This window comes from Mustelus asterias, chromosome 3 (assembly GCF_964213995.1).
Source record: "Mustelus asterias chromosome 3, sMusAst1.hap1.1, whole genome shotgun sequence".
Classification (NCBI taxonomy): domain Eukaryota; kingdom Metazoa; phylum Chordata; class Chondrichthyes; order Carcharhiniformes; family Triakidae; genus Mustelus; species Mustelus asterias.
The window spans coordinates 13,342,955-13,415,043 of NC_135803.1; the positions used below are offsets into that span (position 1 = coordinate 13,342,955).

Consider the following 72,089-nt stretch of genomic DNA (forward strand, 5'->3'; position numbering starts at 1 on the left):
CCGGGTTCGATTCCCGCTTTGGGTCACTGTCTGTGTGGAGTCTGCATGTTCTCCCCATGTCTGCGTGGGTTTCCTCCGGGTGTACCAGTTTCCTCCCACAGTCTGAAAGACGTGCTGGTTAGGTGCATTGGCCATGATACATTTTCCCTCAGTGTACCTGAACAGGCGCCAGAGTGTGGCGACCAGGGGACTTTTCACAGTAACTTCATTGCAGTGTTAATGTAAGCCTCCAAGTGACACTAATAAATAAACTTAAAACTTCTTTTGTTATTGGCACCATCAAGTCTGTAGTGACATATTATGTTGTTGCGAGGGTCATAGAATAGCACTTTTGTATATTTTTAACCTGAGCCTAATGCACTGTCCTGGAGTTTTACGAGTTTTATGACCCTTTTCAATTGTTGGGGGGAAGAATGATTGCCAAGTCAGATTGGACAGTTTTTATTTTGTCACGAGAGTTCTTTACTTCCAGTTTTGGCTGCTGGCTAGTTTCGAAGGTGTTTGGACTCCAGGTTGGATGTTTTATCTTTCTCCATGGCATTAACAATTCTGCTGGCGAGTTGGAAGCAGTCTTTCCTGCCTTTCTGGAGTGAACATTTGGCTGTTGGTGGCTTGTTAGCTCGAGGCAAGCAGTGGCCCTATCTCTACCTCGAGGTGTTCTGGAAGCGACAGAACGGGAAAGTCAGAGTTTCAATTATCTATCCAAAGGACTAACTCACAGCAAGTGTTCTTATTTTCTGTGCTAAACCTGTGATGGGGGTACGTTTGTAGAAAGGTTTATTTGATTGGAACAGTACATTGAACTGCGAAGGTTTATATATCATGGTTGGTTTTTTTTCCTTGTTTGTAACAGGTAAAAGTTATTGCTAACTGTCCTATTATATGTTAACGATATTCTTAAATAAACTTTGTTTGATAAAAGCTCCCTAATAGTTCATTTGAATCATACCTGGAGTGAAACACCTCATGCTTACCCTGACCAAAATTCAAAATGCAAAACCCATGATCTGGGCTGACTTCATAAAACACTGAGGATTTCTGGCCTGGATTATAACAGTATTATAACTATGACTGTACTTTAAAAGTTGTAAAGCATTGGAGGATGTCCTGAACTTGTGAAAGGAGTTATATAAATGCATGTTATTTCCTCTATCCAGACATGGTGTGTGGGTGTCACCGGCTGGCCAGCATTTATTGCCCATTCCTGATTGCACTTGAACTGAGTGGCTTGCTAGGTCATTTCAGAGGGCAGTTAAGAGCTAACCACATTGCTGTGCGTCTAGAGTCATCTGTAAACACAAAGTAAGGATGGCAGATTTCCTTCCCTAAAGGATATTAATGAACCAGATGGGGTTTTTTTTATTCATTCGTGGGATATGGTCATCATTGGCTCGCTAGCATTTACCACCCATTCCTAGTTGCCCTTGTTCAGAGGGCGGTTGAGGGTCAACCACATTGCTGGGGCTCTGGAATCGTATGTAGGCCAGAATAGGTAAGGATGGCAAATTTCCTTCCCTAAAGGCCATTAGTGAACCAGGTGGCTTTTTCTGACAATCGACAATGGTTTCATGGCCATCAGTAGATTCTTATTTCCAGATTTTTAAAATTGATTGCAAATTTTACCATCTGCCGTGGCAGGATTCAAACCCAGGTCTAATAACTATTACCCGGGTCGAATTGATAGTTCACACAACAATCAATAATGGTTTCATAGTTATTAGACTTTTAATTCCAAATTTTTATTGAATTCAAATTTCACCGTCTGACGCGGTGAGATTCGAACCCGGGGTCTCTGGGTTACTAGGCGAGTGACAATACCACAAGGCCACCACCTTCCCAAACAGGTAATGCCAGTGACAATGATGTTGGTGGCTAAACTGTTAACGAACCATACACTCTGCTCTTGTGTAAGTTCACTGGAATAAATGTGAGAAAGGGGCAGTTAAGCAGTAACTGCCAGCAACAAATGATTCACTTCTCAATCACTTTGTGCATTTTTTTTGCATCTCTCTGTCAGCAGAAAGCTGTCATTTCACTGAACCGAATCCTGTTCCCTTTTGTTTTTCAGAATACAAAGTTCATGCCACATCCTCCCAGCGAATGATTGTGAAAATTCAGGACAAGAGCTATACTATCTAATTCAGGCGTGGTAGACGAGGTGAGGTCCACCCACGGCACGATATATTTTTAACCTCACCGCTTCTGACTTGGTGGGAGAATCTACATCCCAATATGGTAAGATAACATATATCATACTCAACAACCTCTGCACTGTGCCAATGATTTACCGTCTTCATCAGATAGAAGAATTAACTCTTTCGATATGCATCTTTCCAATTTAACAAACATTTAAATTCTGAGATAGATATGGAGCGGGAATGGCATTCAGTCTGTTCTATCATCTCCTTCAATTTTCGTTGCCACTGCAACACTATTCATGCAAATATTGAGGAATAATTATTTTCTTAATCGCAGGAAAAATCCTTAAAAGACTCCTATTAGACTAGCTGCTAGACCTCCTTGTAGGCCTCCCTGAATCACAGTGTGGTCTTAGGGCTATCCAATGTTTAGTTTAAAGTTCATTTATTAGTGTCACAAGTAGGTTTACATTAACACTGTAATGAAGTTACTGTGAAAATCCCCCAGTCGCCACACTCTGGCTCCTCTTCGGGTACACTAAGGGGGAATTTAGCACTGTCAATGCACCTAACCAGCACATCTTTCGGACTGTGGAAAGAAACCCACGCAGACACGGGGAGAACGTGCAGACTCTGCACAGACAGAGATCCCAGTTAGGAATCGAACCCAGGTCCCTGGCGCTGTGAGGCAGAGGCTATCCATTGTGCCACCGTGCCCACCACTTGTCTATGTCCTGGACAAAAAGACAAAGGGAATGTAAATGGTGGTGATAAAGGCTAGAAATTGTGCCAACAGCGGCCATTAAGAGATCGGGATCTGTAAATGGCAGAACAAAGGTTGCCCTAACCTGAGTCCCTTGCGCTGTGAAACAGCAGCGCTAATCACTGTGCCACCATGCGGCCCCTATCCAATGGGACAGGCAATATTGTTTTTATTGTAAGACAACAAGAAGAAAAATGCAGAGAGCAATGTCCGGATCTATATATGCTGTTCATTGACTTAACTAGAGCTTTTGACCATACGAGTTGACCTCGTCCACAGCACTTTCTCCCCATGCTACAATGCCCGAACAAGTTTGCAAAGTCCTGCACCTGCTGCATGAGGGAATGGTTGGACAGGTTGGTGCCTGTGCTTAAATCCTTTGTGCTAAATAATGGCATAAGGCAAGGATGCATCAAGGCTTCAAACTGTTCAATCTTTCATTTGCTACAATGCTTTCAGAATCCACCACAGGAAAGCCGACAGGCATCAACTGCAGGTGAGGCACTGGACTGGTAATCCAGCGAGCCAGGGTGTTTTTTTATTCATTCGTGGGACATGTGTGTCACTGGCTGGCCAGCATTTATTGCCCATCCCTAGCTGCCACTGAGAAGGTGATGGTGAGCTGCCTTTTTTGAATCGCTGCAGTCCATGTGCTGTGGGTTGTCCCACAATGCTGTTAGGGAGGGAATTCCAGGTTTTTGACCCAGCGGCTGCGAAGGAACGGCGATAGGTTTCCAAGTCAGGATGGTGAGTGGCTTGGAGGGGAACTTGCAGGCGGTAGTGTTCCCGTTTATCTGCTGCCTTTGTCCTTCCAGATGGAAGTGGTTGTGGGTTTGGAAGGTGCTGTATAAGGATCTTTGGTGAATTGGTGAATTTGGGTAATGCTCTGGATTCTCAGGTTTGAATCCCACCATGTGGCAGATGGTGAAATTTAAATTCAGTAAAAATCTGGAATAAAAAGTTTAATGATGACTATGAAACGGCTGTCATAAAAGAAACCCATCTGGTTCTATAGGGCAATCAATGTTGGCCCAGTCAACGATGCCTATATCCACCCACAATGAACAAACTCAAAGGCCGCGATTTTGCAGCCGTGCTCGCCCCAAGGTGAGCAAAGGTCAACAGACCTTTGCATGGTCCATGTCCCGCCCACAACGATTCCCGTGACGGGAGGGACGGGATGGGAAAATTCCGCTCAGAATGTCTTTGTCATGGGGAATGGGCAAGACAAGGATCCAAACTACGTGGGTAAACAATAGAAGCAGATGATATATTACGATTACGAAGGATATGGGAAGATAGCCACGCAAGAGATTGGATTTTAGATTGATGCAGAGAGCTGGTGCAGGCATCATGGGTCAAATGGGCCTCCTTCTGTTCTGTCAATGCTTATTTTTTCATGGTGGCCCTATCCTAATCAGGCCAGTTGAATGTAACTTAACTTGATCATCCTCTATCCCTTGAGCCTGTCAATTGAGTCATGTTGAGCCGATTATCCCCTGATACACTGAAAATATTGTACAAAAAAAACATTGAAGTGGTAGTTCAACATCATTCTATTTTTAATATCAATCGTGTTTATCTAAAACTATCGGATGGTTTTCTCAAACATTATGTAACCATTTTTCTGCATCCGTATTGTGTTATGCCTGTTGTTTCTTATTGATTTCTAGGAAGTGAATGACGCGTGTTTGGACCTCAATCCTCAGCTGGATAAGTATTACCTTCCAACCATGTACGGAATAGAGTTCATCGTGGGACTCATTGGGAACCTCGCTGTGATTTGGGGTTATATATTCTGTCTGAAGGATTGGAAGTGCAGCAATATTTACCTTTTCAATCTTTCCATCTCGGACCTGACCTTCATTTGCACCCTCCCCATGCTCGTAGCCTCCTATGGCACAGGCAACGGGTGGACATTTGGTCAGGTAACGTGCATATTAAATAGATACATCCTTCACACTAACTTGTACACAAGCATCCTCTTCCTCAGTTGCATCAGCTTCGACCGGTACCTGCAGGTGGTGAGGCCATTGACGCTGCACTTTTTCCAGAAAAAGTGGAACGCCATTGCCATCTGTCTTGGTATTTGGATATTTGTAACGTTGGAGTTGGTGCCGATATTCACTTTTCTTCATGCTGATGCTATTAACAGCACAGGCAATGAGTCCTTCCCCCAGTGTTTAGATTATGCCAGTTCAGGAGACCCCTCCCACAATCTGGCTTACAGCATGTTCCTCACAGTTTTTGGTTTTGTCCTACCTCTCAGCGTCATATTTTTCTTTTGCATGGAAACTGCGCGCAGCCTGAAGAAAATACAGCGACAACGCACCAAGATTCAGGTGGAAAAGCCCCTCACTTTGGTCATTTTGGCCATTACCATTTTCTTTATATTTTTCACCCCTTATCACATAATGCGCAACCTCCGCATCGCTTCCAGAATGAAGAAGAGTGGCCTGTCAGAATGCGACAAGCTAGTCATAAAGGCTGTGTATACTCTCACTAGGCCCATCGCTGTCCTCAACTCGATCATCAACCCCATTTTCTACTTCATGTTGGGGGACAAGTTCAGGGAGCTATTTTTCACCAAACTGAAAAGCATCTTCTGCAGAAAACCGAACATTTCCAACCGGACTGAAGACAGTTCCACCAAGCCCACCGGGTTAAACACAGGTTCAGAGGTAATTTTGTAAATAAAACCTATGGTTCTGAAGGCTGTCTGTGATGGGAGGTCTTCCTCACCTCATTGTCCAACTGATTGCTTTGATTCGTCATAAATCTCCATCAATATTGTGCTGGGATAACAGAAGCTATGATGTGGAGATTGCCGGCGTTGGACTGGGGTGGGCACAGTAAGAAGTCTCACAACCACCAGGTTAAAGTCCAACAGGTTTATTTGGAATCACGAGCTTTCGGAGCGCTGCTCCTTCATCAGGTGAGTGGAGAGGTAGGTTTCACAAACATGGCATATATAGACAGGGATACAATCACAGGACAATTCCAACCATTATCTTATAATTGTGTCTTTGTCTATATATGTCGTGTTTGTGAAACCTACCTCTCCACTCACCTGAGGAAGGAGCAGCGCTCCAAAGGCTTATGATTCCAAATAAACCTGTTGGACTTTAACCTGGTGTTGTGAAACTTCTTACTGGGATAATAGAAGACAAACCTAGATGTATTTTGGTCTTCTTTCATCAAGTGAATCCTATGTTTCAATCCCTTTACGCAATATATTCTCTTGGAAACATTTTGCAAAACTCACCCTTTGTCAAAGTATAATCGTGAAGAAATTATATATATATTTCTTTTACATATACATATATGGTGCCAATGCCATAGTAGCCTCCATTGTGTCATTTTGTTCTTCTGCTATTGTGTATGAAATTAAAGTATTCCTGTAATGCTTTGGATTTTTGCCAGGTGTATTGCAACATTCCTCCTTCTCCCAGATAGATTACAGTTTAGACTAAAACATAATACTCCTAGCCAGGCATCACCTGTCCAAAGCACGCAAACATCGTGTAAACTTCCTCAAAACTGAAAGATGAACAATACTTTTTTAAAAAAAGAACTGAGCAGAGGGAAGCGGGGGAGGAGAGGAAACACACTCTGGAATGTCACTGTAAATTGTTGTTGGAAGGGATTGGTGGTAAAACAGCAGCAACATTCAGAAATAGTTGATTTAACAAATATAAACATTGGAAAGAGAGGAAATCATCCGGAATATTGTCCTCCTCAACACTCCAACTGTCTGTTCGGGGATTTATTAATGAGGCAAGATGCCCAATTTAGGACCAGGCCTTGGGCCTCTTATTTACCATGCAAATGGGCCTTTGATGAATTTCCACCCTTTGACCTTTACGAGTACCAGTTGCTTACATGTTTACCACCAACTGCTCATCATCTCCCTCTCATCAGCTGTGAACTGGCTCACTACATGTTTCTACCAATTTCCCTTTGTCACCAGTCATTGCTTGAAACAGGCTTTCAGCAAGTCCCGGCCTATTGCTGGACTCTAGTGGGCCTCATGTCACAGACAGTGCATTTGCCTGCCTGTATGAAGTGACATTTCCAACCTTTCGCTCTGAAAGTTAGATGAAAATAGCCTTGTGGACAATGCTATGTCACAATTAGTCTTGTTGTTAGGAGTTCTGAATCACAGTCCAATTACTCCCAACCTGTTAGAATCATAGAATCCCTACAGTGCAGAAGGAGGCCATTCAGCCCTTTGAGTCTGCGCCAACCACAATCCCACCCAGGCCCTATTCCCGCAACCCCACATATTTACCCTCCTAATTTAACATGGCCAATCAACCTAACCCGCACATCTTTGGACTGTGGGAGGAAACTGGAGCACCCAAAGGAAACCCACACAGACACAGGAAGAATGTGCAAAACTCCACACAGACAGTGACCCAAGCTGGGAATCGAACCTGGGTCCCTGGCGCTGTGAGGCAGCAGTGCTAACCATTGTGCCACCGTGCCACCCAATTACAAAGAAAGACCTGTGGAATTTTCACTTAGACCCATTTGACCTACCCGCAATCAAACATGTTGTGCCTTACTTGCATTGCCATGTCCGTTCCTCGCTAAACCCTGCCCCCAATTTCTTTGTGTGGTGTCAGATGCCTTTTAAAATAGTGTGGATTTTAGAATCATGCAATCATAGAATCCCTACAGTACAGAAGGAGGACATTCGGCCCATCGAGTCTGTACCAACCACAATCCCACCCCAGGTCCTATCCCCATAATCCCACACATTTACTCCGCGAATCTCTCTAACTTACACATCCTGGGACACTAAGGGTCAATTTAGCATAGCCAATCAACCTAACCCGCACACCTTTGACTGTGGGAGAAAACCGGAGCACCCGGAGGAAACCCACGCCGAAAGCGGGGAGGGGGGGGGGGAGCGAAGATCAGTTCATTTGTTGAACAGAATCACGTGGGATCATTTGCTCCCTCCGCCACTGGCACATTTTGGATGCAGCATTTACTATCCACAGGGTGAATTCTATAACTTGCTGAGGCACCATCGCCTGCACCTCCCAGATTCACAACCACCACATTTAGAAAAGGAAGTGTAGAAGGAGCTTGGAATCTGTGTAACCTCCAGGATCCCGTTCAGCATCTTAACATTGAGCATATATCTTTTACCACTTTTGTGGTGGACCAACAGGAAGTGGCCAGCCTGTCTTGCCAGCTTGGATCTGGAATGTCTCACTTGCTGAGACTTTGAATTGGACTTTGATTGGACTGGATATATAAACAAAAACAAATACCTATCTAATAGCCCCATGAATGTGCTTTCATCACACGTGCAGCAGCAATTCAAGAAGGTGGCCCACCATCCCCTTCTCATGGGTAATTAGGGATGGCCAATAAATACCAACATCATCAACAAGTGTAGAATGAATAATAAACTACCCCCAATCAATGGCTCCAGAGCAGAAGTTGTGACTCCGGTAGGGTCACTCTATTGGCTTTTGTAATTGTCTTGTCTCTGTAGTGTCATAGACCGGCATGTGACTGAGAGCTTTATTTATTTTATTAGTGTCACAAATAGGCTTACATTAACACTGCAATGAAGTTACTGTGAATGTTGGACACTGTGGAAGCTCAGATGTACTAACATCCATGGAAATTTCCCAGAAAGTCCCAACTCCCAAAGGGCAATTCATTAACTCCCAAAGGTCCTCTGTAAATGTCACTTCTGCAGGACTTACTGGGTTTGTGACCGAGGAAATGTTAAATAGGTTAAACCTATGTGTAACCTCTGGATAACTACACAATTGAGCCCCTAATTATGCCACCCCCAACGACCCCCACCCCACCCCCAACTACATCACTAACCCAATTCAACTGCTTCCCGGACCTGACACGACCACCACCCTGACCACTCAACCACCCTTCCGACCCAATGAGACTACCCCCAACTAACCAGCCAACCCCTCAACCTGACCCAACTACTTCCCCAACTCAGCTACCCATCTCACCCACCTGCCTTCCCCACTTACCGAATTTACCCACCTACGCCCGCCCAACCACCCAGTTTCCCAGCTACCCACTCACTCGCTTACCTACTTTCCCACCTCGCCCAGCTACCCACTTACTCACGCACCCACTTTTCCACAAGTTTAAAGTTTACTTATTAATGTCACAAGTAGGCTTACATTCACACTGCAATGAAGTTACTGTGAAAATCCCCTAGTCGCTACACTCCAGCGCCTGTTCAGGTACACTGAGGGAGAATTTAACTCCTTCCCGATGGGTTTTGTTTTGATGTCTCCGAGTCCCAGACTCTGGCTCTTGCTGCTTCTTTTCCAGTGGTTGGTCCCGTGTTACCGATCCCAATGTATCTTTGTCTCTCCTTCATTTACAGATCTTGCTGGCACTGATCATGCTTCCAATCACGTACTGACAGCTCATTAGTTAATAAGTTCATAAGATATAGGAGTAGAATTAGGCCATTCACCCATCGAGTCTGCTCCGCCATTCGATCATAGGTTGATTGGCCAGGTTAAAAAATTGCCCCTTAGAGTCCTGGGATGTGTAGGTTAGAGGGATTAGCGAGTAAAATATGTGGGGGTAGGGCCTGGGTGGGATTGTGGTCGGTGCAGACTCGATGGGCCGAATGGCCTCCTTCTGCACTGTAGGGTTTCTATGATTCTATGATTTCTATGATATGCTCCTCATCCCCATTTTCTTGCCTTCTCCCCATAACCATTCAACCCATTAGCAATTAACAATCTTAACTCCTCCTTAAATTCACTCACTGTCCCAGCATCCACCATACTTTGGAATAGCGAATTCCACAGATTCACAACTCTTTGGGAGAAGTAGTTTCTCCTCAACTCTGTTTTAAATTTGCTACTCCCTTATCCTAAAACCAAGACCTCTCGTCCTAGAATGCCCCACACGAGGAAGTGTCTGCTCCACATCTACTTTATCCATACCTTTTATCATCTTGTATACCTCAATTTGGTCTCCCCTCATTCTACTAAATTCCAGAGAGTATCGGCCTAAACTGTTCAATCTCTCTTCATACGACAAACCCCTCATCTCTGGAATCAATCTAGTGAACCTCCTCTGAACTGCCTCCAATGTCACTACATCTTTCCTCAAATAAGGAGACCAAAACTGTGCACAATACTCCAGGTGCGGCCTCACCAATGCCTTGTATAGTTGTAACAATACTTCCTGCCCTTTATATTCTATTCCTTCAGCTATAAAAGCCAACATTTAATTTGCTTTCTTTATTACCTGCTGTACCTGCATGCTAGTTTTCTGTGACTCATGAACGGGAATAGGCACGAATCAATCACTATCTTTTTGGTTATGAATGCTCAGAGAGCCGTGTCTCTCAGGGGGTTGTATTTCTCTAAGGGGCACAACACAGGGGTCTGTGTTCAATCATTGTCTGTTCAAGGCTTGGCAACAGCCATTATTCAATCAGCAACTGTGCCTGTTCATCACCTCCCCGGAGTCTTGCTGCTCCCACAGTCCTTAGCCTGATACAGCGTGAGTTAGCTCTTTTAACCATCAAGCTTTTCTGGACTTTATCTTTATGAATACCCATCAGGCTACACAATGCACTCCAAGCAACAGATAATACAACAATAATTCAGCAATAATTCATTCCTAACATTGTCTAAAAACAATGGAGTTTCCCCTTATGTAGAGAGGAAATAAAGTGGGTTTTCAAATGTTGCTGCTGTTATACAGCTTTAATTTAAACACCTTCCAAGCACTCCAGTTTAATGAGGCAAACAAGGACAGTAATTCAATTGTTTCTTTATTTAACACTTCTCAAACATAGACAGTTACAACTCATTAACTTTTTACTGAACTTTAACTCTTAAACTGCACTTTAACTGAACATCAACTTTAACTATTTAACTGAAAATAGATACTACCGAGTTTAGGAAAAACATTGGCCAAGAAATATCCTCGATGTAGAATCTATCTTCTTGTTCTCTCCGAAGCATCCTTCAGGGCACAGGTCTTGTTGCGATGGTTGGGTCTCTTCAAGTTATCTCTGCCAAACAAAGGACTCACATGTCTTTTATCCACAATTCTCCACTTGCTTCCGGAATATTCTCTGTCATCTAGCCAACTGTGTCATCACAAACTGATCACATGGCTCGAACATTCAGTGAAATTACTTTTGAATGAAACCATTACACTTCGTTCAAACTGCATACTCCATACATAGCAGCCATAAAAATTGAAGCCACACTGTCTCGGTTAATGTAAACAACTTCCCTTATCTGGGAAGCTTCAGATCACAGCTCCCAGACCAGACCCTCTTGACGACCGGCATCTGGTTTTAATCTATAAGTTGACCAAAATTCCCAGCATGCTTCACTCCCAGCCAGAATAGCCATTTTAAAGCCACTATTGCCATTATTGTTGTTAAGTCATTGTTGCAGCCATTCTTTCTCCATCCACACTGCTCATGCAGTGGAGATGCTGATCAGGCAGCCCATATAGAAGCCATTACTTCAGCAACACCTTGATGTAAAAATGGAAACACCTTTATATTCAAATCCTTGGGCATGCCCCTTCTATCTATGTAACCATCTCCAGCACTGCGGCCCGACATGATCCCTGCACCCCTCTAATTTTACAAGCCACAGACCTGATTTTCATTGCTCTACCATTGTGCTATTGAAGCTCTGGTCATTGGTACTTAAAGATTTGGGCTATAAGTTTACTTGTTACATAATGAAGGTTCCCATTAGGAAGGCATAAGCTTTCGATTTAAAGAAATTCAATTGTTACCCTTGAACTCGGGTCAATTGATGTTGTGGATAAAGATACTCAAACTCACAAATGATAGTACAACCAATCTCCTTTATAGTAAAAGCAAAATACAGTGGATGTTGGAATCTGAAACAAAAACAGAAAATGCTGGAAAATCTCAGCAGGTCCAACAGCATCTGTGGGGAGAGAATAGAGCCAACATTTCAAGTCTAGATGACCCTTTGTCAGCTCTGACAAAGGGTAATCTAGACTCAAAATGTTGGCTCTATTCTCTCTCCACAGGTGCTGTCAGACCTATTTTATGATACTCCACCAAGTTACCACAAAAGTGTCAAACTCTACCGTACAAACTTGAGTACACAAGGTATCAAACTTCCTGACACACAAATTACTCAACCTCTCTCTAAAACTCTCCGTCTCCCTCTCCTAATCTCTGTTCTCTGGTTCAGTGTTTTATTAAATTCAATATAAGCTGCTGGTGACATTCTTTGATTTCAATGAGAATGATAATTGTGTGGTTTCCATAATGGTTAACCATGTCAGTGTTCGGTTTTCAGCCCTGGTAGCTAATTGTAGGCCTAAATGGAATCACCGAACCACTGCATGGCCAAGTGCGGAATTGCATTGGCCGATAGAGGGACTTATGCTATTTGGTCATATTAGCTTTTCTTCCCAGACCATATAGCCCATCACTGGACACTTTCTAAAGCATCATTGGTAAGTATTGAGTCTCACCCAGGTTTCCACATGAATATTTGTTTGGAAACCATGGACTGTAAAATCATAGAATCTTAATGAACAGAAGGGACACATTTGGCCTATCCTAATTATTTTGGCCCTCTCACAGGGCTATTCAATTGGACTCACACACTCCTGCTCTTTCCCAATAACTCTGCAATTTTCATAAAATCATAGGATCCCTACAGTGCAGAAGGAGGCCATTTGGCCCATCAACTCTGCACTGACCACAATCCCACCCAAGCCCTTAACCCCATCTATTGACCCCGCCATTTACCCTAACACTAAGCGACAATTTACAATGGCCAATCAACCTAACCATCTTTGGACTGTGAGAGGAAACCGGAGCACCTGGAGGAAACCCACGCAGACACAGGGAGAACGTGCAGACTCCACACAGACAGTCACCCCAGACCGGAATTGAACCCGGGTCCCTGGCTCTGTGAGGCAGCAATGCTAACCACTGTACCACTGTGCCATCATGCTGCACGTCATCTTCTCTTCAAAACATGATGGCTCCTGCAGGTGAGTAATCTCTTCTGAGGCTGTTGGGGCAAGAGAGATTTTCCAATCTGATTGGCTAGCAGCTGTCTTAGAACAAACAAAGAACAGTACAGCACAGGAAACAGGCCCTTCGGCCCTCCAAGCCTGTGCCGCTCCTTGGTCCAACTAGACCAATCGTTTGTATCCCTCCATTCCCAGGCTGCTCATGTGACTATCCAGGTAAGTCTTAAACGATGTCAGCGTGCCTGCCTCCACCACCCTACTTGGCAGCGCATTCCAGGCCCCCACCACCCCCTGTGTAAAAAACGTCCCTCTGATGTCTGAGTTATACTTCGCCCCTCTCAGCTTGAGCCCATGACCCCTCGTGATCGTCACCTCCGACCTGGGAAAAAGCTTCCCACTGTTCACCCTATCTATACCCTTCATAATCTTGTATACCTCTATTAGATCTCCCCTCATTCTCCGTCTTTCCAAGGAGAACAACCCCAGTCTACCCAATCTCTCCTCATAGCTAAGACCCTCCATACCAGGCAACATCCTGGTAAACCTTCTCTGCACTCTCTCCAATGCCTCCACGTCCTTCTGGTAGTGCGGCGACCAGAACTGGACGCAGTACTCCAAATGTGGCCTAACCAGCGTTCTATACAGCTGCATCATCAGACTCCAGCTTTTATACTCTATACCCCGTCCTATAAAGGCAAGCATACCATATGCCTTCTTCACCACCTTCTCCACCTGTGTTGCCACCTTCAAGGATTTGTGGACTTGCACACCTAGGTCCCTCTGTGTTTCTATACTCCTGATGACTCTGCCATTTATTGTATAACTCCTCCTGACATTATTTCTTCCAAAATGCATCACTTCGCATTTATCCGGATTAAATTCCATCTGCCACCTCTCCGCCCAATTTTCCAGCCTATCTATATCCTGCTGTATTGCCCGACAATGCTCTTCGCTATCCGCAATTCCAGCCATCTTCGTGTCATCCGCAAACTTGCTGATTACACCAGTTACACCTTCTTCCAAATCATTTATATATATCACAAATAGTAGAGGTCCTAGTACAGAGCCCTGCGGAACACCACTGGTCACAGACCTCCAGCCGGAAAAAGACCCTTCGACCACTACCCTCTGTCTCCTATGGCCAAGCCAGTTCTCCACCCATCTAGCCACTTCTCCTTGTATCCCATGAGCCTTAACCTTCTTAACCAACCTGCCATGTGGGACCTTGTCAAATGCCTTACTGAAATCCATATAGATGACATCCACGGCCCTTCCTTCATCGACCGTTTTTGTCACTTCCTCAAAAAACTCCACCAAATTTGTAAGGCACGACCTCCCTCTCACAAAACCATGCTGTCTGTCACTAATGAGATTGTTCCGTTCTAAATGCACATACATCCTGTCTCTAAGAATCCTCTCCAACAACTTCCCCACCACGGACGTCAAGCTCACCGGCCTATAATTTCCTGGGTTATCCCTGCTACCCTTCTTAAACAACGGGACCACATTCGCTATCCTCCAATCCTCAGGGACCTCACCCATGTCCAAAGAAGCTACAAAGATTTCCGTCAGAGGCCCAGCAATTTCACCTCTCGTCTCCCTGAGCAGTCGAGGATAGATGCCATCAGGCCCTGGGGCTTTGTCAGTTTTAATGTTCCCTAAAAAACCTAACACTTCCTCTCTTGTAATGGAGATTTTCTCTAACGGGTCAACACCTCCCTCCGAGACACTCCCGGTTAACAAGTCTTGGGCATGACTTGCTGACATTGAGAGGCAGAAGTCCCACTCGAACCCTATCAATGTCACCCCAGTATCGCAATGGGACAGCTGGATCTCTGCTGAGTGACAAGGTGCCAATGGACCTTTAGTCCGGGGATATGGTTAGGGTGTGATGCGGGGGCTGTTGGAAGGTAATTCCTCTCTCCATTAAATCCAACCCATGATAACGATCGGAACGATATGACTGTGATGTCAAGTCATTTTTGATAATTTTATGTCTCTGGGGAGGCAATGGCCTAGTGGTATTAATCCAGAAACTCAGCTCATGTTCCCGGGTTCGGATCCCACCACGGCAGCTGATGGAATTTGAATAGTGAACATCTGGTTCACTAATGCCGTTCAGGGAAGATATCTGCCATTCTTACCTGGTCTGGCCTACATGTGACACCAGCGCCCCAGCAATGTGGTTGACTCTCAACTGCCTCAGGCGACGAGGGCTGGGTAATAAATGCTGGTCAGCCAGCGACGCCCATGTCCCACGAATGAATAATAAAAAAAATGATGACAGGTTTATTTCCATGCACTGATTCCAAATTTAGATTCCTTCACCATCCAGAGCTATCTAGCCCAGCACCAAGCCCAGTCCACTGGAACCTCTTCCCTCATCTAATTTTATCCTTATTCTTTTCTCCTTCCTAGGCTTTTCTAGCCTTCTCTTAAATGCATTTATATGCTTAGCTTCAACCAAAACCTGTGGTTGCAAAGAGAAAAGAGATCTGACCTGTTCACCCTCTCCAGATTGGTACACCCTGTACTTCCCATTGCAAGTCTATTTTGTACCCTCTCCGGGAGGTATTGTAACCTCAGTGTAAATATAATTTACACGACGGCTGGGGTACCCTTAATAGGATAAGAGTGGGACTTCTGCCTCTCAACATCAGCAAGTCATGCCCAAGACAGCTGCTGGCCCATCAGATTGGCCGGGAGCTCTCTTGCCCCAGCACCATCAGCAGAGACTACTCAACTGCAGGAGCCTTCATGTTTTGAAAGGGAGAAGATTGCAGTTACTGGGAAAGAGCATGGTGTATGCGTCCAATTGAATAGCTCTGTGAGAGGGCCAGAATAATTACGATAGGCCAAATATGTCCCTTCTGTACATTAAGATTCTATGATTTTACAATCCATGGTTTGCTAACAATTAGTCACGTGGAAACCTGAGTAAGATTCACCACTAACCAATGATGCTTTAGAAAGCCTCCAGTGATGGGCTATATGTTCTGGGAAGAAAAGCTAATGTGACCAAAATGTAATTTAAATGTGGAGTATTTTTGCAATTTGAAGATCTCAGTTTGAAAATATTTTCGATGTACAGTACTTTTTAACTCAGTTACATGCACGTTAACATGGTCTGAGAAACTGTCATGAAGCAGAATTTGAATAAATGATCATTTTGCTGTTTGGAGATGTGGCATGTTATTCGTGACGGGGTGTAACTATTTTTGTCATTCTTTGTCCTTCATTTGGAGCTGTTGTATTGAGGGATCAGAAAAGCCAACACATTCCTTCCAAAGTTGATGACGATGGAGAAGTCAACCTGATCCGCCCTTGCTCCGGGGCAACATGGTGACACAGTGGTTAGCACTGCTGCCTCACGGCATCAGGGACCCAGGTTCAAATCGCAGCTTGGGTCACTGTCTGTGCGGAGTTTGCACATTCTCCCCGTGTCTGCGTGGGTTTCCTCCAGGTACTCCGGTTTCCTCCCAGATGTGCAGGTTAGGTGGATTGGCCATGCTAAATTGTCCATTACTGTCAGGGGTGAATGTATGGGGTTGTGGGGATAGGGTCTGGGTGGGACCATTGTCGGTGCAAGCGCGATGGGCTAAATGGCCTCCTTCTGCATTTTAGGAATTCTATGAATTCCACATCATAAGAACATAAGAACTAAGAGCAGGAGTAGGCCATCTGGCCCCTCGAGCTTGCTCCGCCATTCAATAAGATCATGGCTGATCTTTTCGTGGACTCAGCTCCACTTACCCGCCCACCCACCATAACCCTTAATTCCTTTACTGTTCAAAACTTTTTCTATCCTTGCCTTCAAAACATTCAATAAGGTAGTTTCAACTGCTTCACTGGGCAGAGAATTCCACACATTCACAACCCTTTGTGTGAGGAAGTTCCTCCTCAACTCAGTCCTAAATCTGCTCCCCTTTATTTTGAGGCCATCCCCCTCGTTCTAGTTTCACCCACCAGTGAAAACAACTTCCCTGCTTCTATCTTATCTATTCCCTTCATAATCTTATATGTTTCTATAAGATCTCCCCCCATTCTTCTGAATTCCAATGAGTATAGCTCCAGTCTACTCAGTCTCTCCTCATAAGCCAGCCCTCTCAACTCCGGAATCAACCTCGTGAATCTCCTCTGCATCCCCGTCAGTGCCAGTTTATCCTTTTCAAGTAAGGAATTTCTTCTCGTTGTAGATCAGAACGAAAAGCTTGAGTGAGCCATATTCATCGTTCTACAACAGATGTCAACATAGCAAAATTAAAATGAGTCAGTAATTAAGTGATGGATTAGATTGGGCACAGGTCACTTTGCTATTCAATTGGCATGATTGGGGAATAAGATTGGGGAATCCCCAAAGTAGGTTCCCAAAGGAGATGTAAGCTGAAGACACCCACACCAGTGACATCAGTTCCGGATGTGTTGTCCAGAGGACCAAGTTAGACCTGTTGGATCCAATAAGATCAGGCACCAGGATTTTGCCTTTGTCGATCCCCAGGCTGCACCACATTTGTGTATCAGGATCCAACACTATTAATCCCATCATAAAAGGAATACTCTACTCCGTGAATATAAATGAACCCTGTTCTGGGAATCATAGTGTAGAAGGCCATTCAGCCCATCAAATCTGCACAGACTGAAGGGTTCAGAGTTTGATGGCACGGTGTGAGAAATGGGAGTATTTCAGACAATTTTGACACAAGTAATATCACATGGAGAGTGACATTGGCCTCTCTCAACTTTTAAACATGCACATTTGCAAATACGTATCAGAAGAATCTTTGTGTTCTTACCCTGCTGTAAAAGGCTATGTGATGAAGTGATCCATTAGGGGTGTAACTGAGATTTCAAATCTGTTCTTTTTCTTTCTCATATCTTATTAAATGTCCTCATTCCCCTGTTGTTGTTACATACGAACACATGAACTAGGAGCTGAAGTAGGCCATTCAACCCCCTCCCCCTCCCGGGCCCGTTCAATAAAATCATGACTGATCTGTTTGTGTCTTGAATTCCACATTCCCATCCATCTGTAACCATCCAAAATCGCCCAACCCTTGGAAAGAAAATAAAACTTCTCCTCACCGCTGTCTGAAAAGGGCGATCCTTAATTTTAAAACAGTGCCCCCCTAGTTCTGGACTCACCCACAACATCCTTTCCACATTCACCTTGTCGAGACCGTTCGGGATCTTATAGACATCAATCAAGTCACCCCTCACTCTTCTAAACTCCAGTGGAAACAAGCCCAGCTTGTCCAACCTTTCCCCATAAGGCAACCCCACTCATTCGGATCTCAATCTGATAAACATAGAAAATAGGAGCAGGAGGAGGCCATTCGGCCCTTCAAGCCTGCTCTGCCATTGATTATGATCATGGCTGATCATCCAATTCAAGAGACTGATCCCCCCTTCTCACCAAAAAAAAATCGAAAAAGTGACGTACGTTTTTATATTGGAACTATACCATAATAATATCATACCTCACCGGTGCTGCAGGACACAACTAAACCCTGTTTATTAGCAGGACATTAGGTTAGGGATTCTCACCATTTATTTAAACAGCAATGGATTCCGTTATTGTTTGAATGAGTTTGATTAAATAAATATTTATAGCCCTCTACTGGGAGATAGAAGTGTCTATTTTTGATTCTTCAAGAGCAAGAGATAAGGGGAACTTTAGCCCCAAGAGCAGCCTGAAATCACAACGTATGAAGCAATGATGGAGGGCATTCAACCTATCTCCCATGTTCCTTCTATTGAAACCATGACAACATTTAAGGGTGCATTTACCACGCAGGCTTCTTATCAGTGTGAAGAGTTGTTGACTGTAAAGTATACATCAGCTGGTAAGACCCAAACTGATCTTCCCCTGGACGTCTGAACACACTTTGCTCCACTGTCAAGATCTGCCATTTGATTGTGGCTAAGTCAGCAATCCCACTGCCGTACCAAAGCCAAATAAACTTGTACCAGCGCTGCAGCAGTGGGATGCAAACAAAGCCTATCTCCAGTGTTTTCCCCTTTGTTACTCCATGCGGAAATCCCCGTCAACTATTAGTGTCACACTATGCATCAGCCATGGTTTGTTTAGCACGCCTTTTTGCTTTGCGTCACCAGAATGCAGGTTCAATTCCCAGTAGAGAATTTGAGCAGAGTGGTGAAAGCTGATACTTAGCTCAAGTTAAAAAAGTTTAAAGTTTATTTATTAGTGTCACAAGTAGGCTTGCATTAATACTGCAATGAAGTTACTGTGAAATTTCCCTAGTCGCCACAATCTGGTGCCTGTTTGGGTCAATGCGCCGAACCAACACATCTTTCAAACTGTGGGAGGAAACTGGAGCACCCGGAGGAAACCCACGCAGACAAGGGGAGAATGTGCAAACTCCACACAGACAGTGACCCAAGCCAGGAATCGAACCCGAGTCCCTGGCACTGTGAGGCAGCAGTGCTAACCACTGTGCCACCGTGCCACCCAGAAGTGGAGTTAGTTCTGCGATGAGACGACTGAGGACCTGCCTGCTCTCATAGGTGGTCAGAAAGGATTCCACATCACTGCTTTTGAAGGGGAGCAGGAGAATCATCTCCAATATCCTCGCCAATATTTACGCCTTAACCAGCATCATAAAAAAAAGATTATCTTGTCATTGCCATGTTGCTCCTTATGGGAAATTACTGTGTTAAAAATAGTAGCCAGATTTCCAAAATGCAAGGGTGATACCATTCCAAAAGTATTTGATTGGTTGTCAAGTGCTTTGAGATGTCCAGTGGTTGTGAATGGTGCCATATAAATGCAGGTCTTTCCTTCTTTATATGATTAAATGCTTTGTGGTATTAATCCTGAGCTTAGCTATATTCAGCTTTTGCCAACGCTCCCTTGTCCCAATACCAAAGCTCAACTGAAAACACCGCTTGAAGTCAACTCTTCTGCTCTATTTAGTGTCTCCACTACTTTGAGGCACTCCATGTCCCTCATTTCCATTCAAGAATGAAGCTTCCATGTATTTACAGCCAAACCTTCCCTGTTTCAGTTCTTTGAACGTACGCAGGGAGACAGCTTAAGCTCAAAATGGTTTTGAGGAAGAGTGTGATGGTGCAGAGCCGCAATAACTGAAGGAGCAGAGACAATACCAAATGCAGTTGTGGGAATGGAGGGTAGGACTGACAGGAAGTAGAGCTGTTGAATATTGTCCAGAATAAAGATGAACAAAAACGTAGAGGGAAATGAAAAAGGAACAGTGGCTTAACTTGCAGTTAATAAACAGAGAATGGAACAAAGAAAGAAGGAAAGAAAAAAGGAAAGAAAAAATAAAGGAAAGAAAGAAGGAAAGAAAGAAGGAAAGAAAGAAGGAAAGAAAGAAGGAAGGAAAGCAAGAAGGAAAGAAAGAAGGAAAGAAAGGAGGAAAGAAGGAAGGAAAGAAAGAAGGAAAGAAAGAAGGAAGGAAAGAAAGAAGGAAAGAAAGAAGGAAAGAAGGAAACAAACAGGAAGAAGGAGAGTGAAAGGGAGAGTGAGAGAGAAAGACCGGGAGAGGGAGTGTGTGTCAGAGAGAAAAAGAGAGTGAAGGAGAAAGTAAGAGAGCGAGAGATAAGGAGTGAGAAAATGAGAGTTTAAGAGAGATAAAGAGAAAGAAAGAGAGAAGGAGAGAAAGCAAGAGTGAAAGAGTGAGAGAAAGTGAGAAAGAGGGAAAAAAAGAGAAAGACAGAGAAAGAGAAAGAAAGAGGGAGCGAGGGAGAAAGAGAAAAAAGAAGTACAAGAGTGAGGGAGTGGGAGAGAAAGAGAGTGAGAACGAAAGAGAGAAATCCATTGTCAGAAATTTGAATTTTGCATTTAAATCAAGTATATCAAGAAAGTAAAATGATATGAATACTTACAGCGGGAATGAAATCAAATACCAGTTGAGATCATTAATATCCTTCCTGTAATTAGGTGACCAAAACTGCACACAATACTCTAAATTCGGCCTCACCAATGTCTTATACAACCTCACCACAACATTCCAACTCTTATACTCAATACTTTGATTTATAAAGGCCAATGTACCAAAAGCACTCTTTACGACCCTATCTACCTGTGACGCCACTTTTAGGGAATTATGTATCTGTATTCCCAGATCCCTCTGTTCTACTGCACTCTTCAGTGTCCTACCATTTACCTTGTATGTTCTACCTTGGTTTTTCCTTCCAAAGTGCAAAAGCTCACACTTGCCTGCATTAAACTCCATCTGCCATTTTTCAGCCCATTTTTCTAGCTGGTCCAAATCCCTCTGCAAGCTTTGAAAATCTTCCTCACTGTCCACTACACCTCCAATCTTTGTATCATCAGCAAATTTGCTGATCCAATTTACCACATTATCATCCAGATCATTGTTTTAGATGACAAACAACAATGGATCCAGCACTGATCCCTGTGGCACACCACTAGTCACAGGCCTCCACTCAGAGAAGCAATCCTCCACTACCACTCTCTGGCTTCTTCCATTGAGCCAATGTCTAATCCAATTTACTACCTCTCCATGTATACCTAGCGACTGAACCTTCCTAACTAACCTCCCATGCGGGACCTTGTCAAAGGCCTTGCTGAAGTCCATGTAGACAACATCCACTGTCTTCCCTTCATCCACTTTCCTGGTAACCTCCTTGAAAAACTCTAATAGATTGGTTAAACATGACCTACCACGCACAAAGCCATGTTGACTCTCCCTAATAAGTCCCTGTCTATGCAAATATTTGTAGTATCTCTTAGTACTCCTTCCAATAATACTGCTGACGTCAAACTTACCGGCCTATAATTTCCTGCATTACTTTTTGAGCCTTTTTTAAACAACGGAACAACATGAGCTATCCTCCAATCATCCAGCACCTCACCTGTGGATACCGACATTTTAAATATATCTGCCAGGGCCCCTGCAATTTCAACATCCCCTTGACACTAAGGGGCAATTTAGCATCAACCTAACCTGCACACCTTTGGATTGTGGGAGGAAACTGGAGCAGCCGGAGGAAACCCACACAGACACAGGGAGGACGTGAAGACTCCACACAAACAGTGACCTAAGCCAGGAATCGAACCCGGGTCCCTGGGGCTGTGAGGCAGCAGTGCTAACCACTGTGCCACCATGCCGCTGGTTCAGCAGCTTCATGCTGACCGGGTAACAAGTTGAAAGTCCAGCCAGGGAGCACATTCAGATGTTGGAACCTCTCTGGTGGATGTTACAGATTGCGTGGTACTATTTTCGGGAAGAGTTGAGGAATTACCTGTACAGTGTGCCTGGTGCAGGGAAAATGCTTTCCTTCTTCTGCTTGTTTGCAAAAAAGGTGACTATTGTTTGCTTGCTCTTTGATTCATAACAAAGGTTGCTGCGTTGCATTTATTTTGAAAGAATTGTTCGCGGAACTATGTAAACAATTCAGGAAACAAACAGACGAGGACTACAAGGTGAGTGACACACCTTCATCAAAGGTAAAGTTTTGGTCCGCAATACAACATGTTCCATATTGAGCAGATCAAGTGTGGTAATCAGCCAGTTTCTGAATCAGTATCACACTGATCAGGAAATAACGTTTCATTTTAAACCTGGACTGCTGCAGGTGGCATCATAACAAAAGGGTTACAAATACCGACACGTATCCTAAAGGGTAAGTGAGTGTCTCTCATTGTGATAAAGTCATTAATTGTAATTTCATCAACTGAAAGTACCAATAATTTTCATGCCCACGTGCTTTAAGTGCGTATCGGGTACTGTGGCTTCTTTGTCAATGTGTCAAACAGGACACATATGGCTGTTTTTGTATTGCAAGTCTTCAGAGGATTGAAAAGATGGGCTTTGAAATATTTTGCTGTCATCTCTGATAAGGTGGTGCTGGGAATGGTATCTCATGGTGGCACAGTGGTTTAGCACTGCTACCTCACAGTGCTGGGGACCTGGATTTGATTCTTGGCTTGGGTCACTGTCTGTGTGGAGTTTGCACGTTCTCCCCGTGTCTGTGTGGGTTTCCTCCGGGCGCTCTGTTTTCCTACCACTGTCCAAAAGATGTGCTGGTTAGGTGCCTTGGCCATGCTAAATTCTCCCTCAGTGTGACCCGAACAGGCACTGGAGTGTGGCGACTGGGGGATTTTCACAGTAACCTCATTGCGATGTCCATGTAAGCCTACGAGTGACACTATTAAATAAACTTTAAACTTAAGGTATCAAAATGGTGCCCGATAAGGTTTTATTTCATCCAGGACGTTATATAAATGCAAGTTGTTGTGTACCCAGCTTCTAATGTTAGGGAGGGAGTCCCAGGATTTTGACCCACCAACAGTATAGGAACAGTGATAGATTTCCAAGACAGGATGATGAATAGGTTGGAGGGGAACTTGCAGGTGGTGGTGTTCCCCAAATCAACTGTTTCAAAGCTCAGCAAACTGACAAGAGTCTGGGGATATGAATGAGATTCTATCAGAGACAATTAAAACGCTCGCAGAAAATTACTACACACCTGTTATACTTGTTACCAAGTCGTCGTAATCATGGTATTCTTGCTGGGAAATGTGTTTCAGTGAGCCGTGTCTAACCGTGTCCTCACGAATAGTTTCCACATCGTGTTCTGATCAAACCTGTTTGCTGAATCACCTCTTTCTTTTTTAATTTCAATAATTACACGATTTATGTTCCAGCGAAATAGAAGTGCAGAGTAAATTCTCCACACACCTTATGGATTCAGTGACTGTAACCTTAGGACATTGGCACAACTGCAAATTTAACAAAAAGTTGTTGATCAAACCTGTGAACCTGACACCACACACAGACACAGATTCTCACCCACCGCTATCCCACTATTTACACTGATGTATTTCATCTGGTCTGCAATAGCATTGGCCATGCTAAATTCTCCCTCAGTGTCCCCGAACAGCCACTGGAGTGCGGCGACTAGGGGATTTTCACAGTAACTTCATTGCAGTGTTAATGTAAGCCAACATGTGACTCATAAATAATCTTGAAACTTGCAAACTTGTACAATGTTGCAGTACAGACAGGAAAAGATGGGTTTGCTCAACTAATTTGTCTGCGTAGGTTTCCTCCAGGTGCTCCGGTTTCCTCCCACAGTCCAAAGATGTGCGGGTTAGGTTGATTGGCCATGCTAAAAATTGCCCCTTAGAGTCCTGAGATGCATAGGTTAGAGGGATTAGTTGGGTAAATATGTAGGGATATGGGAGTAGGGCCTGGGTGGGATTGTGGTCGGTGCAGACTCGATGGGCCGAATGGCCTCTTTCTGTGCTGTAGGGTTTCTATGATTCTTTCTATGATTCTAATTTCTTTGAGCGAATGATCTGAGAATCACAGAGGATCATATTAGAATTTTACAGCAGAGGAGAAGGCCCTTCAGCCCATCATACTTGTGAAAGCTCTTAGAGGGAACTGTCTAATTTCTCCAACTCTCCACCATTTCTTTAACCTGTAGCACAGCATTGTCTTTTCCTTTTCATGTGTTTGAGTTTGGAAGTTATTGTTGAATCTGCCTCCATCGGCCTTTCGTGTTACCCATTCCATATCTTGCACCTTGCTGCGTGACATTCTCTTTATCCTCCTGTCACCTCTGGTTCCTTTCCGACTCACTTTAGCCCTCGGTTTGCAGGATCTTCTGGCAGTGAAACCTCATTCTTCTTTTCAAGATTTTGAATGCTTCCGTCTAATCTTCTCCTCGGAGACTTGTGTAAGTAAAGCTCCTGGTCGTTCCGTTCCTATATCCCAGTAAAAAAAATGTTGTGTTTACTTTGCATTGTCTCCCTTCATTCTTCCTACAAAAATGAGTTACTTCACACGTCTCTGCATTAAATTTCATCTGGTGTTGTTAGACTTCTTACTGTGTTTACCTCAGTCCAACGCCGGCATCTCCACATCTTAAATTTCATCTGGCATGCGTCGATTTATATGTTATTATCATTCTCATTGTTTAGTACATAGTTTCGTAGCTTTGAAATGATGCCCCCTGGCCACGTTTAGGTTTTTGACTGACATCAGAAAGAGTGGTGGCCCGAGCTCCCTCCCTACGGAACATAGCTCCACACAGTGGCACAGTGGTTAGCACTGCTGCCTCACAGCGCCAGGGACCTAGATTCAATTCCCGGCTTAGGTCACTGTCTGTGCGGAGTCTGCACATTCTCCCCATGCCTGCCTGGATTTCTTCCGGGTGCTCCGGTTTCCTCCCACAGTCCAATGACGCGTGGGTTAGGTGGATTGGCCGTGCTAAATTGCCCCTCAGCATCATAGAACCCCTACAGTGCAGAAGGAGGCCATTCAGTCCATCAAGTCTGCACCGACAACAATCCCAACCAGGCCCTTTCCCTGTAACTCCAACTATTTACCCTGTTGGTCCCCCTGACACTAAGGGTTAATTTAGCATGGCCAATCAACCTAACCTGCACATTTTTGGACTGTGGGAGGAAACCAGAGCACCAAGAGGAAACCCACACATACATCAAGAGAATGTGCAAAATCCACACAGACAGTCAGTCAGGGGGACTAACTAGGGTAAATGCATGGGGTTCTGGGGATAGGGACTGGGTCAGTGCAGACTCTATGGATCGAGTGGCCTCCTTCTGCACTGTATGATTCTACTTCGAATCTACTCTTAGAAATAACAATTCATATCTGTGCTTTGCTTTCTGTCCCTTTGTCAACTTCAATTCTATATAGTCACTGCCCATATTCAATTTTGCTTAGTACAGACAGACAACATACAATCACAGAATCCCTACAGCGCAGAAGGAGGCTATTTGGCCCATCAAGCCTGCCCCAACTCTCTCTCTCTCTCTGAACCACGGTACTCTCACTCACTTCCCATTACTTTATCAAAGAACTTAATCAAGCCAAGCCAAATATGGCTTAACAAGTTCACACTGGATTTAACCCATTTACCAATATTTTTCCAAGCGACATTTAATTTTGTCAAAAACTAATGTCTTACAAGATTTCCCCACCATCCACAATGACGGACTTTTAATTACCAATTCATACATCTCCGTTTATTCAAACAGAGATGTAACATTTACAAAATCATCCAGTCCTTTGACACCACCCTGAAAGCTCAGGATATTTCGAAGATTGTGACCCAGTCCTCAGCAATTCCCACTTCCTTCAGCAATCCAGGAAGTAATCTCGTAACACCAGGTTAAAGTCCAACAACTTTATTTGGGATCATGAGCTTTCAGAGCCTTCATCAGCTGAGTGAAGGAGTAGCATGCCGAAAGCTCATGATTCCAAATAAACCTGATGGACTTTAACCTGGTGTTGTGAGACTTCTTACTGTGCCCACCCCAGTCCAACTCCGGAATCTCCACCTCATGTTCTGCAATCCAGACCAAATGAATTTTCTAATCTGAGTAGCGATCTTTGAAGGACCTTCTTCTCATTCTTGTTGTAGAACGGGAGAGCAAAATCAGCCAGAGAGCGCTCGCTGCAAGAAGTTCCAGTGGGAAAGTACAAAAGATCCAGGAAATCTGATGCTCTCACTCCAACCAAAAGGCTGCGGCGCTGGGTCATTTTTCCCTTTCATGCCTGCGTGAGATCAAGAGATTTTGATGAGGTAAGAATGTCAGATGATGCCGAGATGGTTAAATGCTTAGCCATGATCTATGGGGGAATGGGGGAATGTGTCCAATGTGCTGAATGCCTCCGCCTGTTCAAATGTAAGTGAAGGTGAGCACTCTATATTGACGATTGTCAAGATTAATTCTGACAGTGTCTTTGATGGCTGATACAGAGTTCTGTGTTGGGCATGTGGCCAGAGCAACCATGCAATGTAAAGATCTGGAGCGGGAATGGCTGATCAAAGTTCCTCTGAACCAGAAAATTGTTGGAGAAGGAATTGAAGCATTGAAAGTGACAGACCCCATTTTGATATTGTGGCAGGTGCTAACCCCTCGACGTGGGTTCCTTGGCAACTTGCCTTCCCGGCAGAAGGAGGCCATTTGGCCCATCGAGTCTGCACCAACCACAATCCCACCCAGGCCCTATCCCCATAAGCCCACATATTTACCCTGCTACTCCTCCTGACACTAATGGTGAATTTAGTATTGCCAATCCAACTAACTTGCACATCTTTGGACAGTGGGAGGAAACCGGAGCACCTGGAGGAAACCCAGAGAATGTGCAAACTCCACACAGACAGTCACCCAAGGCCGGAACTCTTTGCCACAGAAGGCTATGGAGGCCAGGTCATTGAGTGTCTTTAGAATCATAGAATCATAGAAACCCTACAGTGCAGAAGGAGGCCATTCGGCCCATCGAGTCTGCACCGACCACAATCCCACCCAGACCCTACCCCCGTATCCCTACACATTTACCCGCAAATCCCTCAAACCTACACATCTCAGGACTCTAAGGGGCAATTTTTAGCATGACCAATCAACCTAACCCGCACATCTTTTGACTGTGGGAGGAAACCGGAGCACCCGGAGGAAACCCACGCAGACACGAGGAGAATGTGCAAACTCCACACAAACAGTGACCCAAGCCAGGAATCGAACCCAGGTCCCTGGAGCAGCAGTGCTAACCACTGTGCTACCATGCCGCCCAGACAGAGATAAGACAGAGATAGATATGTTCTTGATTAATAAGGGGATCAGGGCCTATGGGGAAAAGGCAGGAGAATGAGGATGAGAAAAATATCAGCCATGATTGAATGGCGGAGCAGAATCAATGGGCTGAATGACTTAATTCTGCTCCTATTTCTTATGGTCTTATAATTGAACCCGGGTCCCTGGCGCTGTGAGGCAGCTATGCTAACCACTGTGCCACTATAGAAACTGCCCAATTTTCATTAAGCCAACTGTAATGGAAACAGAGTGATTTTGCTAAGGCCAGCCAGTAACACCCAGTTTCACACTCTGGAGTGTCAATTTAAAAAAACAGCCCTCAATCTTTTCAAAATCAGTGTTGGAAGGCTGAGCCTCGACATGAACAGAATTTTCCTGGATTCTCAATAAAAACAGTGCCTGATGCAAATAACAGTTCATGATTTGCAAATTTGTCACTGAGTTATAGGATATAGGAAAGCTGTGTGCTCCGAAGGAAAAGATTGGATCATTTCCTGGTATGACAGGATGTTCAGATAAGAGACTGAGTAAACCGAAATCTATATTCTCAGGACTGTTCGAGAACGGGAGATGAGTTCAATAAAGTGTGTAACATTCTTACAGGGCTTGACAGGAGGCACTAAGAGGTTGCAGAGTCTAGAACGAGATTCCAGAATTTATTCTCGGGGGAAAGGGCTGGATATTCTAGCCTCCCACCGCATATTTTCCACCAGTGGAGATGGCCCACATTAGCTGATGGGATCTTCCAGTTCCGACAACGTGTACGGGGTTTTGCGTGCTTCGCACCCCCACCTGCTGGGGAATGCACCGCAGGCCATTGGCGGGACTGGAAGATCTCACTCCTGAGAAGGGCTGGAAAATGTAATTTCAGTCCAACATTGAGGAGTGGGATACGGAGAATTTCCTTCACTCAGTGGACCTTTGGACTTCTCTTCCCCAGAGAGGTGACTTCTCCCTCACAGTTCAAGTGTATGTTCAATTCAGAGATCGATAGATTTTTGGGGATTAAGGAAATTGAAGGGTAGGGCAGGAAGGTAGAGCTGAGCTGGAACATCAGCCATGATCTTAAATGAAGAAAGAGCAAACTCAAAAGGCGGAATTCTTTCATATCCCCACCAGTGGTACAATGTCAGGTGATTTGACTTTTGATTTGATTTGATTTGATTTATTATTGTCACATGTATTAGTATACAATGAAAAGTATTTTTTCTTGCATGCTATACAAAGCATACCGTTTATAGAGAAGGAAACAAGAAAGTGCAGAATATTGTGTTACAGTCTTAGCTAGGGTGTAGAGAAAGATCAACTTAATGCGAGGTAGGTCCATTCAAAAGGCTGATGGCAGCAGGGAAGGAGCTGTTCTTGAGTCAGTTGGTACGTGACCTCAGACTTTTGTATCTTTTTCCCGACGGAAGAAGGTGGGAGAGAGAGTGTCCAGGGTGCGTGGGGTCCTTAATTATGCCAGCTGCTTTGCCGAGGCAGCGGGAAGTGTAGACAGAGTCAATGGATGGGAGGCAAATTCAGCACGAGCCCAAAATTCAGTTTCACACCGGTGTGAGATTACAGTGCAATCTTCCAATGCTGGTTGCCATGATGGATTGGGAGTCCCATTGGAGGCCGGTGTGGAACCAATAATGTCATGCAGATGAAGGACTGACCTGAATCCACCCCCCCGCCCCCCACCACGCCCAATTCTCCACAATAACAGTGGAAAAATGCCCCATGTTGTGCAAAATTCTGGAGTTCCCTGAAGAACGGAGGCTGCCTCTAGAAATTGGGATGGAGGCTGCCTCTGGAGTTTGGGATGGGGCTGCCTCTGGAAATTGGGATGGAGGCTGCCTCTGGAGTTTGGGATGGAGGCTGCCTCTGGAGTTTGGAATGGAGGCTGCCTCTGGAGTTTGGAATGGAGGCTGCCTCTGCAGTTTGGAATGGAGGCTGCCTCTGGAGTTTGGAATGGAGGCTGCCTCTGGAGTTTGGGCTGGAAGCAGCCTCTGGAGTTTGGGCTGGAGGCTGCCAGCCACCCTTGACTCTCGAACACCACAGTAGTGAGTGGAGGGATCATCTACTCAGTGGATCTTCCAATTTCAGTGGCTGCAAGGAGATCCAGCTTCTAGCCTCAGAGTATTCCTGGAGATCCACCTTGGAGAATTCTCTCCTGGAGAATTATGCCCAAAGGGTCACGCGCTCTACTCCTGAACCTATTCTGTCACGATGGCGCAGTGGTTAGCACTGCTGTCTCACAGTGCCAGGGACCCAGGTTCAATTCCCAGCTTGGGTCACTGTCTGTGTGGACTTTGCACATTCTCCCCGTTTCTGCGTGGGTTTCCTCCGGGTGCTCCGGTTTCCTCCCACAGTCCAGAGATGTACAGGTTAGGTGCATTGGCCATGCTAAATTGTTCCTTAGTGTCCCAAAATGTATAGGTTATGGATTAGCCATGGTAAATGTGCAGGGTTACAGGGACAGGGCAGAGGGGAGGGTTTGGCTGGGATGCTCTTCCAGCGTGTTGGTGCAAATTCAATGGGCTGAATGGCCACATTATGTGCTCTTGATTCTACGATTCGATTTCTTAGAATAGTTCTTTGAACTTGCATTTAAATCTTAAGTAGGATATGCGGAACAGAAATCCGGTCATTCGACCCAAACAGTCCATGGGATCACGCCAACCCACCCAGTGGGAATCGCATTGCTTTTCCCACCAGGAATTAGACTTAGAAATTTTTTGGGTGGATTACACCCAATATGATCCTCATTTGGAGAGCCAGTGCAGACACAATGGGCCAAATGGCCTCCTTCTGCACCATAACAATTAGAAATAAGAAGCAGGAGTAGACCAGTGCTAATGCCCTTCGAGCCTGCTCTGCCATTAATTTTGATCATCAAATTCAATACCCTGATCCCCCCTTCCCCCCATATCCCTCAATCCCTTTAGCCCCAAGAGCTATGTCTAATTGCTTCTTGAAATCAGACAATGTTTTGGCCTCAACTACATTCTGTGATTCCTGTCACTTAATTGTCTACTATCCCAACATTCACTAACGTTATTTATCTATCATGGAACACATTGACATTTTTTGGAAGTCCGGATATATTAGGTTTGCTGTGTTACCATTGTCTACCCTCTCTCTGTTACTTCTTCAGAACATGTCAATCAGTTCCGTCCATTTCGAATGCAGTCTGAATAGTCATTATTCTATTTCTCATTTCTGGATATTTTTCCATTCTCTCCTTTTGTATTATTTGTCCTGCCTCTAGTGTTAAGCTGAATGATTTATAATCCCTGAACAAATTCTTAAATGCAGGGATTACATTGGTTATCCGTCAGTCTTCTGACGCTACACCTTTTGGCAATGAATTAGTAAATATATTTAGTAATGACTCTGCTACCTCTTCCTTAGATTATTTTAAAATAGATGGATGCAATCATGTTGACCCCACGGGCTATATCCTTTTTCACTTTATTTAGTTCCTACAGTGCATCCTTTTAATTTTACTTTTAAATTCACTTATCTCATCTCATCATTCAATGTCATGTCTACCTGCTATCTCTCCCTGTTAAGTACCAAAGCAGCATAATTATTTTCTATTTCTTCCATTTCCTTCTTGTTATCTGTGGCACAATCCTGTGCATTTGTTGATGGTTCTATTCCCATCACAACCTTCATGCTTTTATTAAAGCACCTGTAAAATATTCTACTATTTTGATTTATGCTCCTATCTAATTTCCATAGTATAGTATAGTAATATCCTCACAGGACAGAATGAGGCCATTTGGTCCATCAAATCTGCACAGACTCTCCGAATGAGCATCCCACCCAACCCCATCCCCATAACCCTATGCATTTACTCCACTAATTCCCCTAATCTACACCTCTTTGGGGGACACTAATGGGCAATTTAGCATGGCTGATCCACCTAATCCATATATCTTTGGACTGTGGGAGGAAACCGGAGCACCCCGATGAAACCCATGCAGACACGGGTAAAATGTGCAAACTCCGCACAGTCACCCAAGGCTGGAATCGAACCCAGGTAGGTCCCTGTCGCTGTGAGAAATCAGTGATAATCACTGTGCCACCGTGCCGCCCATAAAACTTAGAATCATAGAATCCCTACCGTGCAGATGGAGCCCATTTGGCCCAACAAGTTTGCACCGATTCTCTGACAGAGCATCTTACCCAGGCCCTACCCCGTAAACCCAATATTAACCCAATAATCACCCTAACCCTCACATCCTGGGGCACTAAGGGGAAACTTAACATGGCCTATCCACCTAACCTGCACTTCTTTGGACTGTGGGAGGAAACTGGAGCACCCGGAGAAAACCCACGCAGCCACGGGGAGAATGTGAAACCTCCACACAGATAGTCACCCAAGGCGAAAATTGAACCCGGGTCCCTGGCATTGCGAGGCAGCAGTGCTAACCACTGTGCCACCGTGCCATCCTTTCAGCATTTCTCTTTGCCTTTGATTTTGTTTTAGAGCCTTTCATGCCCTCAGGATGTCCCGGAGTGATATATATAACCAGCAGTGTGGTCACAAGCACCAAGCAAGAGCCCATGAAAAACCATGTGATATTGGGCAGGCAATCTTTTATTAGTGACATTCATTCAGGAATAAATATTGGCTCGTTTCATGTCTTGGAAGACTTGCAAATGTAATCCGGTTATGTGGAAGGAAAGTCCCTGGCAGAGTTTTGCGGATTAAGAGTTACTATTGTCCAAACTACCCTACCAGAGCAGGGAGGATTATTTTGAGACCACCTGACTATCTGACTGCATCTCCGGGAGCAGAAATTGCAAGTTAATGTTTTTCATTGAATCTCCTGTTTTAAAACATTCCATTGTATTTGTTCCAAAACGGAATGTTGGAAAGAACAGGAATGACAGCTGTTCTGTGAAATCCTTTAATCCTTTAATGGAGTTAATCCCTCGATCAGCTATTCAACCGCATTGAGAGAAAGCGTTTCCCTGTGTAGAACAAACAAGTAGATGAAGTGGCAGTGAGTAGTTCCTGGAAGAGAAGTGGCAGCGAGTGTTCCCTCTTCCCCCTTTTTCTCAATTTTACCTCACTCCCACCCATCTCCCCCTCCCCCCACTTTTTCATCCATCACAGTTTACCCTCTGATTTCAGCTTCTCTGCCGTTTGGCCATTCACACCCTCTATTCTCTCTATGGACTGCCATTTGCACCTCTTAGCCTTTCCCCTTGTTTTTGTGGCTATGACTCATCTTTCATTTCCTAAGCCTACAGTATAAATATCTCCAATTTCTATGCCTTTTAGCTTTGAGAAAGGGTCATCTGGACTCGAAAACGTCAGCTCTTTTCTCTCCCTACAGATGCTGCCAGACCTGCTGGGATTTTCCAGCATTTTCTCTTTTGGAAGTAGATAAAGTGATGTGAGAAGAGGGGGACAAAAATAGGGAAGTAAGGAATGAAACCATTTCTTTGGAAAGGCATTTCTATTATCACTTTGCATCTCATTCCGTTCTTAAAAAAATGGCAGAAAGGCAAATAATGTAAAGTAGGGAAATAAATATCTTGATCAGGACTTTGGAAAGTCGACAGAGAGAGATTCTGACCAACAATCAGACAAGGGCAGAAAATGAGTCCTGAAATTCCTCACAAACCTTCAGTTTGTTTTATGAATGGATGGTTGCATTTTAACAGGGGCGGCACGGTGGCACAGTGGTCAGCACTGCAGCCTCACAGCGCAAGGGACCTGGGTTCAATTTCGGCCTTGGGTCACTGTCTGTGCGGAGTTTACACATTCTTCTCGTGGCTGAGTGGGTTTCCTCCGGGTGCTCCAGTTTCCTCCCACAGTCCAAAGATGTGTAAGTTAGATTGATTGGCCTTGCTACATTAACCCTAGTGTCAGGGAGATTAGCAGGGTATATATGAGGGGTTATGGGAATAGGGCCTGAGTGGGATTGTGGTTGGTGCAGACTCGATGGGCCGAATGGCCCCCTTCTGTACTGTAGGGATTCTATGACTCTATGATAACAAACCCAGATATATAGGAACATATTTTGTATGAGGTCTGATATAAAGACTACAAGATCACAAGTTTAGTGGAAGTAAACTGTGGACAAGTCAGGAGTGTGATGGAATACTCCGCACTTGCCTGGATGGGTGCAGCTCCAATAACACTCAAGAAGCTTGACACCATCCAGGACAAAGCAGCCCCGCTTGATTGGCACGCTTCCACAAACATCCATTCACTCCACCTCCGACACTGAGTAGCAGCAGTGTGTACTATCTACAAGATGCACTGCAGTAATTCACCAAAGATCCTTAGACAGCACCTTCCAAACCCACGATCACTTCCATCTAGAAGGACAAGGGCAGCAGATACATGGGAACACCACCACCTGCAAGTTCCCCTCCAAGCCACTCACCATCCTGACATGGAAATATATCGCCGTTCCTTCGCAGTTGCTGGGTCAAAATCCTGGAATTTCCTCCCTAATGGCATTGTGGGTCAACCCACAGAATATGGACTGCAGCGATTCAAGAAGGCAGCTCACCACCACCTTCTCAAGGGCAACTAGGTAAACCCAGCTGTTGTCTCATGGCCCATATCTTTCCAGCTGTTAACCCCTCAAGTCAACAAGGCCCCAATCTTTTAAGATTAATAGATGCCAAGTTGCTTTAGATATATTCATCAATGTTTCTACACTGAAACTTTAATCTTCCCAGAGCTAAACATTAGCTCTAAAATATTAACATGAAGATATTTGTCACACTGGAGAATGCTATGAGTATAAGTGGTATAATTTGTCCTGTTCAACATGTTTTCCAAGGATAGACAAAAAAGGAAAATATTTTAAAATAACAACTCTAGTCCCAGTGTGGAGATGCCGGCGTTGGACTGGGGTGGGCACAGTCAGGAGTTCACAACACCAGGTTAAAGTCCAACAGGTTTATTTGGAATCACGAACTTTCGGAGCGCTGCCCCTTCATCAGGTGAGTGGTGATGAAGTAGTGCTCCGAAAGCTCGTGATTCCAAATAAACCTGTTGGACTTTAACCTGGTGTTGTGAGAGTTCTAGTCCCACCATCAACATAACAAACTCTTAAGGGACCAAATCCTTCAAGTTTGTTTTAAGTTCTGTAAATGTGCAACTTGTAAATGTTTATCGGTGCACCCACTTGCTATCTGTAATATAATGGTATTGTCACATCATGGCTATCTTAATGAGCCAGTAATCCCAAGCCTGACCTAATCATTCAGAAACAAGACTTTGGCCACGATTTTGCGCCCTTACCTTATGCGGGCAGCGACATGGACACAAATCCCCATGGGAGTCAAAAAACAAGAATCCTGCCAGCAAGATCTCGTTTTCTACTTTTGATTTGATTTGATTTATTATTGTCACATGTATTAACATAGTGAAAAGTATTGTTTCTTGCGCGCTATACAGACAAAGCCTACCGTTCATAGAGAAGGAAAGGAGAGAGTGCAGAATGTAGTGTTATAGTCATAGCTAGGGTGTAAAGAAAGATCAACTTAACGTGAAGTAGGTCCATTCAAAACTTCTTTTCCCTGCTCCTTGCCAGTGATGTAACAAAATTCCATCCAGAAAGGTTGTGAACCTAATTTAAATCAAGTATAATATCATTAATGGTCTTCCCCTCCATGCCACTCCCTCCCCCCCTCCCCCATGTTGGGAATTTAATAGCATGAGCCTGGTAAAGGGAACCCACCACGGCGGACAGGTAAGTATAGCTCCTGCAGAGAGAGGGGCATGCCCGGGGACAACCCTAGAACCCTGGCACTGTCCCTTGGCACTGCCCACTGGCACCCAAGCAGTGTCCCCTTGTACTGTTATGGGGCAGTGCCAGGGGGCAGTGCCAGGGGGACAGAAACAGGGCACCTTCGAGGGTTCTCCCTGTGTGTAGGGGGGGTGGGGGAGGGGGAGTTCTTGTGTCTGTTGGGAGAGCACGGTGGGAGTGTGGTTTCCCATGTGCATGGGAGGTCACCATGTGCGTGGGGCGGACGGTTTCCATATGCCTCGGGGCTTTGCCTCTTTTTGTTATTGGAGATCAGGGCACCCTATAAAAAGGCTGCCTCGATCGTGGGATTCCCCATATTGCCAGCATTTTCCAGCCACACCCTGACTTGCCAGCGTTACGACATGAGCCACGCTTCCATTTTTTCCTCACACCAAGTGCTGGATTATCTGTTGAGAAATGCGAGCTGGTGTGGGGGTAGGGCCTGGGTGGGATTGTGGTTGGTGCAGACTCGATGGGCCGAATGGCCTCCTTCTGCACTGTAGGGTTTCTATAATTCTATGGTGAGCTACACACCAATTTACTCGCCTGAACCAACAATTGGTGCAAAACTGATAGAATTCTGCCCTCCAATTCCCATTGCCTCAGCTGATGCAGGGAAATTCAATTAAATAAATCTGGAAAAATGAAAGCTAGTCTCAGCAATGGTGTCCAGGTGTTCTATAGGTATGGAAATCTGCCATCTTTAACCAGCCTGGCTTAAATATAACTCTGGATCCCGGCAATATGGATGAGTGCAGCTCCAACAACACTCAAGAAGCTTGACACCATCCAGAACAAAGCAGCCCACTTTACTGCTACCCCTTCCACATTCACTCCCTCCACTGCCAACACACAGTTGCAGTCATGTGTACCATCTACAAGATGCACTGTAGGAACTCACCAAGGTCCCTAAGGCAGCACCTTTCAAACCTACGTCCACTATCATCATGAAGGTTGGCAGATACCTGGGAACAGTGCCACCTGGGAGGTGCCCCTTCAAATCACTCACCATCCTGACTTGGAAACATATCGTCGTTCCTTCACTGTCGCTGGGTCCAAATCCTGGGGGCAAATTTTCCCTTTCCACCCGCCACGGGAATCATAGCGGGCGAGGGGTGGACCATGGGAAGGTCCATTGACATCGGGCGGGATTTTCCGGTTTCAGGGCGAGCACAGTCGGAAAATCCCACCCCTGGAATTCCCTCCCTAACAGCACCATGGGTGTACCTACACCTCAGGGACTGCAGCAGTTCAAGAAGACAGCTTTCTAGTACCTTTCCAAGGGCAATTAGGGGTGGGCAATAGATGCTGGCCTAGCCAGCGATGCCCAAATCCCATCAATGAACAATAAAAGAAAATTTAACTGCCTCTCAACTATCGACTGAAATTGCCTTGCAAGCCATTCAGTTCTATTCAAGAAGACAGCTCACTACCAGCTTTTCAAGGGCGATTAAGTATGGACAATCAATGGTAGTCCAGCAGTGCCACCCAGATCAGGTAAATGACTGGAAAAATGTTGATAATTGTTTGTGTTAATAGTCCGAGATTATGAATTTCGTACTTACGTCACAACTAACTTGGTTTTTATTTACAGGAAATGAATGAGTCATGCTCGAAGATCAATGAAGTCTTGGACACCTATTACCTCACAACATTCTATTCCATTGAATTCATCTTAGGGCTGATAGGTAATGTCATTGTGATAAGTGGCTACATATTCTGTCTGAAGGAATGGAAGTGCAGCAATATCTACCTCTTCAACCTTTCCATTTCGGATCTGGTCTTTATCTGTACGCTGCCAATGTTTGTGGCCTATTATGCCAATGATAAAGAATGGATATTTGGCGGTCTTCTCTGTAAGCTGAACAGATACATTCTCTACACCAACATGTACTTAAGCATGCTGTTCTTGGCCTGTATTAGCATTGATCGATACCTACTGGTGAGCAACCCAATGAGGATCCACATGTTTCAGAAGAAAAAGGTTGCCATTGTCATCTGCATCGCCTTGTGGATCTTTGTCACTCTGGAAGTCCTGCCCATGTTAACGTTCATCGGTGTCACGGCTCACGATAACAACACCGTCATCAAGTGTGTCGATTACGCGAGTGCGGGAAACGCCATCCACAACTTGATCTATAATGTGTGTCTCACCGTTGTCGGCTTTCTGCTGCCGATGTGCATCATGGGAGTCTTCTGCGTGAAAACCGCACACATGCTCAAGAAATTAAGTCAAGACCGAACTCGAAGTGTGACACTTGAGAAACCTCTCACGCTCGTCATACTGGCAATTGTTATTTTCTCCACCTTTTTCACTCCTTACCACATCATGCGGAATGTCCGTATGGTATCCAGACTGGAAAATATCACCCTTTCGGATTGTACTGTCGAGGGTATAAAGGCTGCATACACTATTTCAAGGCCTGTTGCTTTCCTCAGCATCATCACAAACTCTGTCTTCTACTTTCTCTCCGGAGATAAATTCAGGGAAATCATTACAAGCAGAATAAAGTCTCGCTGTTTGAGAAAGCCGCGGTGATCTGCAAAATAAGGCTGGGCTAATAACAACGGTTCATCATTTTGGGCAGGGGTAGGACTTTCCAGCTTTTAGCTTGGAGGGTGGAGTCCCCAAAGGCCAGAAAGTTTGAAGTTTCATTACACAGTCACAGAGACTTGCCGGTGGCTAAGGATGTCTGTCTGACTTGATTCACCGAGAATACGTTTCCAAACTCGTTACACCAGGTCTTAAGTTTGATGATCCCGTCGTCATGAGAACTGGCCCAGCCACAAGGAAGTGAGCTCTGTTGTAAGTCTAGTTTCTAGCCAGAGGCCTCAAATTGAGTTATAAGGAAAGAATGGGGAAACTAACGCCAGGAATTTCCTCAAAGATCACCCTCCTACCAGCATGATAACTTTTTCGGTACAGGGGTAATTCTTTCTCAGAATTACAAAGCCAATGTGCAGAGTGGGCAGGGCAAAACCATAATCCATCTCCTTACTTCCTTCAAAAAACAATTCAAATTCAAACTGAATCCAATTCAGTTTCAGATGAGAAAGGATAGGCAAGATGCCAATGTTTGCTAAATGCATCCAGCGCCTGCTGATAACACAATTGAGGAAATAATATTTGTGGTTGATGTGAAGGATCCTCAGATCTATTTATCATGACATTAGAATTGTTTTATTTTGACATACATTGTGAATTCTTTTTCCCATTGTTTGATAAGGTATTGTCAAAGATAATTCTATTTTCTTTACAGAGAAAATCAAACTGACTTTGTTAGTTCATCGGGCAACACTTCAAGAGGTTTACACAGAACATGTTTCCAATATCAAAGCCTTAGTTACTGATCACTGCATCACTTGCAGCATGGTGGCACAGTGGTTAGCACTGCCGCCTCACAGTGCCAGGGACCCAGGCTCAATTCTTGGCTTGGATCACTGTCTGTGTGGGGTCTGCATGTTCTCCCTGTGTCTCCGTGTGTTTCCTCCGGGTGCTCCAGTTTCCTCCCACCGTCTGAAAGACGTGCTGGCTGTTGCATTGACCATGCTAAATTCTCCCTCAGTGTCGCCGAACAGGCGCTGGAGTGTGGCGGCTAGGGGATTTTCACAGTAACTTCACTGTGGTGTTAATGTAAGCCTACTTGTGACTCTAATAAATAAACTTTAAATATTTAATTACCGCTTTTATCAACTGTATTAATAGAAAATGTTTCTTCCCCCCTGAATTTATGCCTCGAGTTATATGCTGTCCTGTGTTTTGTCTGCAAATTTGCCTCTTGCTCTTGCCTATCTGGACCAAGTGGGTAGGTACAGGTTTTGCTGCCAGTCCTACCCACCCCCACCCAAATGAGGAGCAATGGCCTAGTGGCATTATCGCTAGACGATTAACCCAGAAACTCAGCTAATGTTCTGGGGACCTGGGTTCAAATCCCGCCACGGCAGATGGTAAACTTTGAATTCAATAAAACAAAAATCTGGAATTAAGAATCACCTGATGACCACAAAAGCATTGCTGATTATCGGAAAAACTCATCTAATTCACTAATTTCCTTGAGGGAAGGAAATCTGCCGTCCTTAGCCCGTCTGGCCTACATGTGACTCCAGAGCCACAGCAATGTGGTTGACTCTCAACTGCCCTCGGGCAACGAGGGATGGGCAATAAATGCGATAAGAAGTTTAACAACACCAGGAGCTCCGAAAGCTTGTGTGGCTTTTGCTACCAAATAAACCTGTTGGACTTTAACCTGGTGTTGTTAAACTTCTTACTGTGTTTACCCCAGTCCAACGCCGGCATCTCCACAATAAATGCGAGCCAGCTGTGTCCCACGAATGAATAAAGAAAAACACTTCCCCATCACCACCTGTAGGCAACAGATTGAAATACCAAGGATTACTTAAGCCTGTTTCCTCCTCGTTGCACAGACAGTTTCCAGCCTCAAGTTTTGAAGTCTACTTTGGAGTTTGAAGTGTCTCATCATGTGCGTACAGAGGGTAAATCCCAAAGGGTCAGGGGATAGTGTTGATGCTCTCGGGGAAGGGTGTAACACACCTGAGCAAATCCAGTGGAATGGTTTGCCAGGACTTTTCAGAGTGTAGTTAAGAGACAGCCTCATTGCTGTGGGTCTGGAGTCACAAGTAGGCCAGACTGGGGAAGAAAGGCAGATTTCTGTCCTCCCAAGGACATTAGTGAACAAATTGGATTTTCACGACAATCCAGGTTACCGATATGCCAACACATGGTTACCTATTCCCGGTATTAACATTTTCTTCCAGAAAGGAAAATTGCAATGGATTTTAAGATCAACACAAAAGATTATTACGATTATTTTAGAAGAAATTGGGTAGTCAGTGGTAACACGGGTCCCTTAAAAGAGTATGTGCAAAATAATGCAATGGAAAATAAGGAAATGGCAGGCCTGTTGAGCAAATGTGGGTGGCACAGTGGCACAGTGGTTACCCAGGACATACTATGGACACACCTTCTTCCACCTTCTTCAGTCAGATAAAAGATACAATAGTCTGAGGTCACGTACCAACCGACTCAAGAACAGCTTCTTCACTGCTGCCATCAGACTTTTGAATGGACCTACCTCACACTAAATTGATCTTTCTCTACACCCTAGCTCTGACCGTAACACTACATGCTGCACTCTCTCGTTTTCTTCTCTATGAACAGTATGCTTTGTCTGTATAGCGTGCAAGAAACAATAATTTTCACTGTATACTAATACATGTGACAATACTAAACCAAATCAAATCAAAATCAAATCAATTCAAATCAAAGCACTGCTGCCTCACAGCGTCAGGAATCTGGGTTTGATTCCGGCCTTGGGTGACTGTCTGTGGAGTTTGTACGCTCTCCCTGTGTCTGCATGGGTTTCCTTCAGGTGCTCTGGTTTCCTCCAGTCCAAAGATGTGTGGATTCGATGAATTGACTATGCTAATTTGCCCGCTAGACCCTTAGTGTCCCAAGATGCGTAGGTTAAATGATTAGTCATGAGAAATGTGTTGGGTTATTGGGATAGAGTGAGGAAGAGGGCCTGGGTAAGATACTCTGCCAGAGAGTCAGTGCAGATTTGATGGGCCGAATAGCCTTTTCTGCATTGTAAGGATTCTTTGATTCTATGAAATACTTTGTGTCAGTCTTCTCAGTGGGGGTCAGGGTTAATATGTTAAAATGCCTGACACTTGAGGACTACATAAAAACATAAGAAATTAGTAAGACCATTCAGCCCCTTGAACCTGACCTGCTATGGAATACTATCCTAGTTGATCATCTGCCTCAGCTCCTCTTTCCTGTTCACTCCCCATATTTCCTGATAGATTGAAAATCTATCCATCCCGCCAATATACCAAACAATGGAACACCAAAAACTCTCAGGGGGAGAGACTTTCAAAGATTCACCGCCATTTGAGGGAGGAAGTTGTTCCTTTTCTCAATCTGAAATGATCAACTCCTAACCCTGAAACTCTGTCCTCCTGTTTTTGATTTACCTCTCAGTGTCTACCCTGTCAAGCCCTTTCAGAATCTTCCTTGTTGCAAGGAGATCCCCTCTCATTCTTCTAAGCCCCAGAGCATGTAGACTCAATTTATTCAGCCTATCGTAGGACAGCCCTCCGACTCCAGCCACTAATCCAGTGAACCTTCGCTGTACTGTATCCAACACAATTTATCCCATCTAAGATCTGTGGACATCAAGATTTAAAAGCCTTGTACCTTTATAAAAGTAAACTGCTGTTTTATTATTACTCTGTATTGTTATAATACACTTGGCTTGTATTTATGATATATCCCTTGAAGCTAAAGTTAAATTAAACTAAGCTAGTTTTGGGAAGGAAAGTTCTAATTAGAATTCCTGGCTGTGACACCACTTCTGAGAAGTGAACCTCATGGTCTGGTTTTACTATTGAGATAAGAGTTGTGTAACTTAAAAAAAGGCAAGTGGAAACTATTTGCAGGATGAAGCCTGAATTTCAGCTGATGGTGGAACACACAAAATTCCTGGCAATCAGGAGGAGAAATAAATCCCTCGAAGGAAAAGGCCAGCTTTCCAATTGGCAGTAAGAAGAATACACTAAACCTCTGGAGTTCTCGGTGAAGAAATGTGTGAGCTGGCTGAAAGGGATTGAAACCTTAAAGCAGTGTGAATAACTCCTGTATGCTAAAGACTTGAGGGTTTGTACCAGAAGTGACCAGACCATGTACCATTGTGTTGTTGGTTGGTTATTGGAAAAGAACTCTGGAAAGCTATGGCATCTGAATCAATGGAAAGAGGGCTTATAGATGTGTACCATGTCAGTGTTACTCATGTCTGCGGAACTAAGATGGAATAGAATTGGCCGCAAAAGGGACTCGAGGGCCAAATCCAGTGAGTGGGAAAAGTGAGAGATCCCATGTATCCCCGGACACTAAGCTTGAAAGATTGTGAAACCACACGTGGTACCATACTTGTGCTAGGAGCGATGTTTTACTGTTGTACGGAACATTTAAAGAGAGCTTTATCAATCCTATTTCTATTAAAAATATATTTTGTCCATTAACACATGTTTAATTTTATGTTGATTTTGTGTTCGACAATTACTGTAAATGTTTTTAGAAGTGAAACCTTGTCCATTGCTTCCTCTCATCAGTGTTGTGTGGGAATTCCTTTCTTTTCAGGTTATTGGTCTCTATGAGGGTCATAGCATTACCCTATTGAATATTCCTGCAATTACACTCTAATTGACACTTTGTTACCACTCACCTAACCTCTCTATCACTTTGCAGCCTTTTTGTATCCTCCTTACAGCTGACATTCCCAGCTTTGTATCACCAGCAAACTTGGATTCCATAATAGCTCCAAGAGTCGGCTGTGAAGGAACTGTGCTTTTAATGCACAAAATAAAAATGAACAATAACCACAAGCCTGTGGTATACACAACAGGTCCCAACCGGGACTAAAAGGTTTGTGGGCCCTCTCAGGGTCTTGCTGTAGATAGGGCTCGGTATATATGAGCCCCAGCTGGTTGGCTAGTTACCAATCCCCAGAGGGTTTGTCTTCAACAAGCCCAACTAGAACATAGAACATACATAGAACATAGAACAGTACAGCACAGAACAGGCCCTTCGGCCCACGATGTTGTGCCGAGCTTTATCTGAAACCAAGATCAAGCTATCCCACTCCCTATCATCCTGGTGTGCTCCATGTGCCTATCCAATAACCGCTTAAATGTTTCTAAAGTGTCTGACTCCACTATCACTGCAGGCAGTCCATTCCACACCCCAACCACTCTCTGCGTAAAGAACCTACCTCTGATATCCGTCCTGTATCTCCCACCACGAACCCTATAGTTATGCCCCCTTGTAATAGCTCCATCCACCCGAGGAAATAGTCTTTGAACGTTCACTCTATCTATCCCCTTCATCATTTTATACACCTCTATTAAGTCTCCCCTCAGCCTCCTCCGCTCCAGAGAGAATAGCCCTAGCTCCCTCAACCTTTCCTCATATGACCGACCCTCCAAACCAGGCAGCGTCCTGGTAAATCTCCTCTGCACTCCTTCCAGCGCTTCCACATCCTTCCTATAGTGAGGTGACCAGAACTGCACACAATATTCCAAATGTGGTCTCACCAAGGTCCTGTACAGTTGCAGCATAACCCCACGGCTCTTAAACTCCAACCCCCTGTTAATAAAAGCTAACACACTACAGGCCTTCTTCACAGCTCTATCCACTTGAGTGGCAACCTTTAGAGATCTGTGGATATGGACCCCAAGATCTCTCTGTTCCTCCACAGTCTTCAGAACCCTACCTTTGACCCTGTAATCCACATTTAAATTTGTCCTACCAAAATGAATCACCTCACATTTATCAGGGTTAAACTCCATTTGCCATTTTTCAGCCCAGCTTTGCATCCTATTTATGTCTCTTTGCAGCCTACAACAGCCCTCCACCTCATCCACTACTCCACCAATCTTGGTGTCATCAGCAAATTTACTGATCCACCCTTCAGCCCCCTCCTCTAAGTCATTAATAAAAATCACAAAGAGCAGAGGACCAAGCACTGATCCCTGCGGCACACCGCTAGCAACCTGCCTCCAATCCGAAAATTTTCCATCGACCACCACCCTCTGTCTTCGGTCAGACAGCCAGTTGCCTATCCAATCGGCCAACTTTCCCTCTATCCCACACCTCCTCACTTTCATCATAAGCCGACCATGGGGGACCTTATCAAACGCCTTACTAAAATCCATGTATATGACATCAACTGCCCTACCTTCATCAACACACTTAGTTACCTCCTCAAAAAATTCTATCAAATTTGTGAGGCACGACTTGCCCTTCACGAATCCGTGCTGACTATCTCGGATTAATCCGCATCTTTCTAAATGGTCGTAAATCCCATCCCTAAGGACCCTTTCCATCAATTTACCAACCACCGAAGTAAGACTAACCGGTCTATAATTACCAGGGTCATTTCTATTCCCTTTCTTAAACAGAGGAACAACATTCGCCATTCTCCAGTCCTCTGGCACCATCCCCGTGGACAGCGAGGACCCAAAGATCAACGCCAAAGGCTCTGCAATCTCATCCCTTGCCTCCCAAAGAATCCTAGGATACATTTCATCAGGCCCAGGGGACTTATCGACCTTCAGTTTATTCAAAACTGCCAAGACATTCTCCCTCCGAACATCTATTTCCTCCAGCCTATTAGCCTGTAACACCTTCTCTTCCTCAAAAACATGGCCCCTCTCCTTGGTGAACACTGAAGAAAAGTATTCATTCATCACCTCGCCTATCTCTACTGACTCCATACACAAGTTCCCACTACTGTCCTTGACCGGCCCTAACCTCACCCTGGTCATTCTTTTATTCCTCACATAAGAGTAAAAAGCCTTGGGGTTTTCCTTGATCCGACCCGCCAAGGACTTCTCATGTCCCCTCCTAGCTCTCCTAAGCCCCTTTTTCAGCTCATTCCTTGCTAACTTGTAACCCTCAATCGAGCCATCTGAACCTTGTTTCCTCATCCCGACATAAGCTTCCCTCTTCCTTTTCACAAGACATTCCACCTCTTTTGTGAACCATGGTTCCCTCACTCGGCCATTTCCTCCCTGCCTGACAGGAACATACCTATCAAGGACATCCAGTATTTGTTCCTTGAAAAAATTCCACTTTTCATTAGTTCCTTTCTCTGACAGTTTCTGTTCCCAACTTATGCCCCCTAATTCTTGCCTAATCGCATCATAATTACCCCTCCCCCAATTGTAAACCTTGCCCTGCCATACGGCCCTATCCCTCTCCATTGCAATAACAAAAGACACCGAATTGTGGTCACTATCTCCAAATTGCTCTCCCACAACCAAATCTAACACTTGGCCCGGTTCATTTCCCAGTACCAAATCCAATGTGGCCTCACCTCTAGTCGGCCCATCCACATATTGTGTCAGGAAACCCTCCCGCACACACTGCACAAAAACTGCCCCAAAGAACAAAGAACAAAGAACAATACAGCACAGGAACAGGCCCTTCGGCCCTCCAAGCCCGCGCCGCTCCCCGGTCCAGGATTGAATCCTGAATCCAGGATCCCCGCCCAATTTTCCAGCCTATCTACATACCAATATCCTATCCACCGAGCTGTCCCTCACAGCTATGATGCTTTGTTCATTACAACCTATTAACTTACCCCCACCCCCCCATTCCAGACCATGTGATCTCCAGGGAGAGGCGAAAACCCAGAGTGAAAAACCCCAGGGCCAATATGGGGAAAAAAAAAAAAATCTGGGAAATTCCTCTCCGACCCCCTGAGGCGATCGAAACGAGTCCAGGAGATCACAATGGCCCCGATCGGAAAATGCTTCCCAACCCTAGTCATTTCCACTTCCACGAACACCATATGAATTCCCTGCCCCCGAGACAGGTTCCCAACTATCCGCAGTCTCACTCTGTACTGGCACCAGCAAGATGATCGTAGAATGAAGCCTTGAAACGAGAAACCAGGAACAATTAGCCCGCGCCGCTCCCTGGTCCAAACTAGACCACTCTTTTGTATCCCTCCATTCCCACTCCGTTCATATAGCTGTCTAGATAAGTCTTAAACGTTCCCAGTGTGTCCGCCTCCACCACCTTGCCCGGCAACACATTCCAGGCCCCCACGACCCTCTGTGTGAAATATGTCCTTCTGATATCTGTGTTAAACCTCCCCCCCTTCACCTTGAACCTATGACCCCTCGTGAACGTCACCACCGACCCGGGGAAAAGCTTCCCACCGTTCACCCTATCTATGCCTTTCATAATTTTATACACCTCTATTAAGTCTCCCCTCATCCTCCGTCTTTCCAAGGAGAACAACCCCAGTTTCCCCAATCTCTCCTCATAACCAAGCCCCTCCATACCAGGCAACATCCTGGTAAACCTCCTCTGTACTCTCTCCAAAGCCTCCACGTCCTTCTGGTAGTGTGGCGACCAGAACTGGACGCAGTATTCCAAATGCGGCCGAACCAACGTTCTATACATCTGCAACATCAGACCCCAACTTTTATACTCTATGCCCCGTCCTATAAAGGCAAGCATGCCATATGCCTTCTTCACCACCTTCTCCACCTGTGACGTCACCTTCAAAGATCTGTGGACTTGCACACCCAGGTCCCTCTGCGTCTCTACACCCTTTATGGTTCTTCCATTTATCGTGTAGCTCCTCCCTACATTATTCCCACCAAAATGCCCCATCCAAACTATTTGACCTACAAAGGTTCCAATCAATATTTGGAAAGTTAAAGTCCCCCATGACAACTACCCTGTGACCCCCACACATATCCATAATCTGCTTAGCAATTTCTTCCTCCACATCTCTCTTACTATTTGGGGGCCTATAGTAAACTCCTAGCAACGTGACCGCTCCTTTCCTATTTCTAACTTCAGCCCATATTACCTCAGTGTGCAGATCCCCCACGAAGTGCCTTTCCGCAGCCGTTAAACTATCCTTGATTAACAATGCCACTCCTCCACCTCTTTTACCAGCTTCCCTACACTTAGTGAAACATCTATACCCCGGAACGTCCAACAACCATTCCTGTCCTTGTTCTACCCACGTCTCCGTAATGGCCACAACATCGTAGTCCCAAGTACCAATCCACGCCCCAAGTTCATCTACCTTGTTCCGGATGCTCCTTGCATTGAAGTAGACACACTTCAACCCACCTTCCTGTCTACCAGTACCCACCCTTGACCCTGATACCTTCCCCAATACCTCACCACCCTCACTGACTTCTGGACTACAACTCCCTTTCCCACTCCCCTGACAAATTAGTTTAAACCCCCCTGAAGAGCCGTAACAAATTTCCCTCCGAGGATATTGGTGCCCCTCTGGTTCAGGTGCACCCCGTCCTGTTTGTACAGGTCCCACCTTCCCCAGAACGTGTTCCAATTATCCACGTATCTGAAACCCTCCCTCCTACACCATCCCTGCAACCAACTGGGAGGTCAATTAGTGATTCCCCATGCAGATCATGGGGGTTATCGCAGATTCAGTATTCTTGGCTATTTCACCTAAGTCCTTAATGTTTTTTGTCAATTGTTGAGGCTCATGAACTAACCCTTGTACGCTCCACTTTGCCTCCCAATTTAAAAATGCTCCATTCATCCCTACTGTCTCCTTCCTGTCTGTTAACTAATCCATTCTAATATATTGTCCCAACATCATGAGCCCTTACCTTGTACATTACCTTTTTTGAGTGACACTTTATCAAATGTCTTTTAGAAATCCAGGTATGCTACATCTACCAGCTTCCCTTTATCTACCCCTATCAGTTACATCCTTAAAAAGCTCGAACAAATTAGTCATACACAATTTCACTTTTGTATAACCAGGTTGACTTTGCCAGCTTATACAAAGGGCAGGATTTTCAACTCAACCCACCGTGTGTTTTGCAGTGACGGATGCCACCCGCCATTGGCCAGTGGTGGGATCTTCCGATCCCATCATTGTCAACAGGTTTCCCATGGAATGCTGTCCTTGCCACTGTGAGACCCGCAACAGAGGCACACCATCGGCTGGACCAGAAGATCCCACCGGCGTGAAAGGCCAGAAAGTTTTAGGTGGATTGGCCATGCTAAATTTCCCCTCAGTGTCAGGGCAATTAGTAGGGTAAATACTTGGGGTCATAGGGATAGGGCCTGGCTGGGATTGTTGTCGGTGCAGGCTCAATGGGCCGAATGGCCTTTTTCTGCACTGTAGGGGGTCCTATGAAAATTGTAGCCACAACACCTCGACTGTCTTGCAGCCTCTACACTGTCACATTCTGGGTCCCAAGGGACCTTGCTGGTTTCAAGATGAAGGCCATATTGTTGGTGTCAGCAATGGGCTCCCTTGGTAAGACTCTGAGTCACGGAGATTGCGAGTAAAAATCCGACTCCACAGACTCAAACACAAAATCTAGGCCAGTGCGGCTCTGTAGCTGCCTCTTGGATGAGCTGTTAAAATGGGGTTCCTGTCTTCTCAGGTGGGTGTGACAGATCCCATGGTGCTATTCTGACGACAGGTAGGGACGTTCTCCCTGATTTATCAGTTATTTATTGATCAGCCAATTTCACTGAAACACATTGGGTGGGATTTTCCGCCTGCGCTCGCCCAAAGGTCAGAAAATCCCACCCGAGGTCAATGGACCTTTGTACGATCCATGTCTCACCCGCGATGATTCCCGTGGTGGCGGGACGGGAAAATTCCGCCTATAATCTGTCTATAATATTGATGTTTGTGGGATCTGCTGCGCATTAAGTTTCTGAATTTATGTAATAGATCCTCATATTACACTAGACAACAACTCAAAAGTTCTTCATTGTCTATAGGGCACTTTGGGACTGATGCGCGATTAAATCACTCGGGAGGCTGGATCGTACCCGGGGAATAAAGGCTTTTATTAGTAACAAGAATGGAGCATACTGCTTAACAATACAATCCCAGACTAAAGGGTCACTCGGCAGCGCAGTGACCATTATACTTCTACAGGTAGGCGGAGCCAACCGGAGTGTACCACAGAACAATAGCAACAGGTAGAACACCCCAACCCTAACCCCAACAGTAACATATGTACAAGTACCCATAGTGCTAACCATCTATGGTTCAGTACCCATAGTGGTAACCATCTATGGTTCACCACAGGGACGTCCTGTGGTTGTGAAAGGTGCAATAAAAACACAACTCATCGGGCACGATTCTCCGAAAGAATGAGTGTCACCCCCAGCGGTGCAGTTCCAGCCGGGTCAGCACGATCCTGAGTGTATCCTCCCTCACTTCGTCATTTTTTATGGAGGGGGGGTGATTTGCACCAGGAATGAGAAGGGAGGCGGCTAAAGTCCCCGGAAAGTCTTTATACTCAAAGATTGGGACATCAATTTTAAAGGGCATCCCAATTATAGATGAATCCTTATCGCCTGCATTAAAGGTTGCAACCCACCCCCCGCCCTCCATCCCTCACAGCGTGTGCACACCCCCACGATAGGTTAGTTTATAGGCCTCGGCCCCCTTTGGGCCCCACTCCTTTTAGGCTCCACCCATTACAGGCCCCAAGGCACTGCCCAGCCGTGTCCTTGACCACCCTGGGCTCCAATGGCCTTCTACCCCCCCCACTCCCCCAACCCAGCATGTCCATCAATCTGGTGTCCTTTTGTGGAGACCAGTAGTGATTCCTGCTGGCTTCCCATTTCAGCAGCCAGTCGATAAATACCGGGAGCCGGATGAATCCGGTTAAAACCCAGGAATGCTAATTTAAATGAAGGTTTAAATATGCGAATGTGGTTCACACCCTCGCGTGACATGAACCAGATTATGTCACACCGAGGACGGCGGGGGGGAGGTGGCCGAAAATCCCAAAAGCTGTCCTCCCCAGCGCAAATCACGTTTGGCCCCTCCAGCACGATTCTCCGACAGTAACACAATTTGAGCCTGTGTGGGTGGGGCTGGAGAATCACCCTCTTTATTTCATGATGTGGAGATGCTGGCGTTGGACTGGGGTGGGCACAGTCAGCAGTTTCACAACACCAGGTTAAAGTCCAACAGGTTTATTTGTAAGCACGAGCTTTTGGAGCACTGCCCCTTTACCACTCACCTGATGAAGGAGCAGCGCTCCGAAAGCTCGTGCTACCAAATAAACCTGTTGGACTTTAACCTGGTGTTGTGAGACTTCTTACTGTCCCTCTTTATTTCCAAGATCTTGATGATATAATCAAGATGGCCATTAGATGGCAGCCAAGCCAAACATTTTGCACCATTGAAACTTTAAGGTTTAGGGTCTAATTTACTCGATTAGATCTTGAATTTGTTAATGATCACGGGTGAGATTTAGGTACATCATCCCTCGTGAAACTATGCTCAGGCAGGATCTGGCAGGGGAGAGTCAGTGATCAGGCAGGTTGATCTCTGATGCCTGTGATAGCGGTTTGCCCTGTCTGGGGTAGAGCAAAGCATCAGGGTAGCCAATGAGGCTAAATCGTGGCTTTACCTGATGCAATTTTTTAAAGCCATCTGGGCCTTCGAGCTAAGATGAAGCTTTAGATCAAACCTGGGAGAGAGTGCAATGCCTCATCCTATCAGCTTGGATCCTGTTTGATCGAGCCCAAGATGGGATGCAATGTCTTGTCAGCTTGGATCTGGCTTGTCCCTCATGTTTGCAGAGATTGCAGAGCCTTTGGCGTTGATCTTTGTGTCCTCGCTGTCCACGGCGATGGTGCCAGAGGACTGGAGAATGGCGAATGTTGTTCCTCTGTTTAAGAAAGGGAATAGAAATGACCCTGGTAATTATAGACCGGTTAGTCTTACTTCGGTGGTTGGTAAATTGATGGAAAGGGTCCTTAGGGATGGGATTTACGACCATTTAGAAAGATGCGGATTAATCCGAGATAGTCAGCACGGATTCGTGAAGGGCAAGTCGTGCCTCACAAATTTGATAGAATTTTTTGAGGAGGTAACTAAGTGTGTTGATGAAGGTAGGGCAGTTGATGTCATATACATGGATTTTAGTAAGGCGTTTGATAAGGTCCCCCATGGTCGGCTTATGATGAAAGTGAGGAGGTGTGGGATAGAGGGAAAGTTGGCCGATTGGATAGGCAACTGGCTGTCTGACCGAAGACAGAGGGTGGTGGTCGATGGAAAATTTTCGGATTGGAGGCAGGTTGCTAGCGGTGTGCCGCAGGGATCAGTGCTTGGTCCTCTGCTCTTTGTGATTTTTATTAATGACTTAGAGGAGGGGGCTGAAGGGTGGATCAGTAAATTTGCTGATGACACCAAGATTGGTGGAGTAGTGGATGAGGTGGAGGGCTGTTGTAGGCTGCAAAGAGACATAGATAGGATGCAAAGCTGGGCTGAAAAATGGCAAATGGAGTTTAACCCTGATAAATGTGAGGTGATTCATTTTGGTAGGACAAATTTAAATGTGGATTACAGGGTCAAAGGTAGGGTTCTGAAGACTGTGGAGGAACAGAGAGATCTTGGGGTCCATATCCACAGATCTCTAAAGGTTGCCAGTCAAGTGGATAGAGCTGTGAAGAAGGCCTATAGTGTGTTAGCTTTTATTAACAGGGGGTTGGAGTTTAAGAGCCGTGGGGTTATGCTGCAACTGTACAGGACCTTGGTGAGACCACATTTGGAATATTGTGTGCAGTTCTGGTCACCTCACTATAAGAAGGATGTGGAAGCGCTGGAAGGAGTGCAGAGGAGATTTACCAGGATGCTGCCTGGTTTGGAGGGTAGGTCATATGAGGAAAGGTTGAGGGAGCTAGGGCTGTTCTCTCTGGAGCGGAGGAGGCTGAGGGGAGACTTAATAGAGGTGTATAAAATGATGAAGGGGATAGATAGAGTGAACGTTCAAAGACTATTTCCTCGGGTGGATGGAGCTATTACAAGGGGGCATAACTATAGGGTTCGTGGTGGGAGATACAGGACGGATATCAGAGGTAGGTTCTTTACGCAGAGAGTGGTTGGGGTGTGGAATGGACTGCCTGCAGTGATAGTGGAGTCAGACACTTTAGAAACATTTAAGCGGTTATTGGATAGGCACATGGAGCACACCAGGATGATAGGGAGTGGGATAGCTTGATCTTGGTTTCAGATAAAGCTCGGCACAACATCGTGGGCCGAAGGGCCTGTTCTGTGCTGTACTGTTCTATGTTCTATGTGGGGACCATAGAATCATAGAATCCCGACAGGGCAGAAGGAGGCCATTTGGCCCATCGAGTCTGCACTGATCACAATCCCACCCAGGCCCTATCCCCATAACCCTATCTATTTACCCTGCAGGGCGGCACGGTAGCACAGTGGTTAGCACTGCTGCTTCACAGCTCCAGGGTCCCGGGTTCGATTCCCGGCTCGGGTCACTGTCTGTGTGGAGTTTGCACATTCTCCTCGTGTCTGCGTGGGTTTCCTCCGGGTGCTCCGGTTTCCTCCCACAGTCCAAAGATGTGCGGGTTAGGTTGATTGGCCAGGTTAAAAATTGCCCCTTAGAGTTCTGAGGTGCGTAGGTTAGAGGGATTAGCAGGTAAATATGTGGGGGTAGGGCCTGGGTGGGATTGTGGTCGGTGCAGACTCGATAGGCCGAATGGCCTCCTTCTGCACTGTATGGTTTCTATGATCCCCTGACACTGAGGGGCAATTTAGCATGGCCAATCAACTTAACCCGCATACCTTTGGACTGTGATAGGAAACCGGAACACCCCACGAAAAGATCAGACATGATCTTATTGAATGGCGGAGCAGGCTCGAGGGGCCAGATGGCTTTATTCCTGCTCCTAGTTCTTATGTTCTAAGTAGAGAGCTGAGGAAGTCATAGGGAGAGAATTCCAAAGCTTAGGACACAGTCAAATGAAGGCACAACCACTAATGGTGGAATGATTGAAATTGAGGAAGAGTATGGAACCAGAATTAGAGGAATACAGATGTCACGGAGGGGGTTGTAGGGGTCAAAGGTGATCACAGAGATAGGGAAGTCATGGGAAGATTTGAAGACAAGACAAAGATTTTCCAAACCAATTTCTCCAAAAGGATGTTGGAGCTTTCAAAGCAGAGATTAATAAATCCTTGCTGGATTGGGAATATCAGGAGATTTGGAGCAAAATTGGGAGGTGGGGGGGGGGAGGCGGCGGGGTGGTGGGGGGGGGGAGGCGGCGGGGTGGTGGGGGGGGGAGGCGGCAGGGTGGTGGGGGGGGGTGAAATTGAGTGGAGGGACACATCTAAATGGAATGGTCGAACATAGCTGAGGGGCTGAATGGCCTCCTCCCTGTTCCTTGTTCCGAACCAATATGAAACCAGGCAAAGCCAACAGGCTCATTCTCAGCAGAGCTCTGACAGGACATGAGCCCACTGTGCAGCAATGTTCCAGCAACATGACATAAATCACCACTCTCACAGAAATCTTAGTCAGAGAAGCTGGTGAGGAAACGGAGGGAGTTGCGGAGGCGAGAGACACTCTCTGGAGCCTGGGACAGAGCGTTGTGAAATTAGCGCCTTGTTGCTTTCCTAACCCTGAGGACATGGCGCTCATGCTGGGCATAAATCAATCAGGATTCCAGCTCTGAATTGCAAACAAGTCTAGATCCATGACAATGTGACTCTTAACCGCTCTCTGAAGTGGCCGAGCCATTCACATCAAATCAACTATTGAAAATCCAAAACAGAAAACAAACATAGAACCAAACAGACCGCCGGGCATTAGCTCAGGCTCCCGATATAAAAAACAATGAGCGGAATTTTCCCGCCCCACCTACCCTTCCGCAATCTTTCTTAAAACTGCCCTCAACCACCGAAGCCACACTGGGTCCGCCTATGGTTCTTCAGGGCACACACCACATCCATGGCTGTCACCGTTTTGCACTTGGCGTGCTCGGTGTAGGTCACCGAGTCCCGGATGACGTTTTCCAGGAACACCCCGCGGACCTCCTCGTAGATGAGGCCGGAGATGCGCTCGACACCCCTGCAGCGAGCCAGCAGTGAATGGCCGGCTTGATGATGCCCTGAATGTTGTCATGGAGCACTTTGCAGTGCCAACTTGGTTCTGCCTTTGCCCAGCCAGTTACTTTGCCTTTACCTGGCATTATCTGCACTAAGAAACCAACAAATTCTGCCAAATTATACATCCCACCCCGGCAACGATTCCCACGGCAGGCGGGCTGGAAGATTTAGGCCAACCTACTCAACCCTGTCAACCTTGGAAAGTTCTCTTCTCTAACATCTGGAGAATTTTGCCAAAATTGGGAGAGCTGTCCCCTCTCTAATCTGGTCAAGCAACAGCCTGATGTGGTCTTACTCACCAAATAATATCTTATTGCCAATGTCCAAGACACTTCCCTCACCACTGTTGAGTGTCCTGTCCCATTGACAGACTCACCAGAGCTGACAGCACAATGGTTTTCAATAGGGAGAGAGGGCATGGCCCAGTGTGTCATCAACGTTGACTCCAAACCACATGAAGTTTCATGGCATTAGGTCGAAAGTGGGCAAGGGAACCACACTTGGCGCCTATTGTCACCCCTCAACTAATGAATCCATACTCCTCCATGTTGAACCTCACTTGGAGAAAGCACTGAGAGTGGGAAGGGCACAGGAGAGGCTAAGTCAGTTAGGATTGTATTCATTGGAATTTGGAAGAGTGAGAGGGGATCTAATAAAAACTTATAAAATTCTAACAGGGTTAGATAGGGTAGATTTGGAAAGAACGTTCCGATGGTGGGGGAGTCCAGAACTAATCATAGTTTGAGGATAAGGGATAAACCATTTAGGACTGAGGTGAGGAGAAATTTCTTCACTCAGAACGTGGTGAATGTGTGGAATTCACTACCACGGAATGTAGTTGAGACCAAAACATTGTGTGGTTTGAGAAAGAAATTGGATATATCTCTTGAGGCTAAAGGGATCAAAGGATATGGGAGGAAGGGGGGATCAGGATATTAAATTTGATGATCAGCCATGATCAAGATGATGGCGGAGCAGGCTCGAAGGGCTGAATGGCCTCCTCCTCCTTCTAGTTTCTATGTTTCTATGTTAGAATGTATTGGGAGACTTCACCATCCATCACCAAGAATGACACAATAGCCCCAGTAATGGCTGAACATGGCTGGTCCTGAAGGAGAGGTCTGTCAGACTGAGCCTGCAGCTGGTGATGAGAGAATCAAACCAAACTTAGCATGAACTCTAGTCAATAGTAAAAACAGCAGCAAAGCGCAGCAAACATAGCAAGAGCTACAAAAAGAGAATACGGACTTGCAAGTGATATTAAAATTAATAAAAAATAAATGATGACAGGGGAAACGAGAAATCTGAAATCTGGGACTGATGATATTGCAAAAAAAGGAAATGTTGATCATTTCTTTCCACATACATTTACAGGAGAAGATAAGGTCAACATGACATACATCCTGAGGAAGCCAGATTAAGTCAGGGTCAGATATCAGCCAATGTATCAGAGGACACATTCATTACTTCTATTTTTAACTATTAACTGAGGCCAAAACGTTGTCTGATTTCAAGAAGAAATTAGATACAGCTCTTGGGGCTAAAGGGATCAAGGGATATGGGGGGAAGAGGGGACCAGGATGGTGAATTTGATGATCAGCCATGATTATAATGAATGGCGGAGCAGGCTCGAAGGGCCAACTGCTTCTGGAGGGCTGGCATGGTGGCACAGTGGTTAGCTGTCTCACAGCGTCAGGGATCCGGGTTCGATTTCCGGCTTGGGTCACTGTCTGTGCGGAGTCTGCACGTTCTCCCCATGTCTGCGTGGGTTTCCTTCGAGTGCTCTGGTTTCCTCCCACAGTCTGAAAAACGTGCTGGTTAGGTGCAATTGACCATGCTAAATTCTCCCTCAGTGTACCTGAACAGGTGCTGGAATGTGGCGACTAGGGGATTTTCACAGTAACTTCATTGCAGTGTTAATATAAGCCTACTTGTGACACTAATAACTTAACTAAACTAATTGTGCAGAGAGAAATTTCAGGTAAAGTATTCTTGTTAATGTAAGCCTACTTGTGACAGTAATAAATAAACTTTAGTTTCTATATAATTGCTTTTATATAAATGATTGAACATAGAACATAGAACAGTACAGCACTGAACAGGCCCTTCAGCCCACAATGTTGTGCCGAGCTTTATCTGAAACCAAGATCAGGCTATCCCACTCCCTATCATCCTGGTGTGCTCCATGTGCCTATCCAATAACCGCTTAAATGTTCCTAAAGTGTCTGACTCCACTATCACTGCAGGCAGTCCATTCCACACCCCAACCACTCTCTGCGTAAAGAACCTACCTCTGATACCCTTCCTATATCTCCCACCACGAACCCTATAGTTATGCCCCCTTGTAATAGCTCCATCCACCCGAGGAAATAGTCTTTGAACGTTCACTCTATCTATCCCCTTCATCATTTTATAAACCTCTATTAAGTCTCCCCTCAGCCTCCTCTGCTCCAGAGAGAACAGCCCTAGCTCTCTCAACCTTTCCTCATAAGACCTACCCTCCAAACCAGGCAGCATTCTGGTAAATCTCCTCTGCACTCTTTCCAGCGCTTCCACATCCTTCTTATAGTGAGGTGACCAGAACTGCACACAATATTCCAAATGTGGTCTCATCAAGGTCCTGTACAGTTGCAGCATAACCCCACGACTCTTAAACTCCAACCCCCTGTTAATAAAAGCTAACACACTATAGGCCTTCTTCACAGCTCTATCCACTTGAGTGGCAACCTTTAGAGATCTGTGGATATGGACCCCAAGATCTCTCTGTTCCTCCACAGTCTTCAGAACCCTACCTTTGACCCTGTAATCCACATTTAAATTAGTCCTACCAAAATGAATCACCTCCCATTTATCAGGGCTAAACTCCATTTGCCAAAGTGTTGTGTTGTGGTCCTGTGCAGAGAGATTGTCAGATAGGAGAAGATGGAGCATTGAGATGGAGGGAAAACAAAGACCACAGATACGCTGCCACTTGGGCACCTAGAAAGGCATGATGGGTAATATAGTCAAGACGAAGCCTTACTCGACTTAAAAAGTTTTGAAAAATGAACTGAATTGCAGAAGTGTTGGCATCAGGGAAAAGATACAGACTTCAGGTATACTAGGATGCTTCCAGGGATGAGAAACTTCATTTATGAGGACAGATTGGAGAGGTTGGGACTGTTCTCCTTGGAGAGAAGAAGGCGAAGGGGAGATTTGATGAAGGGGTTCAAAATAGTGGGAAGTTAGGGAGGAACTGTTCCCGCTGGTGAAAGGATCAAGAACGAGATGGTGCAGATTTAAACTGATTTGGAAAAGAAGAGATTGTGATGTGAGAAAAGTCTTTTTCACACAGCGAGTGGTTGGGGTCTGGAGTGCTCTGCCTGGAAGTGTGGTGGAGGCAGGTTCAATCGAGGCATTCAAGAGAGTGTGAGATGGTTATTTGATAGAAATAATGCTCCTGGGTACAGGGAAAAGGCAGGGGAATGGCACTAAGTCATGATGCTCAGTTGGAGAGCTGGTACAGGCACAATGGGCTGAATGGCCTCCTTCGGTGCCATAGCACTTCCATGATTCACTTTATTAAGGCTAATATTGAGATGAATCCATGTTACCGCAGTTCCAATTACAGGACAGTTTGCCCAGTGAACGTTTGGCCTTCCTGGGCAATTGCAGGGGTGATAAGGGGGCAGGAATTCCTTAGTGCCTCTTTGGGGTAACCCCCTCATGCAGCCCCCTCCCCCCCCCCCCACCCACCCCCCACCCACACACAGTTACGACTCCTGGAAGCTCGGAGATTATGGGTCATTAATTTCGATGGCAGGTATCTCAGACCCCAGCACTGCTCCTTCCAGTGCTCCATCACTCACTGCCTGCCCACTTGAAAATCCTGTCCCATGCTCAATGAATCAATGTAAATTCAGTTTTGAATATATTTAAATATATTATTCAGCCTCGCACCAGAAATGAGCGCAAGGCTGATCACGCCGGATATCCGGTGATGGTAAGATCACGAAAGGTGAGAAATCGGACGTGAACCTGATTTCTCGGCCCTCTCGCGATCTTACTGACATGCCACGCCCATCGGTTTGAGGAGCACCACGGTAAGATTGCCCCTAATGTGTTAAAGCATTTCACTTCAGTGTTGTGTATGTAGTGTCGGTCTCTTTAAGACAGTGTCTGACTTGAGGGATCAATGGGAATTATGAGTGCGTGATCACACCAGAAAGGGTGAGAGTCCTGTTCCAGGCATTTTACTTCTGGAACCACAGAGTAAGCATGTACAACTGGGCTCTGCCCCAGGACTTTCCACTGTATAAACCTCCTGTACCTAAGTTTCTCTATTCAATAAGAGGGGCAATTCTTTTACACAGAGGGTGGTGAGTGTCTGGAACGAGCGGCCAGAGGTAGTAGTAGAGGCGGGTACAATTTTTCTTTTAAAAAATATTTAGACAGTTACATGGGTACGATGGGTATATAGGGATATGGGCCAAATGAGGGCAATTGGGATTAGCTTAGGGGTTTTTAAAAAAAAGGCGGCATGGGCAAGTTGGGCCGAAGGGCCTGTTTCCATGCTGTAAACATCTATGACTCTATGACTCTATAAATACCTTTCATCCCTAACAAAGCTTGGACAACGCTATAACAGCCATAACATAACCCTCAGCCCACCTTTAATTCGTTTGCCATGATGTGGAGATGCCGAAGTTGGACTGGGGTGGGCACAGACAACACGACAACGCAGAATTGCCAAGCAGAAACTGATAGCCAAGTTCCGCACGCATGAGAACGGCCGCAACCGGGATCTAGGGTTCGTGGCACACTACGTGTAACCCCCCCCACCATTTGGCCCCGACTTGCAAAAACTTAATAACTGTCTTGGCTTGAGACAATTCACCCCTCTTTAACCTGTGATTAACCCTCTCTTCACTCGCACTGTCTGTATCTGTAAAGACTTGACTACCTGGAAAGACTCGCATTCCAACCATTATCGTGCAATTGTGTCTTTGTGTATATATTCCGTGTTTGTGACACCTACCTCTCCACTCACCTGATGAAGGAGCAGCGCTCCGAAAGCTCGTGCTACCAAATCAACCTGTCGGAATTTAACCTGGTGTTGTGAGACTTCTTACTGAATTATTTTGTCAGTTACCTTGGGCTGAATTCTTTGACTTCGCCCACGGCTGGGATTCTCCGGTCCCGCTGCAGTGAACAGAGATTGGGCTGAGTGCCAAATTCTCCATTCTCGCTGGCAGTGGGTGTGGGCAACAGCAGCAGTGGTGAACACCAGGAAAATTCCAGCATTTCTGTTTTTCACTGTGTCAATTTTTTAAAAACATGATTCAAATAGTCCCCCTTCCCTGCTCTCTCCCCAAAACTCTGTAAATAATCACTGTTCAAGTACATGTCCAATCCCCTACTGGAAGTTCCTCTATTTGTGTGGTCCTGGTGTTAATGACGCGGCATTAGTGCTAAGCTTCACACTTGCAGTATCACCAGTTATCTGCAAACAGTGAGTATCAGAATGCGAGTGTTAAGTTATGATAGTTAATGGGAGTGACTCTCTATCCTGTGTGCTGATGTCAGTAATGAAGCCACAGCAACCCGACTCAGTGACACATGTGCAGAGTGGGTGATGGTGTGAACTTGGGTGACGCAGGTTTGGCCTCGTGCTGTATCATGGTGCTGCAATATCAGTCCCAGCGGTTCACAGCTGCGTCGCACAAGTGCTGGTGTTAGATAGCTGTCTAAAAAAAGCCAACAAGCGAATTACTCCTCCACACCACAGAGAATCTATAGAACCACGCAGCACAGGAGGAGGCCGTTTGACCCAGTATGTTCACGCAAGCTCTATAAAAAAGCAATCCAATAAGTCCCACCCCCTTGATTTTCCCCCAGAGCTTTACAGCTTCCTCCTCCTCAAGTGTTTACCCAGGTCTCTCCTGAAAGCTCAGACTGAATCTGCTTCTGCAATTCCTTCAGGTAGCTTTTCAAAATTCCTTCGTGGGACATGGGCGTTGCTGGGCTGGGCCAGCATTTATTGCCCATCTCTAATTGCCCTTGAACTGAGTGACCCGTTGGGCCATTTCAGAGGGTATTTAGGAGTCGATCATATTGCAGTGGGTTTGGAGTCTCAGGTAGGCCAGACCGGGTAAGGATGGCAGATTTTCTTCCATAAAGGGCATTAGTGAATGGATATTTTTGTTACAATCATCAATGATAATTATCGTGGTGTTTTCAAAACTTGCTTTTAATTCTAAAACTTTTATTAATTAGCAGATTCCGATTCCTCCAGCTGCTGTGGTGAGATTTGAACACACGCCCTTGGGGAATTAGCCTGCGTTTCTGAAGTAGTAGTGTGGTGACATTACCACAACAACAGAGTATTATTTAAATGGAGAAAAACTGCAGAAAGTTGCAACACAAAGGGACTTGGGGGTGGTACTTGCGCACGAAACACAGAAAGCCAGCACACAGGTGCTGCAGGTGATCAGGAAAGCTAATGGAATGGTGGCCCTGGTTTCAAGGTGGTTGGAGTATAAGAGGGGGGAAGACTTGCTGCAACTGTACAAGGTACTGGTGAGACCACATCTGCAGACTGTGAGCAGTTTTGGTCCCCTTATTAAAAGGAAATGTATTATTTCATTGGAAGCAGTTCACAAAAAGGTTCACAAGGATGATCCCCGGTATGGAGGAATTGTCTTACTGGGAAGGTTTAAGCAGGTTGGGACTCTACTCATTAGAATTCAGAAGAATGAGAGTTGACCTCATTGAAACACATGGGATTCTTAAGGGGTTTTGACAGGGTAGATGCTGAGAGGATGTTTCCCCTCATGGGAGAGTCGAGGACCAGAGGGCACAGTCTCAGAATAAAGGGGCACCAATTTAAGACTGAGATGAGGAATTGTTTTTCTCTCAGAGGGTTGTGAATCTTTGGAACTCGTTGCCACAGAGAGCTTTGGGACAGAGACCTTGGCTGGAATTCTCCCATCCTGTCCGCCACTGGAATTTTAGCCGGCGGGTTGCAGAGAATGTGAACCGCCATTGATGGTCGGGTGGAAATTTCCAGCTTTTAGACCAGCCCAGCTGGAGAATTCCTCCCTTTGTGCATGTTTAAGGCTAAGATAGATAGATTTTTGATCAGTAAGGGAATCAAGGCTTAAGGGGAAAGAGCAGGAAAGTGAATGTGAGGAACATCGGATCAGCCATGATCCTATTGAATGGTGGAGCAGGCTCAAGGGGTGGGACGGCCTACTCCTGTTCCTACTCCTTATGGTTTTATCGCTAGTTCCCAGCAATTCACTGTTGTGTTGTAGCACGCACGAGATCACAACAACACACTAATTCAACATGGCGGGTGGATTTTCCCAGCCTCACTCGTCCCGAAACCGTAAAATCCCACCCGAGGTCAACGGGCTTTTCCATGGTCCGCCCCCGCCTGCTCCAATTCCCGTGGCAGGCGGAAAGGTAAAATTCCGGCCAATAGTGCCTCTGGTTCTATTGCCAATGATGTGGAGATGCCGGCATTGGACTGGGGTAAACACAGTAAGAAGTTTAACAACACCAGGTTAAAGTCCAGCAGGTTTATTTGGTAGCAAAAGCCACACAAGCTTTCGGAGGCCCAAGCCCCTTCTTCAGGTGACTCACCTGAAGAAGGGGCTTGGGGCTCCAAAAGCTTGTGTGGCTTTTGCTACCAAATAAACCTGTTGGACTTTAACCTGGTGTTGTTAAACTTCTTACTCTATTGCCAATACCATTAAAATCAGGTCCTTTGGTTACTGCTCCTCTTGCAAGTGGAAACAGTGTCTCCTGTTCTTGTTCAAACATCTACCGCAATGCTGCATGTTATATCACTTCTTCCTTTGTCAGGATATTTGTTAAACAAAGAATGATTTAGCAGTTTTTACTCTTTGGTTCCTGATTGCGCTAACCGTATAGAGAACTGCTCCAGACTTGCTGCTTGTGATTTCCTACTTCATTTTACACGTCTGCAACCAGACTGGCTGTTTATGAAGGTTCAACTAACCCGTCAGTCAAAGAGTAGCGGTGGGGTTAGGGTGAGGTGAGATGACGTGGGGCAGCATGAGGTGAGGTGAGGTGAGGTAGGATGAGGAGGGGTGAGGAGGGATGAGGTGGGGGTGAGTTGGGGTGAGGAGGGGTGAGGAGGGTGAGGTGGGGTGAGGAGGGGTGAGGTAGGCTGAGAGGGATGAGGTAGGCTGAGGAGGGGGTGAGGAGACAGACTTGATTCAGTCTCGATTTCTCCATTGTTAACCAGAGAACAAAGATCAAAGAACAGTACAGCACCGTAACAGGCCCTTCAGCCCACCAAGTCTGTGCCAACACAGATGTCTCTCTAATATTTTCTTGCCTCTACATGGTCCGTATCCCTCTATTCCCAGCCTATTCATGTATCTATCCAGATGCCTCTTGAACGTTGTTATAGAGTGTGCTTCTACCACCTCCTGAGGTAGGGTGAGGTGGGGTGAGGTGGGGTGAGGAGGGGGGGAGGAGGGGGGAGGAGGGGGGAGGGGGGGAGGTGGGGTTCCAGGCATTCACCACCCTCTGTGTGAAAAACCTGCCGCTTACATCTTCTTAAACTTTCCCCCTCTCACTTGCAACCTATGCCCCCGAGTAACTGACCCTTCGAAAAAGACTGACTATCCACTCTATCCAAGCCTATCATCATCTTTTAAACTTCTATCAGGTCCCCCTCATCCTCTGACACTCCAATGAAAACAATTCAAGTTTGTTCAACCTTTTCTTCATCGTCTATATCCTCCAAACCAGGCAACAGCCTGGTAAATCTCTCCCGGTAGTGTGGAGACCAGATTTGTACACAATACTCCTGTGGTGAAGTGGAATTTTAGCTTTTAATATGCAGAAAGATCTTCAATCAAGCAAACCTGACTTTTTGGTTAAAGCTGTTTTTTTCACTATGCTGGATTTTCCTTGTGGCCAGTGACCTGGAATTTGTCAAAGGGCAGATGGTGTCAGATTCAACAGCTTGTCCTTGGCAGGGATGAGTTGCGAACAGACTCTTGGTACATTATTCATATCCTCCTTTGTGAAGACAATCAACAATGATTCTGTGGCGATGGTTAGAGATCTAATTCCAGATTTTTATTGAATTCAAATTGCACCAGCTGCCGTGGTGGGATTCAAACTCACAGCCTCAGAGCATTACCCTGGATTACTGGTTTACCAGTCCAGTGACAATACTGTTATGCCACCGCCTCTCTGAGTGAACAGACCCTTGGAGCCAGTGTTCCTTCGCTGGGCATTGGAATGATTGATGATGAGCCCTGAAGTGACCAATGATACTATGGTTGGATTTGATTGGCCGAATCAGATGATGGAATTGGGGTCCTGATCAAGTCATTGGCTGGTTACCAAGGAACATTTGGAGTTTTGACTCTGCTAACACAAAGAGCTTGTTCAGAAAGGCAGCATGTGGAACCCGGGAACCAGGCTCACAAGGAGAGACAACATCTGGAAGGCGAAGAGAACAAAGAACTGATTCCATATGACAACAAAATCCTGGCCAGGTTTTAATTGCAAGTGGAAATCAACCTCAAGTAAAGTAACAGATTTTTGGGGTGGGACATAGAGAGGACACTTTTCTTCATGTTCTGCCATTTTTCTTTCAGCTCACGTCCAACCCTTGTTGCTCCCTGCGATGCCTTGCCTTTATCCTGTGGTTTGTTGTCTTCTTGTCTCCTGGGCATTTTTCTTCTTAAAAACTATATATTATTCGTGTCAGTTTTTTCTTGTGCGCGGTGGTGAATGGGGGGGGGGGGAACCCCCATGTGGCAGAACAGGAGGAGTAGGTGGGAGGGAGAGAAAGGACAAAGGAAATCAGGGTGATGGTCTGCTTCTGTCAGATTTTAGGTGGTTGGGGGGGCATGTTTGTTGGGGTGGTGTGTGTTAGGAGGAGGGGGCTGCTAGGTTGGGGGTTTACGTGTTTTGGGGGGGCTGCGATGGATGTCCAAATGGTGCGTGTGTTGGAGAGTTGTTTTTGGGAGTTTCCTGGCTGGGAGGTTTTGTCTTTTTTTTCGGAGAGGGGTTTGGGGGGAAAAGGTTTTGTTAGTGAGTGGACTACTGAGGGGGTAGTGGGTGGGCTACTTGCGGGGGATGGGGGCAAGATGTCAGGTGGTGGGGAAAAAAAGGTCCTGGGGGTTTCCTGATAGGGATGTTGGTGAGTAGGGTGTTGGTTGAAGGGTAGTTTGTTGTCCTCCCCTGTCTTGGCACTTTCGTCTGCCATGTGTGCCTGTTAGTGTGGGTGGGGTGAGGGGGCTTCCAGAACTGGTGGGATGGGGTGATATTTTTATTCTTTGTGGTTGTTTTATATTGTGGTGGGCAGGATGTCGTGGTGTATATTTGGGTAGTCGGTATTGGATTGTTGTGGGGGCACGAGTTAGAAACATAGAAACATAGAAAAACTACAGCACAAAACAGGCCCTTCGGCCCCACAAGTTGTGCCGAACATATCCCTACCTTTTAGGCCTACCTATAACCCTCCATCCTATTAAGTCCCATGTACTCATCCAGGAGTCTCTTAAAAGACCCTATTGAGTTTGCCTCCACCATCACTGACGGCAGCCGATTCCACTCGCCCACCACGCTCTGTGTGAAAAACTTCCCCCTAACATTTCCCCTGTACCTGCCCCCCAGCACCTTAAACCTGTGTCCTCTCGTAGCAGCCATTTCCACCCTGGGAAAAAGCCCCTGAGAGTCCACCCAATCTATGCCTCTCAACATATTAGGTCTCCTCTCATCCTACGTTGGTGGAGCAAGTTGGTGTAGGGACATTCCCATTTATTCAGATGGTTTATGGGTTTGGCATGAGGATAAGTCTTTTGTTGGTAGTGCAAAAATTACTTCATTGGCAATTTATTTGTTAATTAATTAGTATGCTTACATTATCAATGTAATGAAGTTACTGTGGAAGGGTGCACTCAGGAAGAATTTAGTATGGCCAATCCACCTTTGTTAGTTGTAATGAGTCATGAACCCGGGAACCAGGCTCACAAGGGGAGACAACATCTGGAAGGAGAAGAGAACAAAGAACTGATTCCATATGACAACAAAATCCTGGCCAGGTTTTAATTGCAAGTGGAAATTAAGTTAAGTAACAGATAGTGAATATTTGGTTTGTGCATTGCAAGTATTTACTGCTGTTTAAGTAGCTGTCGAATAAAGGAAATTGTGTTTAAGTATTTAAAGTTGACTTTGTGTCTTTATTCGCTGCAGAGCTTTAAATGCACAGGTTTGGACAACACTCCAAATGCAGCCTAACCAAAGACTTTCGCAGCTGCAATATGATTTTCCAATTCCTACACTCAACACCCTGACCGATGAAGGCCAACGTGCCACACTCCTTCTTGACCACCTTGCGGACCTGAGTTGCCACCTTCAGGGAATTGTGGATCTGCACGCCAAGATCCCTCTGTGTATTATTTCTAAGGGCTCTTCCATTTATTGTATAGGTTCAACTAACTTTAAGAACCTTTGCTGACACGTGACCTGTAAACACATTAGATGAGGAAATGATTGGGTTTGACTGCAATAACCCAGAGGAAGGTTAGCCACTGACACACATGAACGACAACCAACAAAAAAATTACAGCACAAGAACAGGCCCTTTGGCCCATCATGCTTCCTGACTGAACTAAACCCTCCCCCCACCAACACCTTTCCGGGAACCGTATCCCTCTATTGCCATGCTATTCATGTATTTATCAAGACGCCCCTTAAGAGTCACTACCGTATCTGCTTCCGCTACCACCCTCGGCAGCGGGTTCCACGCACCCACCACCCTCTGTAAAAAAAAAAATTGCCTCGTACATCTCCTTTAAACCTTGTCCCTCGCACCTTGAGCCTATGCCCCCTAGTAACTGACTCTTCCACCCTGGGAAAAAGCTTCTGACCATCCACTCTGTCCATGCCCCTCATAATCTTATAGACTTCCTTCAGCTGTTTGGGAAAGGAGTGAGAGTTTTATAGTTTCAGGCTCATAGTAGGTGAGAAATAGGCAAGCAGACCAATAGCACACAAGCACACGAATTACACACGTTACATCAGCAATGATGGTGCAACACGAGTGATAGTCAGTATTGATGGCTAGTAGCAATGGTCTAACATCTCAGTGATTGTAAAAACATCTGGATCTGACACAAACATTGTTGCACACTGCACTGGATTTTATGCTGTGAGGGGGTGGGGGTGCCCCAGATTATGTTTGAGGGACAAGCCCACCTAACTTTGGCTATTTGAATTTTCTGAGTAATGGCCCATTAATTACCATGAGATGGAACATCTGTCCATCTCCAGGAGGACACCTGCCATGAGGACTTCCCATCCCACTAGGCTGCTGGTAAATCAGAGGCTGATGGCTCTGCATATTGGCAGGGCCAAACATGGGCAGCGCCCCCTGCTGGTACTGCAGGTAGGCCAAGGAGGTGGATGTGGACATTCAGATCTGTCTGAGATCCTGCTGGAGTCAGGTTCCGAGGAGAGGGAGGGAATATTGGACAGGGCAAGTAGGGGTTTGGGGTGAAGGGGAGGGAGTTGGTGGAGGTGGACCCTGGGAGAACCATGGGAGAGGGCCCTCTGTTTGACACAGGGTGTAAGAAGTCTCACAATACCAGGTTAAAGTCCAACAGGTTTATTTGGTAGCACAAGCCACAAGCTTTCGGAGCAGTGGGAGTTGTGTTCACAAACAGGGCACATATAGACACAAAATCAATTTACAAGATAATGGTTGGAATGCGAGTCTTTACAGGTAGAAACTTGATGCCTGTGCCAATATGCGTGATCTTCTTGGCGATCTTCTCCACTTGGAGCCGGCAGTTTGCGTTGTCGATGGCAGCCATGATGTGGAGATGCCGGCATTGGGCTGTAAATTGAGTTTGTGTCTATATGTGCCCTGTTTGTGAACACAACTCCCACTCACCTGATGAAGGGGTAGTGCTCCGAAAGCTTGTGGCTTGTGCTACCAAATAAATCTGTCGGACTTTAACCTGGTGTTATGAGACTTCTTACTGTGCTTACTCCAGTCCAACGCCGGCATCTCCACATCATGGCTGCCATCGACACCACAAACTGCCAGCTCCAAGTGGAGAGGATCTCCAAGAAGATCACGCATATCGACACAGGCATCAAGTTTCCACCTGTAAAGACTCGCATTCCAACCATTATCTTGGAAATTGAGTTTGTGTCTATCTGTGCCCTGTTTGTGAATACAACTCCCACTCACCTGATGAAGGGGCAGCGCTCAGAAAGCTTGTGGCTTGTGCTACCAAATAAATCTTTTGGACTTTAGCCTGCTGTTGTGAGACTTATTACTGTGCTTACCCCAGTCCAACATCAGCATCTCCACATCATGACACAGGGAGCCCAGAAAGGAGGCATCCATGTTTTACTGGCAAGCAACCCACAGGTTTAACACATTGCTACACTTTGAGCTCAGGCCTCTCCTGCCACCAGTCATATCGAAATTGGGGGATAAGGCCCTTAATTGACATAGGTGGGGGGGGCTGTGAGGTGGCCCCAATGATGGGGGAGGGGGAGACTGCCACAAATTGTGTGTGTTGGGGGAGGGGGAGAGAGTCCCCAATGATTGTGTGTGGGGGGAGAGAGTCCCCAATGATTGTGTGTGGGGGGAGGGGGATAAAGCCCCCAATGATTGTGTGTGTGTGTGGGGGGGTGGGGGGGGGGAGGGGAGAGAGCCCCCAATGATTGTGTGTGTGTGGGCGGGTGGGGAGGGGGAGGGGGAGAGAGCCCCCAATGATTGTGTGTACGTGTGGGGTTGGGGGGGGGGGCGAGGGGAGAGAGCCCCCAATGATTGTGTGTGTGTGGGCGGGTGGGGAGGGGGAGGGGGAGAGAGCCCCCAATGATTGTGTGTGTGTGTGGGCGGGTGGGGAGGGGGAGGGGGAGAGAGCCCCCAATGATTGTGTGTGGGGGGAGGGGGAGGGAGTCCCGATGAATGTGCGGGGGCAGGTTGGAGTGTGAACCGAAATGAATGTGTGTGGTGCAAGGGGGTGCAGAGAGTCCCCACTACCTCCATGATGGGGTGGGGGTGGGGTGGGGGGGTTGTGTGTGTATTGCGGGGGTGGATGGGGGGTGAGACAGAGTATTTGAACTTCAGCATTAATCAGGGTGCCCTTTCATAGTGGCACCCTGATCTCTGTGGAAGCAGCTTTGCCAGCTCCCTCAAGCCCCACCCCTCCAGAGTTAACCACACACACTCATTCCCTGTCTTCAGAGAGGCTTGAGATCTGGACTAAAGTCTTGGCTGGGCAGCTGGTTTTCAGTCAGAGCCTGATAACAAAACATGGGAAAATTCAGCCCCGTGTTTTCTGTCTGCAGGAATATATTATTATAGAACATAGTGTCAGGGGGATTAGCAGGGTAATGGGGTTATGGGGATAGGGTTGGGTGGGATTGTGGTGGGAGCAGGCTCGATGGGATGAATGGCCTCCTTCTGCTTTGTAGGGAATCTATGATTCTATGATTGGTGTTGATATATATATGTTATGATATATAATATATCATGGGGATACTAGAACTACGGGACACAGTTAAAGAATAAAAAGCCTGCCCCCTTGTACGATGCAGATTTTATTTTCTCTCGGGAGTCATTAGTCTGTGGAATTCTCGGTTGCACGGTGGCACAGTGGTTAGCACTGCTGCCTCACAGCGCCAGGGACCCAGGTTCGATTCCTGGCTTGGGTCACTGTCTGTGTGGAGTCTGCACGTTCTCCCCATGTCTGCGTGGGTTTCCTCTGGGTACTCCAGTTTCCTCCCACAGTCCGAAAGACGTGCTGGTTAGGTTTATTAGCCGTGCTAAATTGCCCCTTAATGTCAGGGGGATAGCAGAGTAAATACATGGGACTAAGGGGATAGGAGCTGGGTGGGATTGTGGTCGGTGCAGATTCGATGGGCTGAATGGCCTCCTTCTACACTGCAAGGATTCTTAAAAAAAAGTAATGGAGGTTGAGTCATTGAATTGATTCAAGGTTGAGTTAGATGGTACTATGAACCTTAGATGCTGTGGGTTTCTTCTGAGCTGCTGTCAAACATATCCGAGGCTATACATCCCACACTGATGTTGTCAGGATTATACGCTTAGTCTCGTGTATTTACCCTGCTATCTCCCTGACATTAAGAGGCAGTTTACCATGGCCAATAAACCTAACCTGCACGTCTTTCGAACTGTGGGAGGAAACTGGAGCACCCGGAGGAAACCCACACAGACATCTCACCTTTTGGAACATTTAGGAACATTTAAGAAGCTATTGGATAGGCACATGGAGAACTTCGGGATGATAGGGAGGAAATAGCTTGATCTGGGTTTCAGACAAAGCTCGGCACAACATCGTGGGCCGAAGGGCCTGTTCTGTGCTGTACTGTTCTATGTTCTATGTGGCTAGGGCCCAGTTACATTTGTTTAAAGCCAAGAAGGATTGAGATTCAAGACTCCTGCTCAGAGAAAAAAATCCACAAGATCCCACACACTTTGGACAGACAAAAAATCTTTACTGTACGAGATCAGAAAGATAAAAGAATTGACAATATCTGTCCCATTTATACACTAACATTTAGGGAAAGTATGAGGTGCATGTGAATTAACAGGCAACCTGTGGTCGAGCGCACCACGTTGCACAATAAGTGACAGATGCAAACAAAACAGATTCCACGGATTTCGCAACAACCCACCCAGACGTCAATAAACACTGTGATCCATGCAATCTTGTTCAAGCTGTCTCTCTCACGATGGGTTTCAGTCTTCACCTTTAAAGGTGAGTTTCTCCGGCCTCCCAGCTGCGTGTTTCCCACCGCAGCGAGTGATGTGTTGTTTGCTGGTGGCAGGAATCTCTGGGAATTCCCATTGATGTCACCCCCCAAGCTGGCAGGAAACCCATGGGTGGGGGTACGCTGTCAGCGGGACCGGACAATCCCTCTGGCATGAACAGCCGCAGAATTCCTTGTAATTCTCTCCAAAGGTCGCTCCAGCTCAGATGGCGTTAGTAACGTCCTTCTTCATTGAGCTTGAATCTCGGCTGCTGAAATTCTGTTCCCCGAGACTCCCCAGTCAGCACTCAAGCACCGACTCACAAGCACAATCTCAGCCCTTCGGCTGTGCCAAGCAGTAAACTATTGCGCCTAAGGCGTGTATTCAACTCCAGTGGCCCAGGGCACAGAGGTACCAAACTTCTGCTGCCTTCTTCGATCTTCGGGGCTTCCCCTGAGCTTTCTTCATCTGCTAACTGCTGCCCATTTCCAGATTACAGCCTCTTTCACAGAATCCCCACAGTGCAGAAGGAGGCCATTCGGCCCATCGAGCCTGCACCAACAACAAACCTACCTAGCTCCCATCCCCGTAACCCTTCACATTTACCCTGCTAATCCCCCTAACCTACACATCTTTGGACATTAAGGGGCAATTTAGCATGGCCAATCAACCTAATCCGCACTGCCTTGGACTGTGGGAGGAAACCAGAGCACCCGGAGAAAACCCACGCAGACACAGGGAGAATGTGCAAACTCCACACAGACAGTGACCCGAGCCGGGATTCGAACCCAGGTCCCTGGAGCTGTGAAACAGCAGTGCTAACCACTGTGCTACCGTGCCGCCCCTATTTTCTCACCTCCGCTGAGGTAAGTTGGGTTTCGGTAAGGGTAGATTTTCGATAGACAGGGAATCAAGAGTTATGGGGGCTGACAGGAAAGTGGAATTGAGACCATAACCGGATCAGCCATGATCTTATTGAATGGCAAAGCAAGGATCTTTGGGCTGAATGGCCTATTCCCACTCCTAAGTACTGAATTCCCATTGTCCAACCAAAACATGCTGATTTAAGCAGAGTGGACCTGAATATGTCCCAAAAAATTCTGGTAGCTCCAAATGGAGCAATTCTAAACTATTAATCCAAAAATTCAGCTAATGTTCTAGGGACCCGGGTTCAAATCCCGCCACGCAAATGGTGGAATTTGAGTTCAATAAAAATATTTGTAGTTAAGAATCTACTGATGACCATGAAACCATTGTCGATTGTCAGAAAAACCCATCTGGTTCACTAAACTTTTGTTGGAATTTAGAAGGCTGAGGGGGGATCTTATAGAGACCTATAAGATAATGAAGGGGCTGGATAGAGTAGAGATGGAGAGATTCTTTCCACTTAGAAAGGAAACTAGAACTAGAGGGCACAGCCTCAAAATAAAGGGGGGTCAGTTTAGGACAGAGTTGAGGAGGAACTTCTTCTCTCAGAGGGTGGTGAATCTCTGGAATTCTCTGCCCACTGAAGTGGTGGAGGCTACCTCGTTGAATATGTTTAAATCAAGGATAGATGGATTCCTGATCGGTAAGGGAATTAGGGGTTATGGGGATCAGGCAGGTAAGTGGAACTGATCCACTTCAGATCAGCCATGATCTTATTGAATGGCGGGGCAGGCTCGAGGGGCTAGATGGCCTACTCCTGCTCCTATTTCTTATGTTCTTATGTTCTTAATGTCCTTTAGGGAAGGAAATCTGCAGTCCTTACCTGGTCTGGCCTACATGTGACTCCAGAGCCACATGACTCTCAACTGCCCTTTGAAATAGCCTAGCAATCCACTCAGTTCAAGGGCAACTAGGGATGGGCAATAAATGTTGGCCCAGCCAGCGATGTCAATGTCCTATGAATGAATTTTTAAAAAAATCCAATTAATCCTTCAATTTAGTTCCAAACAATGCACGGCAAGGTGGCAGAGTGGTTAACACTGCTGCCTCACAGTGCCAGAGACCCAGGTTCAATTCCAGCCTTGGGTGACTGTCTGTGCGGAGTCTGCACGTTCTTCCCATGTCTGCATGGGTTTCCTCCGGGTGCTCCGGTTTCCTCCCACAGTCCAAAGATGTGCAGGTTAGGTGGATTGGCCATGCTAAATTGCCCCTTAATGTCCCAAATGTGTAGGTTCGATAGATTAGCCATGGTAAATGTGTGGGGTTATGGGGATAGGGCTAGGCAGAGTGCCAAGGTAAGATGCTCTGTCAGAGAGTCAGTGCAGACTCAATGAGCCAAATGGTCTCCTCCTGCACTGTAAGGATTCTATGATTCTATGAAACTGTTGTAGAGGAGGCTGACTAGTTAATTTGAGGAACATATCAGGGGCTTTAACATCTTAATTGTCATACCAAGTTTTAAAATAGTCAGAGAATGACTCCGTGGAATTGCAGTTGACGTGTGGGAACTGCTGACGGTTGAGACACGATAAACCAAGCCAGACGTACAGTACAATGAGGTTACAGTCAAGAAATATCTTCAAATCTTAGAGCTGGAAACCACTTCCTTGTTTGGAGTTTGTAAATCTGACCGTTTCATTTTTAACTTG

General features: G+C 45.8%; 1 protein-coding gene and 1 pseudogene across 1 annotated transcript; both read left to right on the forward strand.

Moving 5' to 3' along the window:
* The window catches only part of LOC144485886 (succinate receptor 1 pseudogene), a 7,074-nt pseudogene extending 1,480 nt beyond the window's left edge, over positions 1-5,594 (forward strand).
* Positions 5,595-12,920: 7,326 nt separating this feature from the next.
* LOC144485897 (succinate receptor 1-like) lies at positions 12,921-37,801 on the forward strand. Its single transcript, XM_078203968.1, has 5 exons — positions 12,921-12,933; positions 22,263-22,345; positions 25,931-26,053; positions 26,317-26,478; positions 36,857-37,801. Exons 1-5 carry the CDS (start codon positions 12,921-12,923, stop codon positions 37,799-37,801), a joined length of 1,326 nt encoding a protein of 441 aa, XP_078060094.1.
* The last annotated feature ends 34,288 nt before the right edge of the window (positions 37,802-72,089 follow it).

Bases quoted from the DNA above. Each gene is read 5' to 3' on its own strand.
- LOC144485897 (XM_078203968.1), top strand. The intron at 22,346-25,930 runs GTGAGTGACACA...TTATTCAAACAG, and splicing joins AAACAGACGAGGACTACAAG to AGATGTAACATTTACAAAAT. The intron at 26,054-26,316 runs GTAACACCAGGT...TTCTTGTTGTAG, and splicing joins GCAATCCAGGAAGTAATCTC to AACGGGAGAGCAAAATCAGC.